Source organism: Rhipicephalus sanguineus, chromosome 5 (genome assembly GCF_013339695.2).
Source record: "Rhipicephalus sanguineus isolate Rsan-2018 chromosome 5, BIME_Rsan_1.4, whole genome shotgun sequence".
Classification (NCBI taxonomy): domain Eukaryota; kingdom Metazoa; phylum Arthropoda; class Arachnida; order Ixodida; family Ixodidae; genus Rhipicephalus; species Rhipicephalus sanguineus.
The window spans coordinates 153,341,198-153,413,286 of record NC_051180.1 but is presented as its reverse complement, the minus strand read 5'-3'; positions in this window follow the sequence as shown (position 1 = coordinate 153,413,286).

Here is a 72,089-nt window from a genome sequence, read left to right as displayed (position 1 = left end):
ATGAGCACAGGCGTCGGCTACCCATTACTAGAAAGCGCACACCGTGCCGTTTCTCTCCTTAATTGACGACGCTTTGAAGAAGTGCATACCGGGTACCAATGTTGATTATGAGCTTGTTGATATCATCCTTACGCGGGATTCACGATTCGCTGTGTCCAAATATATGTTCGCACCGTCAGCTACCACAGTGGTTTAATCATGATCATGGGCGTTAGTCGTCGCGATAGAGACATGCTGTCAACATGGGTGCATCTACGTCAAACGGTTCTATAGCTGCCAAACACGAATAGACATTGTACAAGCTCTCATATATCATAAGCACTACTTCTGTGAAGACACGTTTCACTTTCGTGTTATACCGATTCCTATGACGGAGGGATCAGCCATGTTTTAACACGAAAGTGTTTTATGCCGGGGTCCACCAAGTACATCCGTCACGGATATGACGTTGATAAAATGGACGCCAACGGGTGAGAAAGAAAAAAACCAAGAAAAAGATACCCCGCTGGGAATCGAACCCACGACGTTGCGGCCGCGACGGCAAGCGCCCGACGCTCTACCGACTAAGCCAACTCGGGAGATGCGAAGCACGGCGCGAACGCGCCTTATATCTTTCACACCTTCTCTTTCGCGGCGGGCGGAGCGGGGCGGTGCCGCCGTCTGTGAGAGGTGAAAAGAAGTAATGCTTCACGATCGACACTTACTAGCGCTTACTCCGAGATTGCACGTGATATCGGAGGTCATGGTTAAAGCGTCTCAATACCAGAGAGGTAGACTGGCCGCGCTGGCGTCGCCGAGGCACCCTTGACGCACTTACGTTCTTTGCCTTTGGATTCGTGTTAGCGTGCGTCGGCTCATCGGAGTAGTGCAGCTTCCACGTGCACGAACGGGATTTCTCTGCCGCCGACTGCTTCAATTGCGAGAGCACCGACTAACAAAACTGCTGCAATATGCGTTGCAGAAAGGACGCGATTTCGACGGGCGAATGTCGTGCCTTGGTGGAGCGAGAGCAGCGCCTGCGAGACAGAGGCCAGCGGGACGCACGCGTTTGCGGCTCAGGCTACGAACCTCTACCTCCCGCGTTGCTGAAGCGCAGTGTGTGTTAGTGTATGCATGAGCACAGGCGTCGGCTACCCATTACTAGAAAGCGCACACCGTGCCGTTTCTCTCCTTAATTGACGACGCTTTGAAGAAGTGCATACCGGGTACCAATGTTGATTATGAGCTTGTTGATATCATCCTTACGCGGGATTCACGATTCGCTGTGTCCAAATATATGTTCGCACCGTCAGCTACCACAGTGGTTTAATCATGATCATGGGCGTTAGTCGTCGCGATAGAGACATGCTGTCAACATGGGTGCATCTACGTCAAACGGTTCTATAGCTGCCAAACACGAATAGACATTGTACAAGCTCTCATATATCATAAGCACTACTTCTGTGAAGACACGTTTCACTTTCGTGTTATACCGATTCCTATGACGGAGGGATCAGCCATGTTTTTTTTAGGTCGGTGCTCGTTTCCCTCCAGTTTTATGCGCTCGCTACCGTCACCATGGCCGGGTGTTGCGTGCCGCAGTGCAGCAATCATTCCAGAAACGCTGGGAGGTGTATCGTTTTAGAAGATACGAGGTTTCTTTGGACAGTAAAAATCAAACGTGACAAGCGGCATCCGAAGAACACATTATGCACTTGCAGCGTAAGTTTCCGGCCGGTATTTCGAATGCACATGCAAGGATAACCTGCCGGTGTTAACCTTGCGTAATAAATGGACACACTGATATCAGCTACATGCTTAAAATGCTTTGGTTCACGTGTGCATGAATCCTGCATTTTTCTTCCCAAACATTCTTTACTGCACTTAATTGGTCCTGTATCTGCCTTTGATTTTTGCCTTCGCTTTTTTTGGTGATTTGAAATGTATCATGGAATATATTGTGCGTGTTTGTGTGCAGATCAGATCCTTCTTTTTTCCTAATAAGAATTATTTGTGAGAATGTACGTCCCAAGAACCCTGATATGATTATGAGAGGCGCCGTATATAGTAAAAGGCTCCCGAAATTTTGACCATCTGTTGTTCTTTAACGTGCACCTAAATCTAAGTACGCGGGCCTCTGTCACTTCACCTCCATCGAAATGGAGCCGCTGCGGCCGGGATTCGATCCCGCAACCTTCGGGACACCAGTCAAGCACCATAGTTAAAACCACGGCGGGTTCTTGTTTTTATATTCCTTTCCGTGTTTCAAGTACGCCTTCTGTGCTGGTCTGATGCCCGTGTATGTATGTGTCCAGTTAAATGTTTTTTATCCTTCCCTGTTTCTGTGTTTCAAGGTTGCATTTTCGTCCTGTCTTAAATAATTACGCAGTTTCTGTTTTTTTAATTATTTACGATCACTGTGAATCGACTAGTGGCAGTTGTGTTTTATTGTGTAATTTGCGTTTTATTTCTGTAATTGCTTCTGTCAGCGCAGCATTAATGCCCACAAATAAATGGCCTGTACACTGGATATTAACGCGCGCACACACACACACACACACACACACACACACACACACACACACACACACACACACACACACACACACACACACACACACACACACACACACACACACACACGCACACACACACACACACACACACACACACACACACACACACACACACACACACACACACACACACACACACACACACACACACACACATTCAGTATCTCGTTTCTTTCAGCAAGCATAAATTATTTATTAATAATGTAAGCCCTGAAGGCTCATAGAGGAATGCGCATACAAACAGTTCTCGCGAAGCGTCTATACAAAGAAGACGCACGAAAACAACAACAAGACAGGGAAGCATTGTGTACTGTAGACATGCTATGTCAGTATAAAATACGAGAAACACAGTCAAGTTGTACAGTGAGTACGTCAGGGAAAACCAGTTAATGAAATAAAAACTCACAGGCTCCCTTATACGTTCGCTTAAGACGGCTCGAAAGCGAAAGCCATTTTCTTCTCAGTTTTTTGCGCACAAAGCGCGGTTTTGCATTGCCTCCAAGATCGGACGCACCTCACCTGGTTTTGCACTGCCTCCGTGATCTGCCCACTTTTGACCAAGCTACGATGTCATGTGATAACGGCATCATATAACGTCACGCCAAAATTTGTGAAACCATGATGACATCATATGACGATTTTTTCGTCCCTCGTCCTCAACGTCGTGGTATGCTGACGCCGTAGACGCTGGACGCCGACGGTCAAATTTCGCGTTTGATGAGGCATTTAAGGCTTTCGCTTTAAAAATACGTCCGCCACGGTGGTATGGTGGTGACGGAGCTCGGCTGCTAACCCGAAAGTCACGGGTTTGATCCCGGCCGCGGTGGTCGAATTTAGGTCGAGGCGAAATGCTAGAGGCCCGTGTACTGTGTGATGTCAGTGCAGGTTAAAGAACACCAGATGGTCAAAATTTATGGAGCCCTCCACTACGGTGTGCCTTATAATCACATCATGGTTCTGGCAAGAAAAACCCTGGATATTATTATTAATAAAAGAGACAAATAACCGACGCCGAGCATCTGCCGCACAAAGTGTTATACAGTATTGGAAACACTCAATATTATGTGCATGCAATTGGGCATGCGAGAAAACCTGCAGATACACAAAAAGAAACTGCAGATACAAAAAGAAGGAAAAACGCACTGATACTGCGCGCATGCAAAGTTTTACGGCATACTACTCAACAACGTATTCATCGTTTTGATAAGGACTCAAGGTGCAACTCGAGTGCCGATACAGTAGCGGCTACAGATTGTGAGCAAGAAACAATAATGATGAAGAAGCTTTCGTTTCATTTTAGCAGGATAATCGCACCATACTTCCCCTCGGCCCTTTATTCTGTGTACAATATGTATGCTGCCATTTATATTAAACGAGTAAATTGTTTGCAAACTTAGCAAAATGAGCCACCTTAATCGCGCTTAGGTAGCTTCGCAACACTAAATTGTGTGTGTTCAGATACATATACTGCTGCTGCTGCCGACATGTATACAAATACTTTAAACGATTGTTTGTGTATTTGGAATGCAGAGCTTACGAGAAAATTAAGTAAGGCTTTAGACTTTGTCGTTTCCGGCGTAAGGAAGAGGATTGGTTTTCAACATAACGGAGTCTACGTCTACCTCTAGCGCATAACACATGCACAGGCCGTCAGCTTACATAAATTACATGCTTCCTTAAACATTTAGGCAAAAACAGCAATAAAAGCTGCCCAAGCCTCAAAAAAAGAAAAGAAAAAGAGAAAGCTCACTAGCGTGCACTTATTTCGGGACGTATCCGCGCACCGCAAGCGCTTTGTGTAGCGCGTTCCGCATGCTGCCGAGCGGCGGCGGGATTCGCAATGGCGGCCGTCGTAGCAGACGACGCGCCTGTCCTCACCCTCAGCGGAGCGCGCGGGCATCAAGGCACCCTAGACCCTCCTCCGCCGCTCCGTGCAGCGCGCGCAACGCCGGAACATGAGCTCGGGCGCGCTTCTTCACTCACCGCGCGTTGAAAAACAAGTTGCCTAATCGTTGAAGACGCACAAACGGTTTATTTTGACTTCTTATATGCGCAACGTGCATCGAGCTTAAGCTTATCCAAGAACGTATAAATGCAAGAGCCGGGAGTACAGCTCTCCGCCATCAAACGTGTAGACATTCTGAGGTTTAGAAATAAATATTTATTGCTCGTAAGCACTCGCAAATAGTTGAACCCTTTCAAGTGAAAACTTTTCCGGACTTCGCAAATGTCTCGTTCACAACCTAAAATGCTACCTAGTCGGCTTGTGTGCGTAGGTAGAAGGCTTGTCGTTTGCGTCAGTCAGTTGGTTTAAGTGATTGACGAGGAAAAATCTTAGGAATTTTTCGGCTATGAGATCTGCGGATCGTCGGCAGTGGCTGTCGTCAATGCCTTCAGGGCAGCTTAAGATGGGAGCGCGTTGCAAGTAGGGCTGGACTGCTGTTTCCAAAACTTCTAGCACATTCCTGCGTGGCAGGTGTTCAGAGGCCTTATCGAAAAAAGACCACTATCTTGACCAAAAGAGCCAGAAACTCAGGCCTCGGTAGTGTAGTTCGTTCCTGTCTTGTGCTCGCAGTAGCTTGTACAGCTGATGCTGCCTGTTGTTGGTCGTCAGCAGCGCAGCGCAAGAGTCACATCCGAGGTCTGTAATAATAATAAGCGACGAGGAGAGTGAAAAGTGCGAGCGATTTGAGCGGTTGTGCGTTTGAGCGGTGCGAGAGCGGTTGTGCGTATGCGACTTTGTGTTATGAGTTTTCCGTTGTGACCAAGTTGTTGAGAATTAAATGTAAACTTCTTTTTCCCTTTTAACTGTGTGTCGTGGTGTGCGTTTTCTATTGCGTCTTATTTTACGGCCCAGCCATCCTGACGCTAACAAAAGGAACGCGAAAGAGCTCGGGGTCCCCGCAATTAATGTTTCCAGGTGGTGTTAACACCTTCTCTCTCTAGTCCTCTCTAGTTTTTTTTTACTTTCTTTCTCTCTATACGCAGTTATTTTCAACCCTTAGAGATACAACTCACGTACGTGTTTCAAAGAGCTGTCAAGCTGCAGACTGCAGCTTTTAGCCCTGAAAACCACTCCAAATATATTTGGAAAAATAAAGAAATAGGAAATTGCTAGCAAGGGGAAGGCGTGCTCGTCATTTATGTAAGCGACCTCTCTTAATTGCGGCCTCGTGGTCCAACGAGACCAAGGGCCAAAGGTATTTGATGCTCTCTGCTTGCAGAACAGGTGCACCGTTGTTTATATCTCTCTCTGATCATTGCCAGTGCTTCATGCCTCCTGCGTTATGCCTCATGATGGTTAGCGCAAACGCAACACGGACGTAAAGAAGAAAAAACGACGACACAAGCGCTATCTAACAACCGAATATTTATGGGAAAAATCACAAATATACATATCTAAGAAAGAGAACTGCGTGAGCTGCCCTTCTATCGCGTTGATTGATGAGGAAGTGTCTTTCCTTGAAAGGGCAGTTTTGTTAGCATACACGTTTTTATCTGTCAATTATCTTTGGCGCATGTGTGGGTTTGTTGTTTTTTCTCTTTCTTTTACATATATATATATATATATATATATATATATATATATATATATATATATATATATATATATATATATATATATTTGTGATTTTTCCAGTAAACATTCAGTTGTTAGATAGCGCTTGTGTCGTCGTTTTTTCTTCTTTTCGTCCGTGTTGCGTTTGCGCTAACCATCATGAGCATTTTCCAACTCGCCCAATTCGCTACCCTCTTGCATTATGCCTCGTTAGCCGATTCTTCCGCAGTTTTACTGAGTTGAAGCTTGTATTCTCCACGGGCACATGCATACCTACATTATGCGGCGAGCCGTCTGATAACATTAGTTTTTTTTTAAAGAGACGATCCTCCCTCTACCCCCGACTTCCTGAATAATCCCCCTCCCCCCTCTCCGTCGAGAACCCCTATTCCGCGGTTTCACATCGAGCAACGCTCTTGCGCCGAGTGCGCGGCGCAGGAGATGCACGGTCAGGGTCGCAGCGCCCCTACCGCGGACGGGCGGCGAAACATACTTAGAAACTCTCCCATTGCTTTCGCGGGGGGTGAGAAGGCCGTAAGAAAAGAAGCGCGCGTGCGGTCTAGCCCGGCCGTGCTTGTATATGATTAGTTCGTGGAGTGTCCGCTAGATGGCGGTACTTGTATATGATGAAAACACGGCTCAAGGCCGGCTAGATAACTGAGGACGACGAAGTGGGAAGCCCGAGCAGCAACCACGATTTCTCTGAGGAAGACGACGCTAGGATCTTCGGTTCTTCGCACGTGTTCAAGGCCGGCTAGATAACTGAGGACGACGAAGTGGGAAGCTCGAGCAGCAACCACAATTTTTCTGAGGAACACGACGCTCGGGTCTTCGGTTCTTCGGACTTCAACGCCTGATGCTCACCACCCCTTCACGAAGCGGTTTTGCCAGTCCGATCCCGCAACCCGTTCCTGCAGTGGATACTCCTGTCCACCGCTACAGTCTCCGACTGCGAGGCCTTAGTCCCGAAGCCATCCCTCTGGAACTTCTCCAGCCAAGCCCTACATCAGGAGAAATGGCCACCGCCGGCGCTTCACAGGTGACTGTTGAGCAGCCGATGCGAGAAAGTTTGATGTTTAACATTTCTCACGTGTATACTTTAGTGGGGCGAATTACTCGTATTCACGGTTTACCCATGATGCCCTCCGGAGCTTCGCCCCACTCATCGTCATTCACCCCGTGGATATGCTGTAATTTTTTTCTTAAGTCTCTCGCATTTAAATTACTAGTCTCTGTTATCGCCGTTCCAGGGTAGATATAAACAATCACCTGTGGCGCATACCCGTACATCGCCGCCCGTGGTAAACGGGTATTTGCCACACGTGATTGACACACGCCGTGTCACATATTGTGTACGTGCTCTTTGAGCACGTACACGATAGTCACTTCATTGGACACTACTTCTTCACTTGCGCGTGAATTGACGCTCGCAGAGTGGAAATCAACGGAATTCACCAACGCCAGACTTCACAACTTGGACCCGAATCTACAGCTCCGCCTTCCATCGGGAATAACTAGAGCTGAGGAGACGCTCCTGTGCCGCCTGTGGCTCGGGGTGGCCTTCACGAATGCCTACTCATTTCGAATCCGAGTGGCCAGCAGCCTGACAGGCGATTACTGTAGCTGCGAGGAGACAATCGCCCATTTTCTCTGTGAGTGTTCTCGCTCCAGTGCACGGGGAAAAGAACTGTCAGAAGTGTTAGATAGACTTGAAAATCACCCATTGTCGGGGGAAAATGTCTTAGGACACCGGCCGAAACCGTCCTCGGCACGGAAAGCTTTGAGAGCGTTGTTGCGCTTCTTGCGGACTACTAGTCTCAGAGACATACATTAAGGAGGGTCGTTTATCGTATTGCCACTAGTAAAGATCGCCTAGCACTGTTCTTGGCAGGTGTCACAAATTAGCGGGTTATAAAGCGCGCGCGAGGCCGCTTTCAAACTGCTACGAGACAGAACGGCGCGAACCGCTCGCCAAGAAGCGCGAAAAGACGAAAAAACAAGCATCAAAAGACGCCGGCGCGCCGCATCCTCCTCACCCAATCGAGCTAGGCGCAGACGACGCGATCAAACGCCCGGCAAATCCTGGATGTTTCTAGAAGGAAGGGGGGACGCATCCGCGAGCGATGCAGCCGCGATTCGAACCTACGAGAAAGCTCTCGCCCTTTCCCCAGGCTTAGCTGTACTGCACGCAGAAGAAACATCCCGACGCTTCTAGAAACCGGGGAAGAAGGGATAAAAGCGTGCAAACGACGAGAGTCGAGTAGTAGGGCAGTCGAGACAGGAGTGAGTCAGTCGGCCCGGTGATGGTGAAGTTATGCGAAGTGTGGCTCCGTTAGCCAAAGAAGACGTGTTTATGATGATGTGCGGTCAGTCGATCGTCGATTTGGAAGAATTGGATGACGACACCGTGTGAGCCGTGCCAAGTCACGACGACGGTTGAGCTACGACGATCAACGCTGGAGCTGGCGTGAGTGTTTCCTTGAAGAGAAGCATTCGATTACCGTCCAAGTATTGTGGACTGGATACGCCATTGTTTATTCAGGACTTTAACAGTCGTTGAATAGCTGTAATGCATGCGATTGCATTCGTAGCGTGTGATCTGTTTGATTAGCTCCCGTTGTGTAAACATCATCTGAATTATATTGTGAAGTTGTAACTGGTACCAGCCGAGTGTGCACGTGATTGTGTTATTTGTATTGCCTTAACCGAGAATATATTTCGTTTCGTTTGTGTTGTCGACTCTCGGCTCTGACTCGGTCTTTGGACCACAACCGGCGTTCGCTGGCGCACCAAAGGACCAACTCTAAATTGTCCGCGCTTTCGTGGTGCGTTTTCGGAGGGACGTGACGCCAGCCCTTAGAATCCGCCCGGCGATTGCCGTCCCCATTAACGGGATTAGTGATAGCAGGCTTGTATGTGCCGCTGTCGAAAAGATGATGAGGACGAGCTCGTGAAAAGACGATGAGGTCGTTGTGTCAGTGATCGGACCAGCCTGACGTTCTGATGTACTGTGACGCAACGGTTAGCGCGACGTTTATTGGGCCCCGAAGGCACGGTGAAGCGACCACACCCGAGGCACAGATCACAATCAAGCCGAGTTCCCACTACAGATGAAGACGACGAACACCCATGATGATGACCATGTACGAGGAGGGTAGATGTGTCTAATGAATGCCCACACTAACTTTCCCCCCCACGCGAGAGCGGTCATCCTGGCCGCGGGTTAAAGCGAAGAACGCCTTGCGAAAGGCTTCATGCGTGATACGTGGACTATCTCTGCAGCCCGGCAGCGGCGGTCCGCTGGGAGAACAACGGGTGCCACGCGATAGTTGACGGGAGACGTTTGCTCCAAGACCGTGTAGGGGCCAATAAAGCGTAGTTGAAATTTGTCGCACAAGCCAGGAGTGCGAATGGGTGTAAGAAGCAGCACTTCATCTCCAGGGCTGAAGGACACGGCGCGATGAGAGGCATCATAGTCAAGCTTGCGGTCCTGTTGCCTTGCTTCAGTGTTGACGCGAGCCAGCTGGCGGCAATGAAGCAGCCGGGACACGTATTTTTCACTGGTGGATGGAGATGGTTTAACAGGCGCAGAGAAGAAGGAAACGTCGAGGAAAGAAGAGGGCAAACGACCATGGACGAGGTAGAATGGCGAGTAACCTGTTGTGCGCTGTACGGAGGTATTGTACGCGAAAGTCACGAATGGCAAAATTGCGTCCCAGTTTCTGTGATCCGGTTGGATATACATGGCTATCATGTCTGACAGCGTTCGATGAAAGCGTTCAGTCAGCCCGTTCGTTTGAGGATGGTAACTGGAGCTTGTTTTGTGGGTGGTGCCGGATGCCTTGAGCACTTCGTCAACGAGTTGTGAAAGAAATGCCTTTCCACGGTCGCTCAGGATGACACGAGGAGCACCGTGACGAAGGATTAGGGATCGGAGTATAAAATCAGCAACTTCGGGAGCTGATGCGGAAGCCGCGGAAGCTGTTTCGGCGTAGCGTGTCAGATGGTCGACAGCTGTAACGATCCATCGATTACCGGCGACAGTCATAGGGAGTGGACCGTACAGATCGATGCCAACTACCTCAAATGGCTCCAGCGGACACGGGAGTGGTTGTAGTTGCCCGCTTTGAGCTGATGTGGGAAGCTTTCGACGCTGACAAAGGACGCACGAAGCAACGTACTTCGCTACACTAGTGGACAAGCCCGGCCAGTAGTAGCGACATCTGATGCGATCGTACGTTTTCTGAAATCCCAAGTGTCCAGCGGTCATGTCGTCGTGGTATGCCTTGAGGACGTCAGCTCGAAGAGCGCGAGGTAGAACGGGCACCCAGCGTTGACCATCAGGATGGTAGATATGGCGGTACAGGACGCAGTTGTCGAGCTTGAATTGCGTCAGCTGTCGACGAAGACGTGCGTTAGGGGGCCGCGAAGTCCCGTCAAGGCGGTCCATGAGGCGGCGACAGTAAGGATCAGCGCGTTGGTGAGATAGCAATGAACCACACTCGTTCAAAGAAGTTGGGCCAATAGTAGCTAAGGATGAAACGTGTGAAGAAGGGACGGCTGAGAACTCGTCGCGTGCGGTCGTGGTGGTGTCGTGATACGGTTCCGAAGGAAGCGGGCAGCGCGAAAGCGCTTCGGCGTCTTGGTGTTTCTTTTCCGACTTGTACGTAATACTAAAGCCATATTCTTGCAAACGAAGAATCAAGCGACCAAGGCGGCCAGATAAGTTCTTGAGTGTCGAGAGCCAGCACAAGGCGTGATGGTCTGTAACCACAGTTACAGACATCGTTTTCCGCCATGGAGCACCAGCAGTAGTAATAACCGATCGTGGAACAGCTTGGAGCGTGGAACAGTATTATTGTTCATTTTTTCATTTTCTTCTTGTAACATCTGCTTTCTATCATCTTTTATTCTCTTTACCCGTTTCCTCAGCGCAGGGTAGCCAGCCGGTCTGAGAACTGGCTAACCGTTTTTTCTTTTCCTCCTCGGACACGCCGTGCCGGGAAGGCGCGTTGTTGGGTCCGCCACCCTGCACCCTAGATTCCGTTTGCTGTTCTTGTGGTTTGCTTGCATCTGCGATGACGTTCGGCGTTGCAGCAGCATTGAGTGAGTGTAAACGCGTTGACCTCTGTTCGAGTGGCTAGAGCTGGGAGGTGTGAAAACAGACCGCTTCGAGCTGGCCCCCATTTGCGATTCCGCGGCGGTGGCTCTGGGCACTGCGGTCTGAGGCACCGCCAGCTTGCTTGGTGGTAATGCACTCGAGCATCGGCAGGATTTTGTTTTCAGATGTGCGAATCCGTGTCGCATCGCGGCTGGCGAGGAGGGGGAGCGCTGATGTGGCTTGTAGAGTGGGGGTGGGGGTTGGGGGGCAAGTGCCCCTTTTACACCCCCTCCACTGCCGACGCCCGTGCACTCGCGTCGACTGCTGAAAGAGCTTTATTAATGCGAACATAAACAATTTTATGAAATAATAATGGACTTGTGCCGTACTGAAGTATCGCGGCATTAGTGCGAACGTTTCGGCAGTTTACCGGTCAAACAACCAGACCGTAACTGAATCCTCCATAATGCAACCATTCTTCGATGAAGTGGTATTTTGATTATGCCCCTGTTTACATGTTTCATGAATGAAATATAATCTTGATCTTTATGAGATTTATCTACACATTTACGGAGGGAAAATGAAAGCTTCTTCCAGCGGGGACAATATATGTTTTTCGATGTTTTCTAGCATTATCAGACAATAACCTGTGATAACTTGTATTTACTGGTATGGTAACTTGTATATACTATATGTACCTTGATTGTGAGAGTCGCCTCAACCATTCGTTCTTTGTCGTTTACTAAATTCTGAACTTGCATTACACTTGAGGTCGCGCCGTCACGCAGCCACTATGCTCAAAGTTGTACAGAAATTGAGACAGCAATTTGTTTCATGGCAAACAAAATTTAATTAGCATCATTGTATGATCAAGTACATAAGTGGATGTTTTTTTCGGTTAATAATATTTGGGGTTTAACGTCCCAAAACAAAGATATTATTATGAGAGACGCCGTAGTGGAGGGCTCCGGAAATTTCGACCACCTGCGGTTCTTTAATGTGCAGCTAAATCTAAGTACACGGGCCTCAAATATTTTCGCCTCCATCGAAAATTCAGCTGCCGTGGCCGGGATTCGATCCCGCGACCATCGGGTCAGCAGTCGAGCGCCATAACCACTGGACCACTGTGGCGGGGCGTTTTTTTTAGGTTATGCATGGGTTAAATTCTTTTCATTTGTTATTGCTTTCTGCCTGGCACGTTGAAGTCCTCTTGAAAAACAATGAAGCCTCGATCGTGAAGCAAAAGAATGTGATCACTGATTTTGTCAGTTGCTCACATGCTCGACGCAGCCACTTTCTTGAACACGTTGCTTAAAGGAGCTGCAACAATGTGCCCACTGTCTTTGAATGCAAGCGCACAATGCGGAACACATGTGCCAACCTGCTTTAAATGATCTATTTGTGAAGTTTTGTAGTGACTCAGATGGGCACAGCAGCCCTCAAATGTAGCATTTCTCTAGTTACCTGATGCAGTGCTTTCTATGGGCCCGATGCCCTCATTTTTGCAATTTGTGCAGCCCGATTGCAGAATGCGCTCTGTAACTACATAGCCCGGAATATAATACACAGGGTGAGCATCACTGCGTTCCTTTATATACTCGATAAAAACATAATAAATGAAATAGAACGTTCAGATGGATCCATTTATCAAAGCAATTTCTCAGGTTTTTAAAAAGGCTACAAAGCGTTTAGTAACTCAGCTGCCCTTGCTTGTCAAACACGCACGTAAAAACCTTTGCAGCACTTAAATGGGTTGAGTACATTTACTTTGCGTCAAAATGTTTTTCAGATGGTCGAATTCTCCTCTATGTACGTCGGTCTTTCGGATGGCCCGCTTCCAAACTGCAAATCTGTCAGCATGCAGGCGCATGGCAAAATTAACACCTTTTCCGGGAATGTTCCTGTACCCGAATCGCAGCGCCTGGCACAAAAGGCGGTCGTTGAGTTTTTCTTCATTTTGTAGACACCATTCCTCTCAAGGCACACTAACAATAATAATACTCAAACTTGGGCTAGTTGGTCGTACTTCATAATGGAACGGCAGCGCAACCACACAACGACCGAATAAAAGAAGAACACGCAACACAGCGTTCCTTCTTACTTCGGTCCGTGTGTGATTGCACTGCCGTTCCATATTGAAGCACTAACAATAAGAATCGTAAATGAACGTGGAACGCAGATGAAGCGATAAGTTCCCGTCGCAAGTGGCCCGCACTGCCGTGTCCCCCACGATAGCAGGCAGCGCCTCCGACTGCCGCGCTATGTCTAGGCCTAGCGGAGGGATCGCGCAAGGCGGCACCTCTGGACAAAGAAAATATGTCTCACTTTTCAGACGTCCTTATTCTAGCCACACTAACCCTGAAAGTTTCACACCCAGTATTCCAGAGGTTCTCCGGTTGGCGGTGAATGTGGATATTCCTACGTCGTGCTGCATGTCATTTCTATTGAACTTGTGTTTGCCTTCAGTACTGCGTACATCTCACCACGACAATATAAGTTGTGCAAGTTATAGAACTTACCTTTCTGGAATTTAAGCAGTCCATTCCCGAGTTGCCATACGCACTCTGAAAGCAATCCTCGAAAGAGTCAAGTCCTCTCCGCGAAAGCATGGTGTTCTAAAGAAAGAAAAGTACGAGTTGGTGGAAAAACATTAAACTTTATTATTGAAACATGAATGACGTGAACATTTCAAAGCGCAAAGAATCGGGCAAGTTGGGGAAGATGGGTGATGCAGAGCAGTGTAATTAAGGAATGCGCATCTGCATTTGCTTGTCGGCAAACCAACACAAATGTTTGTCCTGGATAGCCCACGACGCTATGTTCAACTTAGAAGCTTAGCCGCTCTTGGCTTACCTTTATCAGCGTAAAAGCCCGCCTTGATCACGCTCTACACTGAATATCAGCGGCCATCGATTTCGTCGCACGACTAGTCGCCATTATTGTCAACCAACACGCCTTGCCAAAACCTTGCGCATTAACAAATGAAGTGAAAGGTCCGGCTGAACAAAGGTATGGGGCAGAAATGGGGTCCCCTTTGGATGATTATGCGGAGCTCTCCTATAAGCGTCCGTTTTCTAGACGTCACCATGGCAAACAAGCCATTTGGCGACGTGTGGTTCAAAGCGTTGCAGCCGCGTTAGTGAAAATGGTGAACACACGTCGTGGCATGGCTGATGTGCGTAGTCCGGGGAAAGGGCAATGTTAGTGCTCAACGCTGCAGTGATAAGACGCTGCTTGTCATGTAGACTCCTCCATAGTGAAATATTGGCTGAGACTGAACTCTTGTAAACCTAGTTATCAGGACCGAAAGTTATGCATGGCTTGGTTTTGCAAATACTACGCACACACATGGCGGCTGCAGTAGCTTCGATCTTGGCACGCTTACGCGCTTGGTAAGCTTCTCTAGAACGTGCTAATCTAACCTCCTTTCGCTCGGGTGTTACAGCAGGCGACTTTTCTTTCGCTTGAGATTTTGCAGCCTGCCGTCTAGCAATATCTACTACATGATTGGATTCAGCCGCTGGCTTGCGCTGAAGAGCACGAACAGACGACGCAACCGGCGCACCACCCATGTGGAGACTGAGTGACCAGGGACCGGCGTAGCAGCCGTTAAACCATCACCTTGTAATGTGATGCGCAGCGGCGAGGCACCGAGCGAGCGCAGCTGGGACGCCTCTACGAATTCGATCACGTGGCGTGAAGTCATGCCAGCCACACGCGCTCCTACGACTCAAGGTCATTGGTACACGATGAATGACCTCGCGAGACGTGGCGTAGTAGGGCTTTCGCTCTAAAAAGTGCAAAATAAAAAATTTACCGCGTATCTGCGTGCTTCGATGCAAATGTCGTCTAAAGACGATAGAAGAGGCGCTGCGTGAGATATGGACGCCATCTGGCAATACGTCGGGACACATAACTGCTGTGCGGGCTGGTAGTCCCGGCGCAGCGGCAGGCGAAGACCGGCGGTGACCAACGCGACCGGCGGGGACGCCGGCCAGCCCGAACACGCGGTTTGGCGCGATGCGCCGAAGGAGAAGAAACGTCCGCACTCAACGAGTACTCTCCACAAACTCTCTTATTTACACGTCGCCTGGGTAAAACAGGAATGCCAGAGCGGCGCCCCCTGTCATTCGTACAATGCAATACTGAAGAGAAACCGAAACACAACATGAGCTTGTGCAGAGGGCACGGAGGAAGACAAGTTTCAGCGCAGTCGCATTTTCAGCGCAGCTTAAGAAACTAGGGTCTTTAAAATTTCGTATCTATGTATTTTCTATTAAAGGAACACACCACCTGATACTTACCTAATGACTTTGCGCCTCAGATATGCGTAATATTTACTTTTTGATCGACAACGTTCACAAGTAGGAACAGCCGTACCAGTTCAAGATGGGTGGGCGGTAAGCAAGTGGTTCAACTTTGGCCGGGTGGCTGAATCGAGTGACGTGCCGACAAACAGAAAGACAGACAGAAAGACAGACCAAAATTTCTGCGTTTAAGTTCCCCAAGAAAGACTATCGTCTTTAAAAACGCCAGGCCCACGCGGAAAGCGCAGCACAGTCACAGCGAAAGCTCGAAGAGCGGCATTTCTAGAGCCCGTTATAAACTCTCTTGTGGCCACTAACACAATACACTAGCAACGTATCCACTATGCCACAAATACTTTTTGTGAAGTTGGGAAGCACTCACCACGACATTACTCTTCATTCTACGGAGAAGCGAGGTACCATCTGTAAGGCATTATGAGCAGTTTCTTGATGCGAGGGCTGATGACGATGAAGAATTAGGACTGAGCTTTTGTAATGGGTTGGAGGCTTTAAAGGACCCACTAGTTACCTAATTCGCATTGTGTGACGCCCGGTAGTTATGTCACTCTCCCACCACGCTTTATAACATACGCTAACGTGAGAAAGAGATAGAGAGAGGGAATTAACTTTATTGAGACCCTGAGGAAGTGGATCATGGGAGCCTTATGGGCTTCCTTGGGAACCAATAGAAGTGCACTTGCGAGGAACCCACTACGCTATAAATCATCATAATTTTTGTGAAGTAGAGAAGCAGCCACTATGCAATTTTTCTTAATTCTGCGGAGAACCGTGGTGCCTGCTAAACACCTGTAAGGCATTATGTGCACTTTGTTGATGCTGTGGCTGATGACGATGAAGAATTATGGCAGAGCCCTTTGTAATGGGTTGGAAGCATTCAACAACCTACTCGCTGCGCAATTGGCATTGTGTGACGCCTGGTTACAGAATTCGCGATCTGTGACGCTTGGTTGTTGTTTTACTCTTCTACCACGCTACATTACATATATTAATGTGGTTCCTTCCCGACATGAAGCCGGTATAGGGCGAGTTACAAGCACCGGCATGGCTTTGAGGTAGGACACTGGGCTCCCACGCAGAGGGCCAAGGTTCGAACCTCGTTTTATCCTGAAAACTTTTTCTTACTTAGTTTTTTTTTCTTATTTCGAGCGATAGTGGTTACGGACACCGGCGGCGGCGGACAACGACGGCGCCAAAAAACGGCCCTTGTTGTTATCTAATAACAGCTTTTGCTGTAAAAAATAATGCAGCTTCGCACTAGGGGCGCGAAGCCTGAGGGAAGTGCGGCGCTTCTTTGCTTTGCTTGCTTCTTTTTATTTTTCTTTATTTCTTCCTTTGTTTTTCTTTTTTTCATCTCTGTCTTTTTTATGTATTTTCTACGAATTCGTACTAGCGCTGGATATCAAGAATGCGTTCGGTATAATATCAGACAAGGTGATATTGCACGGCCTGGAATCAATTACCTGCAGCCAAAGAATATATCCGTATGTCCGATCCTTTATAAGAAACAGGAAAACTACAATATTTTTGGGCTCGGTTACATCTGAAACCTTCGACTACCCAAATAGAGGCACCCCCAGGGAGCTATGCTATCGCAGATACTATTTAATATAGGCCTGAGAAAGCTAGCAGGTGAGCTGGAAAATCTAAAAGACACAAGGGCAGCTCTTTATGCAGACGATGTCACCTCATAGACAAAAGGCGGGTTTAACAGGACAAACAAAACGCCCTCCATGAGGCGTGATAAATTACAAGCTTTCGTGACAACAGCAGGAATTGAATGCTCTCCGGAAAAGAGTGAAATGGTTAGAATTATGGCGATATACACGAAGAAAAAGGACCTAATACCGATAGAAGTACTGCTGGATGGGAGACAAATCAGGGAGGCAGAAGTCATACGCGTACTATTAATGTGGGTGCAGTGAAATTCGGGAACGACACACACACACTACAAAGGCTACGGGGAACCATGGGGAATGTGGCCCGGATGATCACGCGGATAGCAAATAGCAAAGGGGGGCTAGAAGAGAAAGAAACCATTAGACTCGTTCATGCATTTGTTATAAGGAGCGTTACGTACGCGCTACCGTACCAGGCAATGACAAACCAGCAGACAAAACGAATAAACACAATCACAAGGAAAGCATTCAAAGTAGCAATGAAGATTCCGGAAAACCCAACACTGAGAAGGTAGAGAAACTGGGCATATACAATACCTTTGAGGTGTTTGCGAATGCGGTGCTCTTATCTCAAAAGGAAAGGCTGAATTCAAGCTATAACGGGAGAATTCTGGAAAAGATGGGATACTCATTGCCGCCGCTATATTGTGACGAGGAAACGGTGCAAATAGATGCAGAAAAACGCACACATTTACAGTGGCACCGGTTTCTAGAAATGTGCATCCGACGTATCACGCAGGGAGGAGGAAGGCCAGAGCAGACACCTTACGGAAAGCATTTCAAAATAGTCCAGAAGCTGTCTTTACAGTCGTAAGTAAAGCGAGCAGAGGGACACATGTAGTGGCTGTAGTAGCACAACATCACACCACAATGGCGTCGGTAAAACGGAATTTCACACGAGTGGCAGAGGCGGTGGCGATAGCCATAGGCATATCGAAAGTAAATGCAGGAAAGAATCAGGGGTGGTACTATTGGATTCACAGACGGCATGCCGAATGTTTCTCCAAGGAACGCTGCCTAAACTACTAAGTAAAATTTAAAAAAAGCCCATAACAAGAGGTCATCACATTATGTGGTGTCCTGCTCACGAAGGGTTGGAGGGCAACGTCAGCAGACTGTAAAGCTGGAGGCTTCACCAACCGAGCAACGGTAGGCCCAGGCGCTGAAGCTCTTTTGAATTCACGTGACGTCGTTCTCCAACAATGGGGACAATGAAGACAATACGGCCTTCCACATAAAGACTTGGAAAGCCAACAAAGCAGGGATTGGAGACGCATACAAACCAATAGCTTTCCCAATTTGTACCACCGAAGTAAAATATATCCCGCAAGATTTAGAGAAACCTGTCCGTGGTGTTCAGGCACACTAACACTCAGTCATAACATGGGAGTGCCCCGAGAGGCCCACGCACATAGCAACCGCACACGCACACAGGTAGTGGGAGGCATGACTTGCGGACGAGGAAAAGCAGTGCCAAATCGTTTTCCTTGTCCAGGTCCAACGAGCCGCTCGAGCTAGCGGAGCCTTGGTCTGTGGGTCCGACCATAACTCTCTGAATTTAATATTTTTTTTTCAATATTGTTTCTCCCTCTCCTCTTTTTGCAGATTGCAGCGGCAAGCAAACCCTATTTTTTGTCATCCGCACCTGTCCCTACGCTATTGAGTTCTCTGCTGCTGAGCGGGAATTACTTGTGGTACTACGGGTGTCCTTAGCAGGGTGCCCCAGCTATTTTTAGCCAGAGCTTAACACTATGCCAACGCACTCAATGACGACGCGACCAATTACATGTGGCTGACTATTGCCTGTAGTAAGTCAGACTATATTGTGTTCTGATTAATCGCTTAATTAGGCCACCTAACTAACTTTTGAAGCCACGAGGCTGGACAAAAAATTCAAATGAGAAAGTTATAGATTGGTTTGCAAAACATCCGCTTGGTGTTTTTCTGCTTACTACAGATACCCGCGAAATACAAAACAATACCAGGTGACATGCCCGCTTGCGCGCCAGTGCATGCGATGATTCTAATGCGGAACGTTAGGGAACATCGCGCATGCAAACGACCATTGCATATGTGCAGTTGTGCTGCCTCGACAAGGCAGAGACGATGGTGGTGGCTGTACGACGAGCACATTTCGCTAGCGGTAACACAAGCGATAATCGCCCTTTCTGCTTATCGCTGTCGCGAACCGGTGCGCGGGAAGCATATCGTTTGTAGTACGCTGAAGTTGAGGGAGCACTAAACTCACGGTACGCAATCTGGCCTGTCACGTGGTACTTTTTTGTGTATTTCGCGGGCATCTCTAGTAAGTAGAAAAACACTAATACTTTTTGGATAGAAAGTTAGAAACTGTGTAATCGGGTGCTTTGCAAACCGATGTACAACTTTCTCGTTGGAAGATTTTGCCGAGCTTTGTCGCTTCGAAAGTTAGTTAATTGAAGTGAAGAAATTAAGAAATAATCAGAACACGAAAAATGGTCTGACGCACTCCAGGAAACAGTCAGCAACATCATGCATTGGTCGCGTCGTCATTGAGTGCGTCGCCATATTTTTATTCCCTTGCTAAAGAGAGCTGGGGCACCCTGTATGTTTCTCTTTGTCCTTTGCGCTGCTCCCAATCACGTGGAAGGTGAGTGCGAAGGCATACTTACAGGTCGCGTATGGTCTCGCCCATTCTTATTTCCAACGAGGGGCTTATCGCATGCGGCCATGTGGGGACTTCCTGCACAACAGAAAGCGTCAGTTGGAGCGTTTGTGCAGGTGAGATCTAACTGCACATTCCGGTTAAAATATAAAGGAAACCAAGCAGCAGGACGAAGAACTGCTAGAATGGTGGCAGAAAATACAACTTTATGCTGCAAAATTTATTGAAGCGTTTTAAGGTTTTTTCCAAGAATAGATATTAGGGAGCTTTGGAATGGTGGCCTCAAAAGTTTGGGGCACCAAGGCGCATCGAGGACGAGGAGGAGACGTTGAAAAGAAGAAGAGACGCTATTTCTGGAACCTTAGGTGGGAGCACGTCCCAGGGTCTACAGGGGAAAGGGCAGAGGGAAATAAAGATGGGAAGAGGAGAGAAGAAAACGAGAGTGGCGTCCATGGCCGAGGAAGCGGCGGGCGGCTTCCACAGCCGCTTGTCCCGTGCAGTATCTCAATGGAATTGAAGAACCACTTTGAAGACTTAGGTGTGGCGGTGCGCAGAGAACAGGAGATCCCTCTGCGTAGCCGCCGGTAGGTTGAGAAGGTGTGGCTGGCTGTTGCAACCCTGTCAGCTGGCAATGATGGCTGGAAGTGTTTTGCAGACCATCTCCCAGAAGGCAGATGTATTTCAGTGGACTGTCCGATGTAAGCAGGGCGTCGACGGCCCACAGTGTAAGCTACATGCGATGCGATGATGGCGTCTCGCGGGTCATTGAGCAGTGATGCTGTGGGCTTGGCAGGCGGCTTCACAGCAGGGAAAGAAGGAGATGCTTTGGAAGCGGGACAGCATAGCACTGCATGGGCATCAACCTGCTGTTTTACAGAGGATGGTGCAGGACAAGGGGCACTTGAGGCAGCCTGTGCATACGTGTGGGTGTCTGTGCTAGCAGGAGGGCCCGAAAAGAGGAGAGGGCGATTATCCTCCTGTACCACGGCGTGGCGTGCACAGCTCGCCTTGATAGTGATACCATAGAGCAGGTCATGATGGTAGCAAGCTTGCGTTACTTTTGCAATGTACCAAAGGCAGAAGGTTTTGCAGGGTAGTTGTAAGCGCAGTTTAGACGTCTAGGTGTTGCGCTGCAACTCCCTGTTGAGAGATGGCTGGTACGGCAGTGTATTCAGCACTTGGGGCGCTTGCACGTGGCTGCTGCATGGCCAAGACAGCCACATTACAGGCAGTGCGGTGGGCACGGCCTTGCAGGGCGCACCCTACACCGCAACTTGAAGAGGCTCAGGTGCCCTGGTAGGACAGGGCTGACAACCCGTTGCGTCACTGTGTTGCCGGTCCTGGCGGCAGTCACCACCGTACACTCGACTCAATAGACCGAAACAGCGCGTTGTCTGCAGCATCGCCATTCACGCCGTGCTGAATCCTCAGTCAGCGGAAATCTGGACGGACACCGGGATGCCGCCGAATCGCATGACCCCAAGAAGCTCCTCCAGGCACTGCCGTGAGGACACGTCGGCTGCTACTATATTTCGGCGGCTTTTGACACGCACCTTGATGACGTCGGGCCACGCCGAGAGCGAAGACGCCAGCGCCAAGCGCGATTCCTGCGAGAAAGCGTCGTTAGCTGCCGATGGTTTGAATACGGTCGCTGCTACGGCCGGGTCAGCGGGAATCACAGGAGGCGTGGCGAGGACAGTTGCACGTCGGCGGACCCCGCTCTAGAGCATCAGCGTGAAATCCTGGAGGGCTGTATAGTGGCCTACGGATGGGGTTTTTCCATTTTGATCAAGCTGCAAAGGACCCCCGGAATGCACTGAGGTTGCGAGGCGGTTTCAGAGCCTGCGATGTTGACCACAAGTTGCTGTGGAAATGTGCGAGCAGCAAGTGGCTTGTAGCATTTCGACGTGCCCTTCTTTTCGCTCAAGAAGTCCACGGTTATCGGTTGCGCATTTTTTAGAAAAAAACATGTCTGGGTGGTCAGGTAGTTGTGGCGCCGAAGCAGTCATGCTCAGCTGCGACATTCTGTCACCAGCGGCCGAAATCTGTGCAGGACGCAGCGGTGCGTCGCATTCAATGGGGGTCTCTGACAGTGAAGAGTTCGGTACTCGTTGCACATGCATGCGCGGAACGCCACAGTGACTCCCGTCCTTATCGCGGCCTCGTTTCTGGACGCCCGTTGCGTTCATTAGCTCGTCCGGTGTCACCGTAGGCAGCGGGAAAACGCTGGGTTCGAAAGAGCGGGATGTTGTTGTGGGCGACGACTCGGGTGAGGTCGCCTGTTGTAAAGGTTCTAATGATGGTGCCGTCGGGCTCGCATATGGGCCCGGTAGCACGGCGAAATCAGGAGCAGCCGAGACGCCGGCAGTTGCTGCAGAGGACACAGCGCGCCTCGTCTAACACAACGCCGCGATAGTGGTGGCGTTTGCATGGAGGGCCTCACAGCGTCGGATTTCCTCACAGATGGAGGGCACCAAGGACGCAGTTGTACTAGCCGAGCGGTAATAGAGAGTTTTAGCACTGGGGACCCCAAGCCACCTGCGTACGCACGCTCTTGTGTTCCTTTGTACTCCCAGCCGCATCCACCGAAAATACAAAAGAGCGCAAGGGCCCGCGCGCCCCCAAGCCCGCGGGAACCCAGCACTAAAACTCTCTAATGTCACTTCTGAGGGGCGCGCGAAGCGTGAGAGGCGCAAACGCGGCCATGGGAGCATTCTAGCGTCGCGGGAGAAAACACGTGGTACTACCAAAGACCCATGGTCTTTGAAAGCACAGACACAGGCTGTGCTTCCAATGCCCATCGGGCGACGCGCACTGACATTAGAAAAGCACACACAATCCTGCGTTTCATACATCAAATGCAACATTGCGGAAACTGCGCAAAACGTTCGGCCAGCAAAATGCGTGAGTACGCGCGTCTTACGCTTGGCTCAAGTATATGGGCCTCAAGAACTTTTGTTTTCATCGAAGTTCCATGACCTGCGGGTCAGCAGTGGCGCACCATAACGACTAGACCACCGTGGCGCGTTGACGAGTCCACATAGGCCATGACACTTCACTGACGCTAAACGTCGCTTTTTCTTCCAATGTCTACAGAATGCCGCCACAACGCGTTCACCACGAAGCAAAGTATAAAGAGAACATAAGAAAAACATGGTTGTTCCCTCCATCATAGGAATCGTCATAACACGAAAGGGAAACGTGTCTTTACGAAATAGCTTACTGTTCATTGTACATTGATAAACGAGCGCTCGGTTGGTGTTTGGCGGCTATAGCACCGTTTGATGTGGACGCAGCAACGTTATCCTGGTGGCAAATCTTCATCCCGATGACTAACGTCAGTGATCATGAATAAACCTTTGTGGTAGTTGATGTAGTTAGCACCAACCCGTCCACTGCATATGGCGAATCTCTCGCAAATGTGGCATCAACCAGCACGAAATGAATACTGGTACTCGATATGCATTGATCTGAAGCACCGTTATTTATCGAGACAAACACCAAGGTTTGTGCTCCCCTAATAGGGTAACCTACGCCTGTGCCCATGCATATACCACACAACGCTTCATTAGCGCGAGAAGCAGAGTACGTGGCTCGAGCCGTGATCGCGGGAAGGCGGTCCAATTCCAGCTGAAGTGTTTCTCTCTACGACAAAGCAATCACTCAAACCGGATTGAAACAATGTGGAGTGCAGACCCGAAGGTCGCAGGATCTCAATCCCAGCCGCGGCGGCTGCATTTTCGATGGAGGCGAAAACGTTTGAGGCCGGTGTGCTTAGATTTCGTTGCACGTGTTAAGAACCCCAGGTGGTCGAAATTTCCGGAGCCCTCCACTACGCGTCTTTCATAATCATATCGTGGTTTTAGGACGTTAAACTCCAGGTATTATTATTACATATTATTATTATTATTATTATTATTATTATTATTATTATTATTATTATTATGACAATATAGAGTGCAAATCGGGGAGCCAATCTCCGCAGCACTCAGACTACTGAAGCGCGTCCTGTCGGTACTCGTTAGTGCCGTGATGGAGTAGTTCACTTCACCTCTCCAAGACGGCGACGCCGCCCCACGTCAACGAAGGTCACTGTGAAAAGGTGAAGGTGTGAAAGATATAAGGCGCGTTAATAAAGGCTCATGCGTGAGCGTAAATAGCGCAGTGGGTAAAGCGCCCGGCTTCTATCGTCGTGGATTCCTATGGTGTCGGATCCAAGGTTGTGGGTTCTACTTCCAGGGCATCCAAATGAACAAAACATTTCTTGTGGTTTTTCTTTGTCATCTGTCCGTGTCTCCATTTTACCGACGTCACATCTGGGACAAAAATGATAACAGTGAAGTCTTGGTAGACCCTCACATAAAACCTTTTGGTGTTAAAAAACCTGCTATGGAGTCGTATAAGCATTGCGTAAGTTGCTCATCTTCGTCTCGTGCTGTTTCCTTCTTTCGTGTTCGTTTTGCTTTTCAAAGGAACACTAAAGAGAGCAACGGCTTTCCTTGTACTAGTAAAGTGCAATTTCGCAATTCCGAAAGCACCGCTTTCACCTCGAGAAGACGCCTGGCGAGCGAGGAAAAAAAGCAAGAAAATACAGGTGTAAAGCCAAAATCCTCTTACCGCACCTATTCGGCATGACGTCATAGCTTTTGACGGCAGCTGTTATTGCCTACATAACAGCTTGTCACTTAAAATTATTTACGTTTTGGGCTAAGGAGTACATATTCCTAAGAAAGGAAATTTATGAAGTTTCATTCAACCAATGTGGTCATAATCCGCATAAAAGAGACAAACTTGTGATTTCTGACTGACGTTCTCGGGCTTAAGTTTTAACGCGAAATGCGAACCCAAAATCTGGAACTTCATTTTCTCTTCAATAATTGATCAATGATGACGAAATAGTGATGGTAGAGTTTTAAAAGAATAGCATATGTCTAAACTTATTCAATCTTTCACTCTAGGGTCACATCCAAGACATCCGATGTACGCGTGGAGATGAGCAAGATGCGGAATGCTTACTCATATGCAGTTCCCGTTTCCGCCATAGCCGTTCAGTACTTCCACTGTGTTCAGTGTTCCTATGCCGCGGCGTTGTAGGAATGTTGTGCCGGTACGAATTGTTCTAAGAGACGAGAAAATCTGGGCCAGGGGGCGCTGCGGCGCCTTTTTAAAAAGCGCCCCCTTCTTCGGAAATCTCGTTATGCGGTCGCGCACGGAGCTCCGCCGCTGGTTTGTTTACGTTGCGGCTGCATGCGTTCTGTCTCGCTTGACGCGCGTGCGTGCTTTCTCTCTCTCGCCCACTCGTTTTCTGCTCACGCTACGCCTGCGCTTTTCAAGGGGCTCGTGCAGGCGTTCTCCTCTCGCGCTGTGCTGAGCAGCCGTGCGCGTGCTCTTGCTCGCGGTGCTCATGTGAGCGTGCTTGCTCGCTAACCTCGCGCTGCGCTTGCTCTAGCGTTATATTGAATTGCGGGTCGTTAACATTTGTCAAGCGACTATAGCACATTTGTCAAGAGACTGGCCGAGCAAGCCACGCTTTTGGTCGACAGTATTACCCAAATGGTCGAGAAAATGAAAGGTTGAAAATAGGCTAGTGCGCCATGCTTTTACAATGGTGAAAAGAAATGGCACCACGATCTCGCAGAACATTTTGACGAGAACTTCTGCGACCTCGGTATGAAAATAAACGCAAAAAAAGTTGAATTAGTTACCCTGCTTCAAAACGTGTGTGCATATGAGAGGGGCGTTTATAATCGACACAACCAGCATGGACTTATTCATGCCAATCCTAGTTTGGCATGAAAATCACCCGAAAATGGGCGTGTCCCCACTAAAGCGGTTTATAAGCTGGGGTTCTTGTAAGCTATCTTTGGGGTGAGCTGCACAAGGGCAGAGGAGATCCTCTGCCCTTGTGCAGGGCACAGCTTGATGAGGGCAACAGCTTGATGAGGGCACAAGGGCCTTCATCAAGCTGTTGCCAATGAACGAGGGCAAAACAACCAAGGTGCGTTCGTGTTTGCTAGCTTCACTGTTCCGTTTTTGCACAAGTTCTCCCCAAGGTTGAGATGGACTGTTTTCCTGGTCCTGCGGTTTCCGAAAATATAACAGTGCGAAGAAAAAGCACGACTGCTGTTTATTTCTCTTTAATGTCATTTCAGAGCAACATAAGAACCACATTGCTACACGCTGTTTCGGCTAGCAGCACTTGAGCGAATGGTAATATTTTTTGCTGCTTTGCCTCAGAAATATGGGCGATATTTTTTAGTAACCAATTACAGTGGCTTTGTTCACAGCAGTCAATGTATAGAAATAACGGAATGCTGCAATATCTGTTGTAGGAAAAGTTCAGTAGAGGAAGAGTTAAGTAGCTTGAGCACCCGCTTTTGCGAGGCACAAAAATGTTTGTCATCATATAGCCCACTGGATGAACGACGTATATAAAACGATCAGAAAGCCTTTGTTTTGGTGAGTACTGCGTACAATAAATGACCCAAGGACTTTCAGACTTATCAGAATAAATTAATCGAGTTAGTAATGATAAAAAATGCCAGGCCTGCGCTGAAACCGCAGCACAGTCACAGCGAAAGCTGGAAGAGCGGCGTTTCTAAAGCACCGTTGTAAGCTCTCTTGGGGCTACTAATACAAGTACACTAGCAAGGTACCCACTACGCCATAAATCACAATTTTTGTGAAGTTCGGGAGCACCTACTAAGCCATTATCCGTCATTCTGCGGAGAAGCGAGGCACCAGCTACACGTCTGTAAGCATTATGTGCACTTTGTTGACGCGACGACTGATGACGATGAAGAATTATGGCTCAACCCTTCGTAATGGGTAGGAAGCTTTGAACGGCCAACCAGTTATGTAATTTGCATTAGGTGACACCCGGTCGCTATGTCCCTCTCCCGCCATGCTGTATAACATACGTTGACGTGGGAGAGGGAGGTGGGGGGGGGGCAAGAACTTTACTGAGACCCCGAGGAAATGGATCATGCGCTTATGGGCTTCCTTGGCAACCAATACAAGTGCACTTGCGAGGAACCCACTATGCTATAAATCATCGTAATTTTTTAGAAGAAGGAAAGCAGGCATTATGCCATTTTTCGTCATTCTACGCATGTAAGGCATTATGCGCACTTTGTTGATGCTGTGAAGAATTATGGTGGAGCTCTTTATAATAGGTTGGAAGCATTGAACAACCTTCTCGTTGCGCAATTCGCATTGTGTGACGCCTGATTACAGAATTCGCGTTGTGCGACGCTTGGTGTTTATTTTACTCTTCTACCACGCTATATTGCATATGCTAATGTGGTTCCTTCCCGACATGAAGCCTGTATAGGACCTTTTTGCAAAGCAGCTTCAAGCACCGGCATGGCTCAGAGGTTGAATACTGGGCTCCCACGCAGAGGGCCCGGGTTCGAACCTCGTTCCCTCCTGGAATTCTTTTTTCTTCGTTTTTTTTTCTTATTTCGAGCGATACTGGTTACGGACACCGGCGGCGGCGGCGGCGGAAAACTACGGCGCCAAAAACGGCCAGTGAAATGATCTCATAACAGCTTTCGCTGTAAAAAATACAATCGCCATTTGTGCATTTCAGAACCCATTCTGTCACGCTGCTGCCTCACGAGCTCGCACGCCGCAAGTAGGATTATCGGAGAGCACGAGTGCAGATACGCAATCGCAATCACTGTGTTAAATGTTTCGTGGTATGCGCAGTACCACAACGGGTTCTCACATCAGCGGTGTTCCAGTGTGCTCAATCTTGAAGGTAGTGAATGGGGGTGACGATATGGGAGGAGTCGACTAAACTTTATTGCTGTATGCGTAAGGACCACTCGGTCTGCCGCACGACTATGATGAAAATAAGGCACGCAAAATAAATGACGATTTTAATCTGCGTGCAGCTTTGCGCTTGTTTTCCCTGTGCATTTCAATTGAATATGCAGTTTCATAGTTGAATTCACTGCTTATAATCTTCTCAAGGCTGACGCGGCACCGCGCGGCATTAGAAAAGTGCGCACCGACTTGTGGAATGACGTGGCTTTCTTTGCAACTTCGAAACGCAATTAGCGGCAGCACGCGCTCCGCCGAAAACGTGCGCGCGGCAGCACGCAATCGCTTCCGTAGGCGAGCCGACGACCTTCGAGGTTTTCAGCGGCCCACCAGGGGAGCATCCAGCGCTGGCGTCGGGCACACAATCTTTTGGTTGCCTCGTCTATACGTAAAGTTTCAGCAGGCATAGGCTTTGAGTAAGATTAACAAAGGAGAGCCCTGTGGGTCTGAGTGAATCTCAGCACCTGCAATGTTCTCATAACTGCGCAAGCATTTTATTCCGGCTAAAATAGAAAATGGTCCCTCCCTCTGTCACGTAAGACGATCGTCGTGGTGAGGAAATAAATATAAACGAGTTAATTTTCTTTCGTGATGGTAGGTTCACATACATTCCGGCTCGAAGAAAGTCAATAAACTTGAACCATACGAATGCGTTGTACAAGCGGTGCAAAACCAATGTCATATAACTCTTTCTACGGAAGCTTCGTTCAATTTCAAGCGAGTGGAATAAAAACAATCTGTAGGACAACATGTGTAACGATATAAAGTATTGTACGTATCAGGAAAACTTTGACTTCGTGAAAGTTACAAGCCAGGCAAACCTTTCGGTAGCCACTCGATGAGCCTTATAGGTGGCCGCTCAATAAGCAGAAGAAAGCTAGAAAAAAGCGGAAAAAGGTTGTCCGGGACCCCTTTAAATGGGTTTTGAACAACTTTTACGAGTTATTATTGAATGGCCTCACTATCGGACTTTATTGCCTCACGAATCGTTTGCCGCGAAAATTTTTTGAATCCGTCAAGAAAGAGTGTATTTACAAAGATTTATCGCACGCTTTAAGCGCTTTTGCTCTTCTCTCGTCCCGACGAGCGTGCTGGGAGCTACCCAGACAGCCATGGGACGGGGGAGAGACGTCATGTCAGGGCGCGTCATGACCTTGAGCGTGCGTGACGAAGTGCGATCACTCTCTCGCGTTGTATTTCCCGCTTGCCAGTGGGTATACTGTGTAACCTTAGCTGTCTATGAAGCGCGGCGCCGCCCCGTGGCTGAACCTTCTGACAAGTGGCACATCTAGGCCAAACGCATCTCCTGATTCATGTGGGCTATTGGCCAACATTATACTATCTGTTGTTCGACGTCAAACAGCAGGCGCCGGCAGCTCCAAAGAGGATCAGAACAGCCCTCTGTATGAAAAAAGGACGCTAAAACTTCAATATTTGGTTAAGCTGCTCATAGAAGTGTCTGCTTTTCGCAGGATGCGTTTGCTCACCGAAACCGGGGTTGTTCATTACCCCTTTAAAGTTTTATCCAACAATGGTCGCACTTGAGAAAGTAATTGACCACTTTAAGCGTGCAGCTACAGTTGCTATAGCAACGCGTAAAGGACCATGTTTGTTGCTAATAATCCCCTACATCTTCTAAGCAATTGTTGAACATTTTATTGAAACATTGGAAAGTTGTAATAAATGGAATCCCCATGTTGTGCCCTAAGCCCTGCCTCACGAAATCATGTGTGCACCAAATGAGCGATAGCTTTCGATTTTCAGGTTACACGTCTCTTAGAAGTATGTCACCCTCATACTGCTATAGCAAGTCTTGCTGAGCGCTTGAAAAGACCAGTCATTTTGTCAAGTGTCAAGAGTCGTAGCTGTACCTTAGATTCATTTCTCATCACACAGGCTAAAGAAAGGCGGAAGTCGATATAGTGTTAAGGTTGTTTTGATGGCTGACAATAAGCTATAGGTAAAGTATGCATCGTTGTGCACAGAATCAATGAGTAGCTTAAATAAATAGAGAACACTAACATTTGTTTTGTAAAACACAGCAATAAATTTACGGACTGCCATCCTGGTGTGGTTTAGAAAGTTCCTTTTAGTTGCGGTCATATCCGCGTTGGACAGACTGGACGTTATGCTAATCAAAGAATAAGGATACATAAAGATGGTTGAACGGAGGATCGCTATATAAACTTCTTCGGAAGTTGTCTAAGTGAAGGGAAAACGTATTTTTTAGGTTACAGCCTTCCGTATTAACCGAAGCTTAGAAAGTAAAAAAAATTGAGCTAGTTGCTAAGCATTCATTACCAAATAGAGTGGGTGTGCAAGCACTGACACAGCGGAAGAGAACGAGACAATACGAACGCCCACTAACAACTGAAAGTGCGCACAGTGGTAGAAAAGAAGGTAGACACAAAACTCATCTGCGCATGCTTCGGCATGGAGCGCATCTTTCCATCGGGCACACGTGTGGCATTACGCGAGAGGTAACCGCTTAGGCCCTCAGCGTCTTTCCTGTCAGTCATGTGCCCGCTTCGACGGTGTAGGGAGGCTATGTCAGCTGGTACACCTTCCATGTAAGCGGGAATGGCGACACTAGACGCATTTTCTCCTTTCGTGCTTGATACGCGAAACTTATGGTGATTTCCATTGGCGGATTCGGAGTGGCTGACGAGCACTGCGCCGGAGCATTCCACTCCGGCCGAGAGCAACCGATGGAAATCTGCCAGTGGTGCACAAGCGCCCTCTCCAGAGCAAATGGAAGGGGCCGCTAGCGCACAACTGCTTTGCAAGCGCCCAGCATTCCTCGCGTTTCTCGCCGTTTTCGCTTTCACAGGCGCGAGCCAGTGCTGGGCAGTATCGAAGATACATGTATCTTAGATACTATCTTAGATACTCGTTGGGTATCTTGTATCTGTATCGCGATACGTTTCGCAAGACGTGTATCAGTATCTGTATTTCCGTTACACTCAATAATGTATGGTGTATCTCAAGATACAAGATACTGCATCGCAACACCCCCGTGTGAAACAATAAACCATGGCTGAACTCAGTTTCTCATGCTGATACTGTTGCTACTAAGCCACCTGAATAAAACTTAACGCAGTAACACTCTCTGATATTTCCGCCAGAGTCTTCTAGCGAGGCCAGGCAAAGGTGTCTCCGCGTCCCCATTGGTAGATTACAGACACATTGAGGTGCTCGCGCCGTCTCGGACACAACCAAGCGCGCGAACGTCTACGTTCTGCTGGCCTTTTGTTTTCCAGATTTTATTTCTTTTTACTTTTGTCAGTGTCGTGACACTTGTTGTGCTGCGTACTCCAATGCGTGCGGCGTCTTTAACGCAAACTTTGTTGCCGCTGTAGAGTCATTATCGAAGTTTCTCTTGCGTGGTGCTTTGTTGCGATGTCTTAAGAATCGAAGAATGGGGTTCCTCTGCATCTCGTGGCTTTCACACATCAGCGATCTGAAGGATCTCGTGAACTAATTGTGACTTACATATTAGATGAGATTGCCTTACGCGAAAAGGAGATTCTAGCAATTATTGTACCCGATGCTAGATGCAATTAAAAGAGCATTTACCTAAGAGAAAACATATTGGCGTACCGTATCCTTTTCTTCCCGCTATCTTTATTCAAACAGTTTTTAAAATCATTAGGGCTTCCTTAGCTGTCCTTCTTTTGAATGACACACATTACTGAAGTCTCTCTATTCTTTACTGTTTGTTTACAGCAATATGTCTTTTGTAACGTGCTGTCGAAATAAGCTATTGGCTATATTCTTACTTTTAACTGTCTGCGCGATTTCTGCTGCTGTTTGATTATTTACATTTTACTCGAGTTTACTGCTATGTCAAGGCGATGTTGAGGGCAGATATATAGTAACACGGGGGTGCTTGGAATGTACAGTTACAGAAATTCTGCTCACTACTTCGTAAAATAGCGAAACTGAGTTTCAGTTACAACGGAAATCATTATAAACCATCTTGAAGACGTTAGGAAGAAGACTCGAGAAGCATTGTTATAACAAATGCACCGTTTTTATCATGAGTTTCCCAACGAGCTGTTTTATGATATTTTGTATAGTCAATGAGTTTTCTGTTGTCTAGGTTTGGCAGGTAAGTTGAGGATAATTGATGCCTAATTGTCATGAGTAAATTTTTTCGGTTATTATGCACCATGGGATGGGAGCGGCAAGTGGCAATAGTGTGAATAGCGGAGGTGTCCTGTGATTCTTTGTGCAACTATAAAATGCGTCTGAAGCGTTTCTAGCTCAACACATGTTATGTCGTAGAAGAAAAAGTCACAGTTTCGCCGCAACGGCGAAGCAGTGAATGCGATAGCAACAAATTGGAATGTAACGCGAAGAACGGAAAGCAGCTCGAAATTGCCAGCGCGTCGCTCGAGCCCAAAGGACGCACGAACAGAACGCACACAGGACGAGCGCGAACTATCACGCGTCACAGCTCGACACTTGAAGAACACTACTGAAACATAAAGCAGGACGCACGAAACGAACGAACAGGTACACACAGGCCGAGCGCGAACTAAATGTTGCAGTTGTCACTTATTTCTGTTTGAACAGCGCGCTCCTTTCGCAAGCGCGGCCGCTGCAGCGAGCGAAGTGACCTTCGTCGCAGGGAAAGCACAAGACATACAACACCCCGCGCCCGTTGCGCTCCTCGCACCATCTCGCTGGTAATGAAGAAACGCGTATAAGCGCCTGCCGTCTCAGAGTCCGTCCAGCGGTAAAGGGTGTGTATATAACGCTCGCCGTTAGCTACCTGGAGGATCTGCGTTTCGTAGCGTAGTGGTTAGCGCCACGCGCTGCGGAGCGAGGGGTCCCTGGTTCGATTCCGCGCTTCGGAAGCATTTTTTGAATTATTTTTCTTTGGGGCATTTATATATATATATATATATATATATATATATATATATATATATATATATATACACATACTTATACATATACGGAGCATGACGGCGGCGACTGCGACGGACAAAAACCAGCCGAGACTGTCCATATAATTGCTATCGCAATAATAAATGTTAAAAGACTGCACGTTAGTGAGTATGTCGCTAACAGTCCTGGATGCTGTACACCTGTCCGGTGATCCGGTATAGCGAATACGGTAATGCGCTTACGGACAAGGCACAACACACCAGTATTTGCAACATCGTGTGGAGGTTTCCTATTGAAGTGGTTGTAATTATATTGCAGCCCCCTAGCTGGTCGGCAAACACAGCAGCGACTCCCATCAATTATGAAAGCGACAAGCAAAAACCACTGACAGCGCAGTGTAAAAACAAATGCCACGTTAAGCACCTAAAACAACCCCGATAAGTTGTTTCAGAATGAAACTAATATACTTTGAGCAAGAAGTACAAAACTTTTGAGATACCAGTAGGCATTTCGTACGATTGAAGCTAAGTTGGTTGCAGTTGAGAAATTTTCAATGCAAATAATTTTGTGCACATACATTTGGTGCAACGATATAGATGGTGAGGAGAATTAAGATTTATGGTTTTTCTAAAATTCACCACGGGGAGGCACGTGAAGACCACCTTTCCACAAAAGTTACGTATCTAGGGGGACACAAAGTGGGATGACAATTATCGCTGACAGCCGCCCAATTATCTGAGATTACACAATGAACTTTTCAGTGGCTGCAGTAAGTAGGCACTTTTCTATTGAAAAGTTAGAGTCAGTCGTGTTTTGCTCAGTTCCACTTGGCAAAATTCTTCTAGCATGCCCGTGCCCCTAGATATCCGCCCGTGAAGTTTAATTGCGGTTAGCACGATTACGCATGCAAGACAGTATACAGACTGGCGCAAAGCAACGCCCTAAAGTGCCGCGGAAGTTTCCTGCGGTTTTTATGCAAAGATGACAGTTACCCTTTTATTACCAGCTGGCGATATGAAAGAATTACTGCGCGTCACATAACAGAGAAACCTTGCACCGATCCTCGTTGCCTTGCATGCGTAATCATTCGAACCCCAATTAAACTTTGGATATGTCGGAGCACGGATATGCCAGAAGACTTTTTCACCTTGATCTGCGTAGAAAATCGACTGCCTCTAAATTTTCCATAGAAACATGCATGCAAACATACATAAAACATACAAACATACATGCAAACATGATAGTCGACACGGCGGACTCTGATGTGCAGGGGCAGCAGGCGGGCAAAAGGCGATGTGTAGCGGTGTGCGCCTCGATGTGCGACGCTGTGGCGGCGATGGAGCTTGACGGCGTGGGTACGACTACGAACCCGCATCGGAGTCGCAATGCTCTGTGCAGGGAGGGTCAGCCTCCTCAGCGGACAGCTTGCGCTTTAGTCGCGAAGCTCGGCACAACCGTGACCATTAGTCAAGCCACGCACGTGGCTATGCTGAACAGCTCAGCATGGAGACGCCTCGCAGTGATCGGCGATGTTCTCGGCAAGGGACAGAGCAGCAGGCCAGGCCACGTACGAAGCTGCAGTACTCGTGCTGGCAACGCCGCCTCGGGTCGTGGTTGGGCGGCAGCAGCACGGACGGCCGCGTTCCCTGTCTGCAACCTGGATCGCCGTAGTGCGAAGCTTGATCCTGCTGTCTTGCATTTGGCGCTCATGCGATTCGTCCCCAGCCACCAAGCGTTTCGCCACGTATTCGGCTCAATGTGAAAAATTACGCCACAGTCACAATGCCGCGCATGCTTCGCATGACATCGACTCCCACGGTACGTGCGATCTGCCGAAATTTTTGTTCCATTCATCACAGTATAGTTTAGCAAGGGGGTTGGGGAGCTAACTGAGGGTGAGGAGGAGAGATGTGACGGTAACGAGGAAGTAAAGAAGGAAGAGAGTAAAGGATAGCATAGAAAGACAGACAGAAATAGGGAGAAAGACAGAAAAAGAACGATAGAGAGAAAGAGAAGGGATCAAAGAAAGAGAAAAAAACACAGATAGAGAAATAGATGGAAGTAAAAAAATAAATTGCAGAGGCGTGTTCTGAGGGGCCAGTTGGTACATGATGCAGAGGGGGAACAGCGCAAAAAACGGGGCGCAGAAAAAGTGACCACACAACAAAAGCGCTTGTGTTGTGTGGTCACTTTTTCTGCGTCCCGTTTTTCTGCGCTGTTCCCCCTCTGGAAGTAAAGAGGAAGCAAGCAAGAAAGCTAGAAAATGAAAGCAAAGGAAGAAAGAGAAAGAAAGAGATAGAGAAAGTGAGGGCGAGAAACAGAGAAGAGAGTAAGAATGGGAGCTGGGGTGAGGAAGAGTAAATCATAGCATGGACAGAGTGAGCAAGCGAGGAATAGAGAGAAGGAAGCGTAGAAAGATAATGAAAATGTGACAGAGAGAGAATCAAAGATTCAATCAATCAATCAATCAATCAATCAATCAATCAATCAATCAATCAATCAATCAATCAATCAATCAATCAATCAATCAATCAATCAATCAATTTTTATTCTTTCACAATACAGTGTACAAGATAAAGATATACAGAGGGAAGTCCTGCAGTATAAACTGAAAAGGGACCTTCTGTGCATTGTAAACATGAATATTTGATTTACAACGACTGAAGGAAAGGTAGTAAGATTAGAAAATTATAAATAATGAGATACAGATGTAACCAAATGACAATATTAACATCCACAACGTGTCATTGGTAATGTATATTATGTACAAACAACATTAGAGAAGGAGAAAGAAGCAACAGTTTGAAGAGTGAATGACAGGCCTAGGGAAAAAACAGTTATACAGAAGAATGAGTGTCGCATAACAATTTTTTTCAATTCATGGCGATATTTTGGGTATTTTGAATCTGAATTAGAAATGGTAGCGTATTCCATATTTATATATGTCCCATAAGTGAACTGTCTGTTTGCCCTAATCATTTCGTACTTTGGGCAGAATGAAGTTGTTTTGCTGCGCGAAACGAGTTCCGTTAGTATTAAATAAAGAGGATGAAGGGAATAATCACAATGAGATTTCTTCCATAATTAGTTTGAAAAGAAAAGTGGCAACATTGTGTTTGACAAGCGCGGCAATGCCGGCAATGTTATTTCCTTGTACCAAATGTTTGGCATTGTTGGTGGGTGGACTTGACGTGAATAATCGAATTGCCGGTTGCTGAAGAATTTGTAGTGGCTTTAGGTGAGTAGTATATGTGTTACCCCAGGAGGTTATGCAGTAAATAATGTGGGACCGTAGAGACGCCAAATAGAGTGAGAGCAATACAGGTCGTGAAAAAAATTGGCGCGCCCTGAATAAAATGCGTATTCCACGTGATAACAACTTTTTTTAGACGTTTTACATGGTTTTGAAATTTCAAGTTACAGTCGATGTTTACGCCTAAGTATAGGCATTCTTCACTTACTGATAATTAGTGCTTATAAGTGAAAATGGGCGGCATACACTGTGGAGATTTATTTTGTGATGAGAATAAAAGAAATTTAGTTTCAATGGGAATAATGGTAAGTCCATTAACTTCACACCATCCTAACAAGTTATGAAGGTCACTGTTAGGCCGGGTAACTAAAACTGACAGATGTTCGTTAGAAATAATGATTGTGGTGTCATCACCATATAATATGCCCTTAGAAGAGGTGAGGAAGTCAGGCAGGTCATTATTATAAAATTAAAAAAAAAACGCTGCTGACCCCTCCGTCATAGGAATCTTTATAACACGAAAATGAAACGTGTCTTCACAGAGGCAGTTGAGCGTTTATTGTGCATTTATATATGAGAGCTTGTAGAATGTCTATTGGCGCTTCGAAGGCATCGCATCATCGAACACAAAGGGGACGCACGAAACGAGCGCACAAGTATACTCAGGGCGAGCGTGAACTAAAAACTGTCACATTTCTTACTTCTTTATGTTTGAGCAGCACGCTCCTTTCGCGGACGCGGCCGCTGCAGCGAGCGAAGTGACCTTTCTGCGCTTTGTAACTTCAACGCAGACTTTGCAGCGAACGCACAAAACGTAAAAACCACCATCATTGCGAGATGAGCACGCTCTTACGGGCGACCACGCCATGTAGGCAAGTATGGTGGAGGAGCGGGCGCGTTGCAACGAGTGGGGCGACGACCTTTTATACACGCCCTTCGCGCCATCCCGCTGGTGATAACCAGAGCAGGCTGAAGTGCCACCGGGCTCTGAGTACCGCCAGTGGTAAATGGCGTATATAAATAGCTTGCCGTTAGTGTGCTGAAGAACGTACGCTCTGTGGACGAGTCGTTTAGCGCCACGCGCTGCGGAGCGAGAGGTCGTGGGCTCATATCTCAGGGACGCAACTTTTTCTTGTAGCTTTTTCTTTGTCACCTGTTAGTGTACATTTCACAACTTTACATCCTGACGGAAATACGTCAGTGAAGTCTTGATGGACCCGGCATAAAACACTTTCGTGTTTAAATGGTAAGGGGCCCAAAATTGATCCCTGTGGTGCACCTAAATTAGTCATGTTAGGTTACAATAAGCACTGCATACACTAACAGAGAGAGAAGGACTCTTTATTAGAAAAACAGATTTCTGCCGGCGTCTGCATACACTAACAGAGGCGACAGACATAGTACATTTGCCGATCTCATAAATAGTCGCGTAGTATTATAGCAAAGGAGGACCTGTTATGCCACTTGAGCCTAGATTAACATTAAGAATGTCCCAGTCAATGCTATCAAACGCCCGGGAAAAGTCTACGAATATGGAACTTGCAAATTTACCGTCATCAATGGCATTCTTTAGTTGGTCACAAAGAGATAAGAGTAAGTGCTAGGTCAGTAGAGTGACCAAATAAATCCGAATAGGTCAGGCGAAAGAATATTACAGTTGTTTAAGTGTTATATCAATCGCTTTTCAATTATTTTCGCGGTGAGCTTGCTGCAGAAAGGAGAGAAATAGAAAAAAAAGACTGCAAGAGGAAGCAAGCGAGTAACAGAGAGAGAGAAATAGTGAAGAAGTAGGAAGACAGATTGAAAGATCAAGACAGAGAAAGAAATAGAAAGAGAGAGAAAAAAAATAAATACAAATAAAACAAAAAAAACTACTTAATAACGGAAACAGAGAAAAAGAAGCCAGAGTGGAAGAAAGAAAAAAATAGTCAAAGAGAAATAAGATGGCCGCGCAACTCTGCGATTTCTGCAGGCTTGGCACCACTTGTGCAAAGCTCTCTAATCTTTTTTTTATGACTCAAATGATGTCATTTAGCGGCAACATAAGCTATGCGTAGCAAATGTGCTGCAGCATGTCTGTGCGGCGCTTTTCGGAGCCTGCATGTTCTTTGGGTAGATGTCTGTTTAGCTTATCTTTCATTCGCAGTGTATGGTGATCCTGCACCAGCCACGGTGGTCTAGTGGTTGTGGTGCTCGAGTGCTGACCCGAAGGTTGCGGGACCGAATGCCGGCCGTGGCGGCCGCATTTCGCGGCCTGAAAGCGGAAATGCATGAGGCTCGTATACTTATATTTAGGTGCACGTACAAGAACCCTAGGTGGACGAAATTTTCGGAGTCCTCCGCTACGGCGTGCCTCATAATGATATCGTGGTTTTGGGACGTTAAGAGTCAGTACTTAGTGTTGTTATTAATTATGGTAATCCCGTGCAATTGCAGACCACGCCAACGTGCTCTATAAAACATTTCCCTACGCGATTCAGTGCGTCAAAAAGAAAAAAATAAATCCAACCACCTCCACTTCGCGGACACCATTGAAACAGTGAAACTAGTGGCGTTCCCTTCGTCAGGCTAACACATTTCTATGTTTTGTAAGTGTTTCAGGTATGTTGTATCACTGCTTTTTATGAAACATTCTTTGTTAAGCTTTGAGGTGGTATGGTATGATGAACCGTAGTATACTTTTATTGCATCTTGACCATAGAACTCTTATACACGTTTACAAAGACACCCTCGCTTAAGATGCTCCGATATCTTTTATCACTGGTCTTTATTAAACACTCCTGGTTGAGGCTTGAGGTGGCGTTATGACCACCCCCTTCTATAGCCGCAAAGTATCTAGTGACGGTGATGCGACTATGGTAACGCGCGCGCCATTTCTTGGGCTAACTATTGCCTTCTTTCTATTTAGTGGAAGTTGTGTGTAGTGAATTTACCCAATTTCCGTGGCACACGCGTTTATCATGATGACAATGTTCTGATTAACCGCACATACTTCTGTGGCACCTACCCGTTTGTTGTGCTGTTGTCTTCATTTTTAGCGGACCAGTGGTGAGTAGTGGGATTTACCTAATATCTGTGACGCATACCCGTTTACGATGGCCACAAGAGATACCACGGTTCCCGGACGTAGACAGATCGACCCAGAACAGCTTCGCTGTTTAAAAAAATGTGAACCAGTTGTCGCTTTGCTGTTGGCTTTTGTGCCGTACCCTGTGAATTGGTTGAATAATGTCTGAGGTTTATTTCACCACAGTGTTATATTGTTTATATTTTTTATACTCATGCATGAAGCCTAGATGCAATGTGTGGTATGGAATGCGGCAAAAAAAGCTATGATATAAAACCAGTTTGACTAGTCCCAGATGCCAGCAATACAAGGCGGAAAAAGTGACAACTTTTTTAAAGTCATCTAAACATTTAAATATACACACAAGTACATAGTTAAATTGGCACAATAAGAAATATCATAACATGCAAAAAGAAAAGACAATGTCGACACGATTGCACTCCTCGCACAAACACAAAAATTACAAAGAAACAAAATGCAAAAAAATCTTTGAAACTGCAGAGTTTTATTTCTACCCTTCGCATCATGTTAGAAAAAAGAGATTGGACAGGTCCGTCGCGAAAGAAGGCGCTGTCGCTCTAATGAAACACTCAATTTATTGAGTGTGTGTGGCTGCACCGCACACCAAATTTTTTCGTCTTTTTTACTTAAAGCAAGGAAATGCTCTCTTCCTTAGATGCGCAAGAGTACCAAGCCTGCGCGTGCATATCTGCTACCCTTTTTTTGGCCGAGGTAGTCCTGAGCTACAGCGGCAGTGGCTTCTGCTCGGAGAAATTTAAATCACGTTTAAAAATCGTAGCGAAGATCAGACTTTGCTTGTATCCAAATATCCAACGTCTATGGTATAATTTGGATTGAGGTTTTAATAACGCACGTGAATTACGCATGAGAAAATAAGGCGTAAAAACATAGTGAACCACAGCGGAGCAGAGTGTCAAAAAACCACAAATAACTCATTTTCCTTATCTTCGTTGAGCAGGGTCCATTCTTCCATTCCAACAATCGGAACAACGGGCCATAAAATTCTTCTTTTGGTCAGGTTGGCGCAAGCCTGTTCTGTGAAGCGATCCTAACAGAGGCGACAGCCACAGTACATTTGCTAGCATCTCAGATGCGCCGGGTTTCCTCTGTTATTGTCCCACCGAGCAACATACCTAGAAAAACGTTGAAATACTACAGTGAAAATGTATAAGTAACATGCAAAAGCGAAACTGAAGGCGGGAATAGGAAGAATCGACGAAAAAACCTTGTCGTTATGAGCACAGATTTAAAAGGAAATAGTTTTTCGGTAGCTCGAAAAGGGTCCTCAGGTAGCTAGAACCTGTCATTTACGTAGAAAGAAAATAGTGACTGCCGCGTAATTTCTTTCTGATATGTTTATGCATATTCCAAGATGCTAATTGACAAAAAAAAAAAGTGGGCGGCAGAACGCTGTCCCGCCAAATCAGTTTGTGGAGAAAGCATTGATCTGCATTCGGGAAATATAAATTGCAAGATTTATTTACGTGGAAAAAAATTAAGAGTGACCTCTAAGCAATATAGAAGCGAAGTTGCCGTCTGCCCGTCAGTAACAGCCTGAATCGGCTAATGAGAAAATGGCATAGACTTGCTTCATATTCTTACACCACTGAAAAAGAGCTTCGCCGAACAAAAACATGGAACAAGCGCGGAAAATTTTTCGTTCCGTCCTATAGCTGTTCTGTTCAGGGTGGTGCTTGCTACTTCATAACGACTTGGAAAAAAGTCTGCTTACCTGTTGTTGAAAAGAGGAAGATTTTCGTTAGGTGTTCCTCTCCGAGGTCTCCCATCCCGCAACCACTCAGCACGCTTTGTGCCATTTTCTTAATTTTTTGGACATTGTTGGCACGTTCTCGGGCATAGAAGCAAAAAATATCTACCTCAGAACATACTAAAGGAATCGTGGACATGTAGACAGCGAAAGCAATGTGAGTGTCACTCCTAGCTAAAGTGTACTAGAACAGGGTAGTGCTCAGATCGACCGCAGCACCAGTGTACAGAAAGTGAAGCGCAAACATGTTCAAGCCGCGTGTGGCGCTGTGATCGGTAACCTGCAATGTGTCATCGTTTCAGTCTCGCACCGCTCCGGCAAAGTGGTGCAGGGGTGGAATGCTAGTTTCCCACTTAAAAGGCCCGGGTTCGAATTGCAGCTGTAGATGGTGGGTCTTTAGTTCTAGTGTTACTTGTCATAGCTGTATTGGCTTTGCTTTGTTTCTTAAAACTAGCTTCAGTTGCTACGTATTGCTGCAAAAAATAACGTAAAAATTGAAGTCTCGTTCCGAGCCTCGTATTTGCAAAAATCTCAGGCCATACTTTATGTTTCTGTTGAATGCCGTGCGATGGCGCTGCAAATAATTGCGCTCAGTGTAAAACTTCTTCTATTTCACTTCACATTTCACGTTATTTTTGAAGTAATACGTAGCAACTGAAGCTAGTTTTAAGAAACGGAGGAAAAAAATACAGCTTTAACAAGTGACAATAAAAACAAAAAAGCAACTATCTACAGCTGCGATTAGAACCCGCACCTTTTGAGTGGGAAACGGGCATTATACCCCTGAAGCACGTCGGCGGAGCAACGCACTACTGTTAAAGGACGAAACATTGCAGGCCACCGATAGCAGCGGCACAAGTGGCCTGACCATGTTTGGGCTTCACTTTTCGTAGCTTGTTCCGAGCACTCCCCACTTCTAGTACACTCTGTCGTAGCGAAGCTCCCGTAGATGCCCTTATGTTCACAAAATGGCCGCTCATTTGCTGCTTAATAAAGTACTCTAGTACACGCAAAAAATTTACACCCTTAAGGGTGGTTTTTATTTGTCGCACGGGCAACACCCTTCTAGGGTGTTTGGGAACATTCTAAACACAGGGTGTTTAGAAACACCCCTTAAAAAGTAGGGTGTAAGGATACATGACACCCTACTGCTATATAGGGTTGTTTACGAACAGCCCTAAAGTATGGGTGTTAGGACAAGCTACCCCCGTGTGAGTAGGGTGTAATACATGAAAACACCCTTGAAAGGGTAGCAGTTGCAGGGAGAAGCATATATGAACTTTCTTCCCTGTCAGCACCCTTGGGGCGCTACAGACATCAGCGTGCATCAGGGGGCTATTTTGTAAGCGGTCTGTCACAGAACGGAGGTGGTCCATTCTAGTGGGCCGCACGCGATTGGTGGAGGCTCGTTTGACGTTCAAGACGTGAGAATAGGCAAGAACGGTCACAGAACGGTCTCCGGCCCCGTTCTATTGGTAGAACGGATACATAACGGTCTCCAGACGACTTGGATTTGATCGAAACGTAAGTGCTGGAGCCAAAGAATTGAATTTCGATCCTTTCGACTTCTCTTCTTCAAGGCTGCAACTTGTAGCCTTGAAGATGACTGGAGAATTAAAAATATCTCATAGACCATTAGGCTTGTCTATTACTAGTCATTAGAGATGGTGGTACAAACTGCGTTCTATAATGTTTGTACACGTAAAAGTATTTCTTGAAGTTGCAACGCCAAAGCGGGCCGAGGCACATATAACTCTTAATAACCACAACACAATAATGAAAGCTAGACATAATGAAACAAACAGAATAAAATAAATTGTGTTCGAATGCGCCCACTCATAGGCGTACGCACGTGCGCCTATGAGTGCGCGCATTGCCCGCACGCCTATGAGTGCGCGCATTCCCAATGGGGGGGGGGGGGGCGCAAATTCTGCCCCATACTTTGACTTAGTAAGGCAGGGGGAGGGGGCAGCGATTAACTTTCCTCCCCTCCCCCTTCCCCCGATGGGGAACCCTGCGCACGCCTATGCGCGCACTGATGCTCGAACTAGCGCTTGCACAGTTCAGGTAAGGCAATTCGGCCACACACAATGAAAAATTCGTTCGAACACAATTCAAGTTTAACGGACGGCTCCACATGCACGGGTGCCGGCATTATCAGACAACCTATGTTGCGGATGAATTAAAACGTTGGTACAAATTTAACGGAACGGCATGTATTAGCACTTAGGTGAGCTTCGTGAGGGGCACCTAAAGCGAAGCAATATGCTGCGTTAAAATGACCCACACGCGTCAACCCGAGCATCACGGTAGTTTTAGCGCACAAAACGGACAAGGACGGAAATGGACGATGCGGACACCACGTCGTTGTTTTCTGTCCTTTGTCTTTTTGTGCGAAAAAAAAAGTGCACATGGATTATCAACAGGCCCAAGCATACGATCCTTACAAATGCTTGACGCTTACAGCTAAAAGCGCCGTCCACACCCAACTATTCTTAAACCAAAGTAGTGGTTCATCGCAAGCCGGGCACCCTTCTAACACCACTGCTGACAGAGGAGGTCGCCGCTATAGAGTTTCCTACAATACTTACTAGAGGGAACTCTGGCGCTAGTGTCTATGGGAGCTGCAATGCATCGCGCTTCAGCCAGCATGGGAATCATGGGTAGTACACGGATTTGTCCAAACTTCGTTCTTTCGGCTCCGTTTGGCTCCGCGTCGCCTGAATCCGCTTTGTCGCAAAACGAAGTTCAGCAAAAATCAGCAGTTTCACTTCACCACTTTAACTTCTTTAGGCTCACCGATTCAAATCTGGTCACGAAGTTCACAACGATCCATTCTTTCATCCGAAAGAAAACCAAAACATAGCAATAAACAAAGCCACAAGTGCGTTCGAAGCCGAAAAGCACGAAGACTAGGCAAATCCGTGTACTACCCATTATTCCCATGGTGACTGAACGATCGCAGCGCCAGAGTTCCCTATAGGTCATTTTAGGAAACTCTATGGTCGCCGCCACAACTGTGTTCAATTCTCCCGCGGAATCACAGCCGCGCATGCGCACTCTGCTTCCAACACGAAACAATGCAAAGCTTGCCCGCGCCTACTGTCACACAACTTTGCCTTCATCCCCATGAAACAACACACTCAAATATGCTCGCAACGTTAACAAATGCTCACCTATCGTCAACCAGTAAAGAAAAGCTTAGTTAACGGCGTTATTATCGCGCTCTCGGAGTAAACAAAGCGCTGACCATAGCAACGCGATAGCGGTACATACCGTTTCAGTTCATAGAGCTCCACGATATGAAGTTGCAGGTCTCCCCTTGAGTATACTGCATCTTCATAATAAGCTGCACTGGCAGAAGGTAAAGGACGAGCACAGAGCGCAGGCACATTTCAAACGACAGGAACACCGACTGCAAAACTCGACCGATCGGGAGGCGACGCGCAAGGCACATAGAAAACGGGAGACTATTTCCGGCGGCGTGTCTGAGCGCGTTGCATAAGTCACGTGGTACATAGAGCTGTTCCGTGCGCCGCGCGCTGCGCACGCGTGGCGGCTGCGAAGGCCGAGGCGGCTCTCCGGACTTAGTTGGGTCACGTGGGCGCAGCTTTCTTTCTCCGGCAGTGTTATGTTTTGTTATGCTACTCACACAGTGTATTCGAATCGCAGTAAGCATTGCGACGACACAGTATGGACTGCATGAGCTGTGTGTGACAGCGCTCAAGTACAATATTCAGTGGCAAAACTTAGCGCAGCTTCACTGACTTAACGTCGTGAAGACTGATGAAACAGTGGATGCAGGGTCTCTTTTACTAAGTACTATTTTAGCTGTGGTATAGTGATGATAATGTGATGCCATTAAACTGTCCCTCAGAACCGGCTGTAACCACTCTTTCTCGGAGACGGAAAACTTCCAGGACTCTCAAGCGAGGGTCGTATTCCCTTCGTTGCTGGGCGGCCGAACGTTTCTCTTCCCGACGAGCCTTGTCGTACCGTTGCCGCGACGCCGCCTCCCTCACTCGAAACTCGGTGTCTTTGTCTATTCGCAGTCGCTTAGCCTCGGCTTCCTCGAAACTCTAGGTTGGCACGTCCTCGTTGGGTCGGTGCCCCATCGACTTGCCGTCGTCTTTCCTGTCGCGCCGCTATGGAGGCAGTTGCTTCTTCATCCTGGCCACAATCGTTGTCAAACGTCGTAGCGCTGTGCGCCGACAGCGCACGCTTTTATTACTGCTTTATTCACGCAGAATTTATTCTAGCAGTAACAAAAAAATGAAGCATCATCATGAAGCATCCAGTGTTAGGGCTGCAATACTGCAAAATCCCCAGGCCACACACCTGCAAAATCAAGGTGTGTGGCATGGGGGCCAGGGCACTTTTATATCAAAAAATTGATATAAACACAAGCTACACGATTAATTGATGCGCGCACTGTTCTGACTTTCGAAAAAGCTCGGAATCAAGGCGCGTAAAAATTTGAAACATCTGTTGCGGCAACAGGAAACGCTATGTTGAAGAAATTTGGAATTTGCTAATCATTACTACAAAATGTACTTGTCTTCGAATTAAAGTTATTCAACTGGTGTAGACGTCGACACGCCATATTTATTTAGGACTGGCGCTGATTCTATTGGATAAAGGCCAGTCCTGTTGTGTCTCCGACCTTCGTATTTGACGCGCTTTATGAATGAACACTGTTGTGGTTACACTACTTTACTTTTGTTTCGATCGGTTACTAGACCCGAAAGTAGCTATTAGTTAGATGCATTGCTGGTATCAGGATGGTTCATATATACTTCACATATAAGCGAAACCTGCCGAAAAAATGTCGTATATTTGTATCCTTGTCCATTAACACACCTCAGATGAGGGTGTAAATGGGGTGTTGCAAGGGTGTTTTACTTACTAACACCCAAATTCTGTAATTAAGGGTGTAAAAGGGGTGTTTACAAGGGTGTTTTAACGCGAACACCCGTATTACAGCCTTAAAGGTGTAAAAGTTTTTACTGTGTTGCTCATTAGGCTTGGCCCCATCTGTGTGAGGAGCACTTCCGCCGGAATCATAAAGTAAAGCGGATGTGACACAATATTCTATAATGAAGTGACGTCATTTTCTTGGCACTAACGTGAAATATCACCTACGTAAATGTAGTTTTCATCGTCCCTGATCTCTGAGGACTCGTGTCATTGCCATCCGAGGCGAGTGTTTGGTAGTCCAGTTCAAGTCAAAGCCATCTAAGCTAATTTAGACTCATGACTAGACTACGGTGTTCAAGCCAACTGCTGCTTAATTCGCCTTGGCTTTACTAGGAAATTTTATCTTTCAAAATTTTATTCCGCGTTCGAGGCATGTTCCGCAGCTGGATAAAAGCAAGCAGCAGCGTACCTCTCATATTTTGGGGCATGGTGTAATTGCTTCGTAAATACGCAGGTGCCTTGAAGTGTGCATTGCTTGTGTGCTTCGTGCCCTTATTTGAACAAGGAGAAATGGTGCCTCGTCACACGAAAATTCTAAAATTTTAATTTAATTAAAAGGTCACAATAACGCAATTTTATTACATGGTGCACAATACAAAACAACTGTGTTAATATGTACAAAACGTGCGCGGACACTACGTGTGCTCTGTTTTGCCTTATATTCCAACAAATTAACCTTACGTGCAACCCATGCAGGCATGTTAATTTTAGCACGATAGATGTGTTGACTACGTGCTCACCGATAAAGGAGACATTGTGTGGGCTATGTTCTCACGAATGAAACCAGGCCGCAGGAACGCTGATTCATGAAAATACAGGGAGCAGAGCACTCCGAAATGTTGCTCCGGCGTCTGTTCAAGTCGAGATGGGTCACCAGGCGTATGCGCGTTGCAATTGCATCCTTGCATATCACATCGTCTGCGCTGGTACCAAGGAACGTTCGGCGTTTGAAGTTATCCACATCGTCGCGTAGAACACCGTGCCCGTGGGACACAGTACTCAACATTTTCACCCACTATAAAACGCACCTCGCAACTCCGCGCCATAGGTCGGAAAAATATGTGGAACTCACTGAGACTCACTCATGAAATATGTTTTGCCATTCGGGTTCACTGGGACTCAGACTCACCAGAATTTTCCTCAAGCGGAGTCACTCGCACTCAAACTCACCAAAATATATCTCACTCGGACTCACCCAGACTCACACTCGCGGCTCGATATGTGCCTGAGTGAGTCTGAGTGAGGCGACTCATGAGTCCGCTAGCGTATAAATAGCTTTTTCGACGATGGATTCAATGCTCTTTAACACCAATATCTCGCATAATCGGTGCTCTAATTGACACCTTTTGATCTTGTAGCGTATATACGAGTTACCAGTGGTTCCAATTCAGTAAGGACATTTTTATAGAAAGACATGACTCACTCGAGATATTTTTGATAAGAACTGCACGTGAAACAGCTTGCGTGCGGAGATCCAGGTGTCTCTCGCTCCCACCCTTCGTATCTCATTCCTCGGATGAATAAATATTGAGCTGGCGTATGGACGTTAGGGCGTTGAAGTATGTGTGAGTAGTTGTGAGTACAAACGTGAGCCAACATGAGCTGTTAGTAATGCTGAAGTTGATTTGATGGGACCGTAGGTCGGCAAAAAATGTCGAGCTCACCCAGACTCACTCAATAAATGTGTTTTGCGTTTAGGGCTCACTAGGACAAAGACCCACCAACAGTTTCCTGAACCAGACTTACTCGGACTCACTAAAGCTTTTCTCAACTAGATTCACTCGGACTCAAACTCACAAAGATACTTCACACCGGGGCTCACTCAGACTTAGACACACGGCGAGTCGGAGTGAGTCGACTCATGAGTGAGTTTGCCGATCTATGCTCCACGCACAGCAAAAAATTAATTCTCACCACAATAACTCCGAGAACGCATGCAAATGCGAAGCACCAAAAGACACAATGGGGGGTGTCGTTGCAGAAGAACTTTACGAGCGCGCCTTTACACGCACTGACTTGGCCAAGCAAGGGCTGCATTGAATAATAATGGCGTGTGCCTGTTCTTCAGAAGGCGCTGATAGAAATATTTTTGATAATAAATAAAGATTTTAATTAAGTCTTTGCACACTTTGTAATTTGTAATTTGTCATTTTGTCATTTGTCATTTGTCAACTTTGTCATTTTTGTCATTTGTAAGATGTAACTTCGCGCTTGAATTGAACTTTCTTTTTCGTTATAGCTGTTTCTTGCCTCCTCATCTAGTTGCGCTTCAATCGCAGCGGCCAGAACTCCCCTTGTTGATGTCGCTGGCAGTAGACTCTGGACCGCTTTTTGTCCGAAGCTTCACGACCTATTTGCATCTACGTAGGCGAAAGTGGCGAGAATGGACGAAGAGAATGCCATTCGAAGCGATAATAGTAATATCGCCACTCGTTGGCGGAACGAATGAAAAGACTAAATAAAGATACAGGCAACGAAAATATGGATGCGCACAAGTTATGGACAAGGACGCAGAAGACACGGACGAGCGCAATCATTCAACTAACTTTATTTTTCGTCGTTTTGGGCAAAATCCATGATAGCACTGCTCGGGAGCTGATGGAAGCTTTTTATATCTCAACAGGAGAGAGAGAGAGAGACATAACTTTATTTTTGTCCTTGCTGGGGTCAAGGGAGGCGGGGGCCGGGAGACTAGCCCTACCGGAGCCCCCCTTCCTCAGGCGGCGGCCAGACCTTGGGTCTTGGCGGCGTCTTCGGCCAGCCGGACTGCCCAGAGTTGGTCATCCGGGCACGCGCTGAGCAGCATAGCCTCCCACAGCTCGGGCGTGGTAATCTTAAGTTTAGGGTTCTCGACAGGAGGTGACACCTGCGCTAGTGTCTACAATTTCTGCGTTGGAAAGTGAAATGAGGTTCTTGCGTGACCTTCTGTATTCTGCAGAGCATGACAGTGTGTTCACCGTTGTTACCACGTGAGTGAATGAGCATATATGTATATTGATTGCGACGACGAAAAATAAAGTTAGTAGAAAGTTTGCGCTCGTCCGTGTCCTCTGCGTCCTTGCCTACAGTTTGTGCGCATCCATTTTTTCCTTGCAAGCATGAACCAACTCGCCCAGGAGAAAGTTTTAATGAAAGATACAAAACGTCAAATAAAAAAGGAAATAGCTAAGCAAACATTTTATTTATAGTCATAACTGCATCACTTGACTTTATTGCTATCTAGGTTGAAAAATAAAACCACATATTCAAAAGTTGCTGAGCTTTTGCTTGGCTACCAGTATCACGGGGCCGCTTTATTTCCTATAACAAAACAAGCCCTAGTGTACTGGGCGTAGTTACTAACGCAACAGCGTTGAAGATTGGTTGGTTGTTCCTAGAGGAAGAGCTCCTTTCGCAGAAGTTCCGGCGTCGATGTCATCGTCGTTGCTTGTGAGCCAAAAATCAGCATTTACCGTGACCGAATACTTGTGATAGATGCGAAAAATCTTCCATTCGAATGGGAATCGAAGCCAAGACTTTTGTGTGGCAAGCAGGTGGTCTACTACGGAGCGATGCAGGTGGTTTAAACTGCTTCAACGAAAATAAAACCCTATGAGAATATGATGTAGCGCTAGGAGTGTCCTTAATGCATGCAATATTGCGTGGGAGGAGCGCAAAGTTGCAAAAGGCGTCAAAGCATATGAATCGCGCAAGGAGTTGTTGGTTTAAATGCCTACCAATGCTAAAGCGCACAGGCGTAAATAATCATCATTATCTGCAACAGCATCAACAAAGTGTGCAGCTGCGCAATTATGCGTGCTACCTAACCGACGTGTAGTGGACACTTCGCCCGTTCCCAAAGGAATAATTATGGCGTAGTGAGCCGTTGGAAACTCTACTTGCAATAGGCCTTCCAAAATGCTTTGAAACGGTCAAAGTCACGGGCACAGACGTTCCTTTCCTTCCGGCGCGGTTGAGATGTTCAGTGGGTAGCAAAAGCAGGCTAGTGATTGAGAAGGCGACGCGAAGAGGGCCCGATTTAGCCATCGCGCTCTGCTCTTGAAGGCCAAGCTCAAGCGTCCTCCAACTTTTTTCATGGACAATTTTAAACCGCTCTTCATCATATAAGCATCGTATATACTAGCCCAACGGCTCATACATTTACAGTATATATGTACAACAGTAGCTAGTTCTAAGTTTTCAGGATTAGCTTGTCGTTCAATTCGCGGTGTTAGTCGTGCGAGTTTCAAACTCTTCGTTTCTTTTTTTCTTGTTCCGTTTCAAGAGAAAATGGGCATTACTTACCAAAAATTTTGAGAAAACACGGATGCAGGTCAGTATCATCAGCAAGCACTATGGGGCACAGAAGCCATAGGCTCCAAATCATTGTCCACTTCGAGAGCATCATTTCCATTTCAAGCTGTGTCGGCGAGCGCGCGATGTGGAACTAAAGACACTTTTCCAAGAGATGGGCGAGAACCCTTGGAAACACTGACTCAGCTTGTTGCTTAGCCCCGTATTTTAAGCTTACTACTACTAAAAAAAAGAACAAAAAAAGTCTGGTCCGCATGGATACACGGATGACTCGAGCTTAGATTGGTCTTAATAGCGACAGTTGTTGCTTCAAATGAACGTAAAAAGAAAGATCTGCTACGTCTATGCGCCTCTAAAGAAACCGGCTTTCACTTTCCCTTACACTTTTGTAGTTCTTAGTATTCGACTGCACGTGTGCACGCATCTTTTATTGCGAAGCGTTTATAAATCTCGTTTTTAAATGAACGCGTTTTTAGATTTCTTAGGGAACCACAGGCACTTTAATCGTATCTATTCATCTAGCCGCCTACGCCTTCCTGCTCTCGTGGTATTTTAGTTAGCTTTATATATACCAGAATGGGAAAGGCATGACATGAGTTTATGACGAACATAAATTATAGGTACTAACATGAAAATTATGATATGCATATCATAAACATGATGATTTAAATGACATGGTATTTGTTCTCTCATGGCCGTTTAAATACGTTGACACACAAAACTCGGCGTGACATGGCATGAGTATACGAGGAGCATAATAGACAGACTGTAACATGAAAATCATGTAATGCGTGTCATGTACGTCATGATTCACATGACATGATCCTTGTGCTTACGAGGGCGTTTCATTAATTCGATATATATGAAACCTGCCATGGCATGAGTATCACAAAGAGTAATTACAGGACAAGCTTTGTATATACCGGAATATACATTTCAATAGCTTGGTACGTACCAGATTGTATATGAATTCATGATCAAAATGCGATAGTGAACGACAGGTCATGACGTGAATGCCTTTGTTTCTTTAAAGCCAACAATGCGGTGTATGCAGCCCCCTGATTTGCACTACATCAATTTCCACAGTGCGTGAGATTTGCCGGATTTTTTCTATAGCTGTGAGCACGTTGCTGCTTACCTGTCGAGCACCTCTTATTTTAAATCATCTGGAACGTAAGGTGTTCAGGTTGTTGTTACGATTGTGTAAGCGATGCGAGAAATCACACCGCACGTAGAAACCCCATTTTGACATTTGATATTGCTGAAGTGATAATAAAGAAGTTTCCTTTTTTTGGACTGCGAGGAATACGGATACATTTGGAAAAAAGTTCAACACTCGATGAAAAAAAAAGAGTCCTGTTTCGCTTTTTTGCGACGTATATTACTGTCGTATATACAACCTTACATAAAGAAACGCCATAACTCTCTTTTAGAGACTTGTGGGACGCGAGACTCTAATTGAGAGCTGACGTGTCTCGTTAAAGAGGTTTGTTCATGTGCGAGTTACATACGAGATGAAAAAGGAAATATTCAAACTACTCTTTTTTTTTTTGAAAAAGGAAATATTCAAACTACTCTTTTTTTTGAAAAAGGAAATATTCAAACTACTCTTTTTTTCCCCTTACTGTGCATCGAAGCCATACTTTCTAAGTTATAAAGCTAAAAACAAAAAAAAAGGATGGTACAAGTGGCATCTGAAAATGTTTAAACGCTGTCGTTAGGTATGCTATTCTGAACAGCGGGGTTTTATCAGAATTTATTTGTGCGCGTGACCAAGATGTCGAATGGAGCGCGCGTTACAACACGCAAAAGTTCGTTCTCTGGAAATTTTTGCGTTGATTTGGACTAAATCTAACCATCACGGCTCTTCTGATACGGCGCTTACTTTAACTCATGAAAAGCCTCCCCTCATATAGGCGTGGTTCTGCATTAGGTGGAGGCAAGTCTCAAAGAGACCCCTCGACCAATTATTTGTCGATTCTGAAAGTAAGAAAGCTTCACAATCGATGCAAAAACGAAGGTTAAGCAATGGCATGCTGCTTAAAGCGGTCTGCCCTTGGTCCCTGGCTATCTGGGATTAAGGTGGCAAGCAAGCAGTTCTTGCAATGCAATATCAGCGTTTCCCGGCAGCCATTATCGTGAAAAAAACTTCGCGGCCATCACCTTGCAAGGTAAACAATGACGCGACAAGTCCGACTGCCAAAAGGTATATGGCAGACTTGGCGCCATCATTAGATGAGAATGCCCCCCCCCCCCTTGCCATTTCTCCACCCTCCCTGTGCGCACGCCTAGGCCTACACTGCTACAGTTGCGTGACACACAAATTGCATTGACACCGCATAACATAAATTAGAAGAAACGATAAGCATCTGCTCTAGAACAGCATAGTGGCTTTCTAAAGTAGCACTGTTCAGAGTTCAACATGGCGTACGCACTTTCGTACTCATCTTTCAAGTTCATGCTGATTTAAAGTATAATTAGTTACCACAGATTTTACTCCAGTTGTGTGTTGTTCTAGGAGGATTGCTGTTTGAGCTAGTTTCTATTGGTTCGGGACTGACGAAACTTCTCGGCGTCAGATTGAACGAGGACGAATGCGCAAGGAAACATGACGCACGTCAACGTCCGACTAATTTTGTTTCACGCGGGAAACATGATATCATGGCACACTCAACAGAAGACATGTGGTCACACGGTGTGCACATCACAATATTTTATCGCTTCGTTTTTGTTTGTTCGTGCCTAACAATCAAAGAACAGTAAAGTCTGCTAAGAAAACTTAGCGCTTTATTCTGAAGAAGTAGGGACGCCGTGCTGACGCAACCATTACTCTTTGCCTAATGTAATACACCTCTATCGCTTCCCTCTCCGTTCTATCTCTCGTGCTGCCTACGAAGTTCGCGTCAGTAAAAATATCGTAACGTCCAAAAACTTGCAATGCGTTATTATCAGCCTGCCGAAATTATTTGTAACATTAACGCAATGTTTTCTTTCGTTACTGCATTGCCTGGTTTGCCCTAAGCATTCCTTTCCGCAGCATAGTGGGATAAGATATACAACCCCGGTATGCACCCAGTAAACATGGTTGTGTGCTTTATATAATACATCGTCTTCCTCTTTCCGATCATCGTGGCGCAACAAAGAGAGAGTCCGCGCGGTGCTGACGTAGCAACCCTCACACCATCGCAGTGATATTATGAGACAGAGCATGGAGATAAGGGAACAGTGGCCCAGGTCAGGAATCAAAAACGAAGGGTATCCTGCTTTTCTTATACGGCTGAGCTGTGCAGCGATGCCTGCTGTCAGTAGATGAGCACACAAATTTCGGAGAGCTGTTCTTAAACACGAGGACACTCAAAAATGGCAAAATGTGTTTGTGTGCCCAGCAGGTATGTGCTTTGTGAGTGAACAAAACTGTTGCATCTAAAACACATCTTTTTCCAGCAGTTCAGCCGTGAATCTCAGGCCTTCAGCTTCCTGAACAAAAACTGATGAAACAATTTTTTACAACTGCATTACACACTTGGGCTTCCGAACTTATAAAAATAAAAAATTCGGCAGATCCCACGTACCATGGGTGTCGATGTTATGCGAAGCATGCGCGGGATGGTGACTGTGGCGTAATTTTTCACATTCAGCGAAACGCTAAGGAACGACGCTAGAGGAATGTGGAAGTGGTAACGCACACTCGTATGCTGCTGAGTCGCATATGCATTATATACCCAGTTGTTTACAGTTGCGTAGCGATGACAACAGCAACATGGGTGTTAGCATCACCAGACGCGGTAAGCTCATATGTAGTGCTTATACTCTTCAATACTGGATAGCGCGAATCCCAACAGCACAAAGACGAAACACAAATGCACAGGACAGGCGTTACCCGTAACTAAGCTTCATTCAGGAAAGTTCCCCTAGATATACACACAGCGAAGTGGCACACGCAGGCGCACTGCACGTACGTTACAGTCACAATTGCAGTTACAGTTGGGTTACAGTTGTTATGCTTATACTAATCTGTTATGACGGGAACGCACGCACGTTTCACGAACCCATGTGTATGTGTAGAAGGGGTTCTTTACAGGTTTTCAACAACGTCATCGTCACCGTGATTAGTGAGACCAGCACCTCGACCGGACTTGTTAATAGGATCCGTTCGTGATCGCCGCTACGAGAGGTCTAAGTGTACTGAAGTGCATGGTATAGCACAGCTGGTGGAAATCCTCTTACGATGTAATGGTCTATGACGCCTCCTGTCCTGCACGTGACAGCGAGGTCTTTTGATGCCCTGTCCACATTCAAGCCGTCTTTCACGCAGTATAGACCAGTCGTTGTTGGGTCTTGATAAACCAATGTTGAAATCACCGATAATGATGAGCGGCCTGGTTCTCTCGGCAGGTTTATTGTAGGAAGCATTCACCCCAGTTTTTGCGTAATCGACGTGGTCCACGTTGCGGACCACGTGAACGACTGCATGGTAGTTGAGCGTCTTCCAGGGGTGTTCTGTTTTCAGCTTCCTCACTTTCCTTGTGTCCGCCACGGTGGTGTAGCGGTTACGGCGCTCGGCTGCTGACCCAAAGGTCGCGGGTTCGATCCCGGCCGCGGCGGTCGCATTTCGATGGATGCAAAATGCTAGATGCCCGTGTACTGTGCAATCTCGGTGCACGTTAAATAATACCAGATGGCCAAATTAAAGCGCCTACAATTATTATTATTATCACTTTCCTTGCGTGTCAATGTGTGTGTTCCCGTTTACTGTGTTGGTTGAGACTTTGTATCACCTGTGGCACATACCCGCATAACATAAACTCTGGTATGCGGGTATGTGTCACACGTGACTGAGAGAAAGGGTTTCATGACGTACGTGACTGGTATTTTGCGTTATTCATGTCATGACCAGTGAATAGTGTTCACCATACACTGATCCCCTGCTATGCCAATTTCGGTACATTAGGAGTTATGGAGACGACCAGGAGAGCGCCCAGACGTAGGCGGCTAGATAGATAGATACGTAGATAGAAACGCCCAAAGTGCCTGAGGTTCGCTAAGAAGTGCTTCGCATTAAAAAAAAATTGCCCCCGTAACGGTATAGCAGCAGCTACGGGATAGAAAGCAGTAAGCACCGGAGGCAACGAAAAACCGGTGCAAATTTTTTCTCGTAGTGCATGATACATGCTGTCATGGGGGACAGATGTCCACCCTACCGCCGAACGGTTTGCTGCAAAAAGACCGTATATGGTATGGTGAAATATAAATCCGTGACGTCAATGGGGAAGGCACACCAAGCCCTGAGCATGCCATTAGTCAGTGCAGCTACGAGTTCCACGGATTTCGTAGTTGCTGTGAATAGTTGATACGCCACTCGTCAAAGATGAGAGACTGAACATACAGCTGAATCTCCACGAGCACAGTTGGTAGACAGCTCACCCTCTCTCTCTGTATATATGTATATACCAAAAATCTTATGTGGACATTGCAACAGTATTTCAGTAGAAAGCCACAGCACACCTCACAACAGGACGTGGACTTCTTCACCTCCTTTCCAGAAGCCCTTTTCAGGGCATATCTCAATATGCAGTAATAATGTTGGTAATAACCACTCAACAATATATATATATATATATATATATATATATATATATATATATATATATATATATATATATATATATATATATATATATGCAAGAAATGGGGATGTGCAAAGCCATCACCATTTCTGCGAAATGCAAAGGCACGTGACTACACATTGCTTTTGTGACCCGCTCTCGCTACAACTTGCAGCGTCATGGGTGCCAACTGGCTCACGCGGGCCAAGAAACCACCGCCAACTTATCGGCCTACGGTTGCAACGGAGCCGGCGAGTCGCGGCCGCCGCTGATTACGCTGGATGAAACCACGGCTAAGAGCAGCGCGATCGCGGCGCGCGAATGCGCTACTCACATGTTTTTCTTTTTTGTATTTCTCGGGCTTTTTTGCAGCTTGGACAAAAATGGCACACTTGAGACTTTCTTTATTGCAAATAATGGGGGTTTCTGAAGATGCTGTCAAACTTTGCAAATACTGCTTCTTGCCTAAATTCAATATTTAGTAATTTAGTTAAAAAATCGTAATTAACAATTTAATAAATTACAAAACATAAAATTGTCTGTAATGTGCAAGGCGGCCTGTACTGAGGCGCCACATAAACGGAACTCTCCCTTATGAACGCTAAGCAGGCACGAAGGCTAGCCGACGGGGCAGAGTAAGAAGGGACTAGAGACGAGGGTGGTGAATGGTCGGATCGAGTGCACCTGACTGGCAGTGAATAAATACAGGCGCTCCCTGTGTTAACTACGCTTAGCAAAAGCTATAATGTACTAGAATAGTACACCATAACCTACGCTATCACTACAAATTGCTGATTGAGAATCAATGCCTATCATTTAGCCGGTAATGCCGACCATTTGATGCTATTCAGAAAATGCACACTTATTAATTGATCTCCATATCGAGACTACATGAAAGTGAACAGAAGTTTTCTCAAGACAAGCAGCTTTGGTAGAATATTAACTCTAAAGCGTGACTGAAGTATTCACTTGAGATTGCATAAGATTAGCTAGTTGTAATTATTTAAACAGGACGATGCTTCAAAGAAATGCTGTGAGGAATGAACAAAAGAGTGGAACCTGAAATAATATGAAAAGCACTTTCTTTCAACAAAGCAGTTTCGAACCATAAAAAAATAATTGTGCTGCGACTCATTACTTCCATACTTCAACGTTTTCAGAGCAATTATTCGTCTAGTAACTTTAGAGCAGGGCTTGCCATGAAAATTTTCTCTCGTGTAATCTTTTTGTTAGGCCGCGCATTAGTACAAACTTACACAAATAGCAGCTTTCTTTAGCTTAGCTTGAAATATATATTTTTAATTTGCAGTTGAACAAAGGAACAATAATTACGGCTGAATTAAAAGCAGTCTTGTAACTATCTGCCGACACCCCGTTGCCGCAACCAATGTGACCTGGTAGAAATTTTCTTTGTGAACATACTGTTTTTTTACGGGTACAGACTACGCACCATCAAGCAAATATTTGATATGGTTTGAATGCAAAGAAAGCATATATGCGGTTCGCTGACGAACCTTCCTTGTTACAAATACAGCCATTTTGATTCATGGATGCCAATTGGGTTATCACCGATGCACCTGAAAGTGTATCAAGTAGCACGACAAACAGGACTTTGAATAAAACCTATTGGACATATACTTTGGCATTTCGCTGTAGCGAACCTACTATGGTTGAATTCTGCGAAATTTCGCAGATTGTCTTGGGAACATCAGCACATCCACTACTATGAATACGTTTTATTGTAATAGCATAGAACATGTTCATTGGTAACAGTTACTAAATGAACAAAGTGCTAAAGGAGGTCGTTTTTGAGGCATGCTACCGTATATGCAGGCTGCACCTATTTCTGTTATGAGTCCTTATGACTTTCTGTATCCTGCTTAGTCGTTATTGCGTTGAGAATCGCGTATCAGAAAATAGTATAAATTTACTGTCAGACAAGAGCAACTGCTTTCCCTTGCTGCTTTCGTGACTTATTTCGAAGGCATCAATGTCCTTTTGTGATTCAATAGACACAGCACGGTGGAGCCTTTATCGTGATATTGTTCTGCTAGTACAAGTGTACTTGTATTAGTAGTTCTAAACTGCTAATACAACTTTACTTGTTTTACTTGCCCCACGAGATTTTACAACGGGTTCTCGGAATGCCGCCCTTCCAGCTTTCGCTGTGACTGTGCTGCGCTTTCCGCTCAGGTTTGGCGTTTTTATTTCTTGAACTGAAATGATTAATCGATTTCGCGCTCGATCCTTTTTCGATATCTTGAGAGCAACTCACAGTCATTGAAGAGTGGAGTGCAGCTACATGAAGCACAATGTGCTGCCACGGTGCTGCTTGTAGAAGACCTTATATTGCACGCATGACGTCTATTGCGATCGTCTAAGCAGCAGCAGGTTTTTCCCGTGCAAGAACGGCCACACGACGAACGAGTGTCGTATACGACGTTGTCAGTGCATTCGGCGTATTGTGTCCTGTGGTTGTTGACACATGTGTTGACACACGCGTTTACTTGCTTGCGCAAGCGGCTGATCGTGTCCCGTTTTTGCGTTGGTTCCATGCGGTAAAGAATAGCATAGCCATGTATGGCGTCACGCAGGCAAAACCACGTATAGAATAGCCATGTAGAGCAAGGGGCCCGATAAGGGGAAGTGAGGGTGAGGAGGATAGAAAAGAGGAAAGGAGAGGGGTAAAGGAAAGCATTGTTATGATGGCATCAGGCAGCCAGAACCATGTATAGCATAGCATGATATAGCGATGGGGAGGGAAAGGGAATTGCGGGAGAGGAGGACAGAAAGGAGCAAGCGAGGGTATATAACAGCGTAGTCATGCGTGGCATTAGGCCGGCAGAACCATGTAGAGCATAGCAATGTATAGCAAGGGGGTAGGGAAGGGTAGTGAGGGTTAGGAGGATGGAAGAAGGAAGGGAAAGGGTAAAACATAGCGTAGCCAAGTGTGTCGTCACGCAGGCAAAATTATGTATAGCATAGCCGTGTATAGCAAGGGGGGGCAAACGGAAGTGAGGGTGACGAAGAAGCGAGAGGGTAGAGGAAAGCATAGCCTTGTACAATAATGTGTAGCAATCGGACGGAAAAATGAAAATAGGGTGAGGAGGAATGATGTGAGGGAGAGGAGGACAGAAAGAGGAGGGAAGAGGGCGCCACTGCGTCACAAATGAAGGTTTCCCCTCGCTCATGGAGGCCTAGCAGGCTGCACGGCTGGGCCGCCAGGGCGCGCTTGCCCGTTAGCGCGAGCGTCGCTGAACGAACGGAGATCCTTAATAGACGCTCACGGGCTGTGTTCGACCTGTGTACTTCTACTGTAATGCGTCGTCCCAAGCTCAGTTTGAATTGACATAATAATGTCTTACCAACTAGCCCCTCCACACACGCTTCTTGAGGTCGTCCCTGAAGGACAGGCGAATCCCTTCTTTGGTCTTCCTACAATATTCATGTTGAGTGCAACTGCATAACTTATTTTCTAGCTGCGCTCAATGTTCAGAAAACGCGAAATTCGCAGGAAAGTGCTTTTCTGCCGTCAACATTTGTTGATTCTTTTGAGCGAACGAAATGCTTCTTTCCGAAACTAGCTGGCAAATGATTGTTTTATGTTCTAAAATCTGCGCTTAGAGTACATTTAATCAAAATCGGGAATTGTGACTGGGACCTCGTGTTCATGTGATCTGGACATGTGCAGCTGTCTTTTTCAGCATCTTTAATTAATTTTCTTTAATTTCATAATGACTACACAAGAATAAAAAGTTACAGGTAATCTCCACTATGCTGTCCTTGACTTCAATAGGCTGTCTCTCACAAAGAATCGAGCCTCCATTTGATTCCACTTTGGTTATTTCAATTAGAGCAATGACAATCAGCTGACCTGCCAAGCAGAAAAAAGTGCGATGTAAGAACAGCAAATCATGGGGCTGAACGTAGTTTGTTTTGAGAGTCTATATCGGCAGTGAAATTTGCTGTAATAAAGCGGTATAGCCCGAGATTGTTAGGCGAGGCCTTCATCCTGCAGAAGACATAAATTATCTGGCGATGACGACAATAATTTTGATTCAGCAAGGTCTGATTTCTGCGGAATTTCTTCGCTAGCTTTTAGTGAATGCACTAGCTCGAAGAGTTAGAAGTTTATCAATTATTAGGAGTCAATTTTACACACCGTATAAAAAATGCTGGGTGTCATACACAGGCGGAAAATGCCCTTGCATAAAAACAACATCGTACCGCTCGTGAGGTATTTGGGGCTCTTATCTTGCACATTGTGGAGCAGGAAAAAAATTACACCATCTCCCGCTAAAGGGGACCATGACGCGATGCGAAGCCGGAGCACTTGCACGATCGCGTTCCGTTGGCGTTCTCTGGGCATGCTACCGACCTCGCGTCGTGGAACGCGAAGAGGAACGCTACGCGCGTCGTGTTCCATCCAGCCTGGCCACTAATTCTTACAGGGTGAATAAGTGTCGAGCTGTGACACTTAATAGTTCGCGCTCATCTTCTGTTTGTTCGTTTAGCGGCGTCCCTTGAGCGCGAGTGGCTTTCGTACGCTCCGTAACATGAGCGCGGACATCACGGTGAAAGCGTGAAACAACCATCTTCCCCTCAGCACGAGAAAACCGCGCGAGCTGACAGCGGGAGGGCAAGGTTCTCCCTGCGAAAGTATTCGCAATGCCCATAGACTGTCGCGCCGCCAAGCGGAATTCAGGACCGTCCTCTCGAGGAGGGTTAGTAGACGACAAAATGGCAGCACTACGCAGTCGCTCCCTTGTTCGGCTGTGCTAACCTCAGTGTTAACGCGTTGGCAAGGAAGGAACACTACGACTTGGCATGTTCCCTGCATCAGTGAACAAACCGGGCCCTCAGTGACACGAGAAATCTGATTCGTTCTTGCGAGACGCGAAGTTTTCGTGAAAATACGTGGCGACTCGCGCTTTCAATGCTAGCCCACAGCGTACGCATACTATCAGCTTCGCGAGGCTTTCTGTAGCCACATAGGTTAGTTAAATGTTATCGTCTGACATATTCAGTTGAAGCTCGCCCTGTTTTACTTGTATATAGCATTGGTCCGTGTTTCTTGTAATGCATGAATCCCATAACACTGTACGCGGGAGGCCGCGCCTGCTCGCGATGTGCTCTTGTAAAACTGAGCCATCTCAAGTTGTCGATACATTAAAATATGCCTCTATCCTTTGTCAGCAAAGCGCTGTTACTAATCGTGCGAGCGACGTTTCAATCATTCGAGGACGCGTCTGCTCCACGCCTTTCGTGGAGCGAACGCTTTTCACGCCGTCCTTCGCCAGGGTGTTGGTTTCATAGCCAGCGCTGCGCCGCTTGTTTTTGTACGTTTGTTGATAGGTGGCAGCACACTGCAAGCGATTTGCTCCTTGACCGATCTGAGAGCGAAATGTTCTCCGCGCCCAGACGTCTCTGTAATTGTAAACGTGGTGACGCGGAGTGGTCGAAGTTGTTCGGTGGAGGAAATTCTTCAGATTGCTTTCGGCAATGATGTTGAAAGAAGCCATCTTGACGACGAGGATTTTTCACTGGACGTAGAAGACTGTGAAGGCATCGAGAGTGACAGTGACGGTGAACGATCAGCTGCTAACTCACGAGGAGCGAGTTGCACTTCACGTCCCCTCGTGCGTTAATGTTCTTTCACGCTCGTAAGTCACTTTGATTGTACTTAATGTATAATATCCTTGAGCGAGATCAAAATAAAAGCATAGTTCCTCTTGTGCATTGCATGTATCAATTATTGTGGATATTATGGAGCGCCGCATGCCGCCAACACGCTCGAGCTCGACCAGAGAAGCGAAATGGTTAGAGCGTTGGAACGTGCAGTCACAGCCACAATCCACGCCTCTCGGCTAACTTCTTCGACGTTGCGAAAAGCATACGTGTGCATTCTTTTCGATATTCGTGTTTCGATCGTGCTGATCGAGCCTGCAACATGCGAGTGATGTGAATTGCACACGGCTAGAGTCTCAGCATGGCTGTGACACAAGCGCTACTGAATGGGAAGTTAAATGCTTGTGTTCCGTTCAAGACGTAACTCCGCGTTCCAGACTGCACAAGTAATGACGACGGCGTATTATGTTTGCAAACCATGACCACGTTAAACGTGCGGTCCCGTGCAGCAGCGATGGCGGTATACTCGCTGGCGGCCTACTACTGCGGCAAATCCGTAAGGCACGCTCGGTACAACGTATATATAAACGTTGGCTCGGTACGTACGTAATACCTCGGAGTGCCGTTCTGCTCATACGTCAATTTTAGTTCATGCAGTTTTATGTAGCACGCACAGGATTTCGCAAAGCATCGTTATGCACGGTAACGGAGCTGAAATATAACCTTTCACACCACAGCAAATAATTAGGTGGCGAGTACTTAGCATTTTACATGGTTTGGGAAAGTAGTTTAGTCTCATATCCAATTCAGCACAGCTCATGACTTCATCCGGTGAAAGTGGCACGGGCCGTACGTCCGCGCGTACTATATGTGCCTATGCTAACAAACGGGTTGACCCTCCTCCTGGCGCCATCTTGAAAAGCACGGCGTGCCACCTATAGTTCGTGGGCATTGCGAATAAGAAGAAGCGAGCGAGCTCGCCGACGACTTTTAAATGCGCCCGTCGCGCTCCTAACGCCATCTCGCTGGTAATGAAGAAACGCTTATAAGTGCAGCCGTCTCGGAGTCCGTCCAGCGGTAATGGGTGCGTATATAACACTCGCCGTTAGCTACGTGGAGGATCTGCGTTTCGTGGCGTAGTGGATAGCGCCACTCGCTGCGGAGCAAGAGGTCCCTGGTTCGATTCCGCGCTTCGGAAGCATTTTTCTGAGTTATTTTTCTTTCGGTCTTTTAGATATATATACATACTTATACATAAACGGTGCATGACGGCGGCGACGGCGACGGCAAAATCCAGCCGAGACTGTCCATATAATTGCTATCGCAATAAAACGTGCGGATAGTGTTTTGTGTTTCTTTTGAATACTTTTACGAAAGAATACGACGGCTATTTATGCAATTTACTGTGCGCGGAGAGGAGGGTTTGCAGGCTGCTTTACTAGATGGCGCCACCATATCAACACCAACGCTCGAGAGTGCGCTTGCGGCCGATTGCGCAGGTTTCCACGTCGAGTTAAAGCCCCTAAAACTTCGTTTACGTCGTGTTTCTCGTAGCTGTCGTAGTGTCCCGTTGTGCGCGTTTTCTGTTGCCGCCTACCACTCGACTTTATGTGACAGCCCCTTTTTTTCAAGCTAAAAGCTTCAGTGCAAACCAGAACGGACGGCAAAGAAGAGATGAGACAGGCACTGAAAGTTAGGTAGCATCCAGGCGCAACCGAAGTTTTTTTAGTCCCTTTCACGGCGATAAAAGTTAGTGTGCCGTGTATCTTTAGTTTCGACTGAAGCTTTCCGGTGACGTCTCACTCACATTCGCCGCTGCATGCTGCAATCGACATTGTTCTGCTTTATGGCACTCTGCGCTGAATTATGGCAGCAATGAGCTGAAAAAGAACGTGCATACAGGTGTCTCGTCATTGCATGTCGAAACATGGCACGACCACGGCCTAGGCACTTTGCTTCGAGCTGCGAATCTGTCGAGTGACCCTTGTGCCAGCGAATGGAGAAACTTTATTCGTTATGCATTATTGGTAGGGCGTGCCTAGTAAAACCATGCACAAACAGGTGGAAATGTTAACTGTTATCAATCGGGCCAGCTGCACAGACAACGCTGCACTAACACACGGCTTCACGCATCAAAACACAGCTGATGTTCCCTGAACAGCGCGTAGCTGGCTTAGGTAGGTAGATTAAAACTGACTACTACCGTCAAATATAGCGAGCATCTCAGGGTCTGGCAACGTTCGTTTTGTTCCATCATGGCTGAACCCATGCGGTTATGGGTTTCAATGCATGGGCCCTCCGGGGAGCTTTTCCTCTAGAGTCAGTGTATTAACTCTATGGGGAACGCGGTGACAGGCGGGCGAGAGGGGGGCTGCGTAGGAGAGGGGAGAGAGAGGGGGAGGGGACGCTCATGCGCTCGCGCTTATTGCGGCGTTGCGCAGGAGAGAATTTCGGCATGTCTAGCCCGAGTTTCACAGAAGTGGAGAAGGAGAGGGGAGGTGGCGAGGGGAAGGGGGAGTGGAGAGGAGGTGTGTGGCGAGCGCTTGCGCATGCGCGGTAAGGGTGGTCACGCCGCACACCACCACCACCCCCACTGGTCTGAACTCCTCTATAAGATGCTTCGCATCCAAAAAATCGGGCAGCTTTTAACTTGTGGCACAAGTTCAGCGGAGCTGGGCGGTCTTCCTAAGCATACCAGACAAGCCCAGCCTAGAGATAGCAATTTGAGCCTAAATATAGCCACATGAGCTTATACAAGGGCAGTTAAGTCAGGGAAAGCCAAGTTGAGGCTCTCTCTCTGTTCATTTGTCTTTCTTTCTTTCTTTCTTTCTTTCTTTCTTTCTTTCTTTCTTTCTTTCTTTCTTTCTTTCTTTCTTTCTTTCTTTCTTTCTTTCTTTCTTTCTTTCTTTCTTTCTTTCTTTCTTTCTTTCTTTAATTCTTTCTTTCTTTCTTTCTTTCTTTCCTTCTTTCTTTCTTTTTTCTCTATCTTTCTATCTCTTTGTTTCTTTGTCTGTCTGTTTTGTTCTCTTTCTTTCACTCTGTGTTTCTGTTCCTTTATTTAATTATCTTTCTCTGTATCCTTTTAGCCTTCTCTCGCCCATAGCAGCACCATCGTATGATTGCCATAAACGCTTCTTCTGCTAGGGTGGCTGGGTGGCATTATTCCCATGCATTAAAGAAAAACAAAAGGTGCCTGGATAGCCAAGTGGTTGCGATGCTAACCTTGAGACCCTGAGTAGCCGGATTCGCATCTCGCCTGGCCAAAAAACTTTAATTTTTTTCTCACTCTCAATCTGTTTCTCTTTCTTTTTCTCTGCATTGATTTCTCGTTGTCTCGCCCATAGCAACGCAATCATATGGTTCCCGTAAACGCTTGGTAGCAGGTTATTCTTGATAGTATTATTTTTCCGGCCAAATATCCCTTCATGCATTACTGAGTAGTTTTTTAAAAAAATATGTATTATAATTGAATCACCTGTTATACTGTGTGATATATGAACAGCTCTTGTGAATGCGAAGTTGTTGAGAACTCCTAAAAGTGTGAAGCTTTATGTTGGAAATTGTATGGCCCCCCAAGGTGAATGCTCCTCAGATGTGATCGACTGCGCCAAAGTAGTCACACTGAATACTGGGGGTAAATGAAACTTTGTCGTTGCAAGTGTTTGGCATGCACACACGTATTATCATGAGCGTCCTGAGTGGTTGCTGCTTTGTGAAACAAGAAATTTTGTCTTGTAGTGCACACGAAAATATCCCAAGTTTACGCTCGTCAGGTGTCTTTACCGTGCAGAGTCTCCATCTCCAATAACTTCTGGATCAGGAGACCTCTAGAGAAAAACCGCAATATAAGCTAGCTGGCGCTGCTCACCCGCAATAGCACGGGCGTACTTGCCGTTATTATTCTTTCCCAGGGCCTGCATTCGTTGCATTTATGTGAATGAGACTCACATCAAAGTAAGCCAAGGCGTGAAATGGCGCAAGCAACAAAGAAAACCGCAAGCAAAACGCAAGATACGCGTGTTTCCGAGGGCGGGTGCGCAGGATACCAATCGTCGTGCAGAAAAAGCGGCGGAGAACAGAGAACTTTACCAAGGTCAAGGGGCTTCAAACTACAGCCTACAGTGAAAATTATAGTGTCAGTCATAAACGAGAAAAGTGACCCACAGTGAAATCTCTCAATAGCGACAGACATCTTAAAACGCAGTGATGTTGTCTTATATCTTAGACTGGAAGTGGTGTACAGAAATAAACAAATTCTTAAGGGTGGCTTTCTGGACAAGATTGTACATAGTACAAGGCAGAGGGAATGGCAGGTGCACAAAAATTATAGAAACATGTAAAAAAGTCACAATTTTACGCAAGGGTGAAGCAATGAATGTGATAGAAACAAATTGTGTTGTTATACGAAGTGAGGCTGGCAGCAAACAGTTATGTATCCGATCTCGCGTAACTACAAAACGCTGGTGTAAGGAATAGGGCCGCTCCAGGGAGAGATGCACTCCACATAGTCACTTCGCGTTGAGAGCGCAGCACGTAGAAGGGTATACGAGCCGCCCGCTGTGATGGCTGTCGAGACAGCACGCGCGCCAGCGATCGCGATCGTGCCCTTAGCTTCCAAGTTCAAAGTTGTTGCTCACGCGAACACCCCCCCCCCCGGGTCTTTTCAAGCTCGTTGGGTCTTTTCAAGGTCGTTCAAGAGGGGCGAGGTGTTTCCTGTCTGCTTCGACGGGAGGCCTCCCGAGCGGGGTGATGTTATCGCATGCACCCCCCGAGCGACGGAAATCGGCCGGCTCGTTTGATCTCTGCTTGATCTCTGCGTTGTTTCTCTAATCAGAGGGCGCGTTCTCGTTCCTTGCGAGCTGGTAGTTCAGCGTTCATTGCAGAAAGAGCGTTCCCATAGTCAACGCGCGCCGTTCGCTCTCTATCGCCACACGGCCAGCGTTGAGGTGGTGGCGCCCTCTCGTGCGCTCAAGGAAATGGGTAGGAGACGACGATGCCCGCCGACACGCCGAGACCCTACCGTGCTTCGCCCCTAAAAAGCGAAAGTAGGAATGACAATCGGACGAGTTGGTGCGGATTCATTATCATGAAAACGGCGTGACGGAAAGAGACGAAAAATCCCGCAGATCCCACGCCTTGTGGGAATGAGTTTCATTCGAAGGAGTCAGCGAGTTGTTCTATGCGACATTTTTTGGCTTGGAGCCAAACGTTACGAGGTGAATCGACATGTTTTCGTAAGTGTGGTAGCTTTGTGTATTTCGTGGACTTACCAGGCACGTCGACAGCACTGGCGTTTCAAGGGTAACTTATGGTGTGATGCAACGTCAGGACTCACGTTAGAGCACATACGTCTATATTATTGAAATATAGCTTGCTGAATCATAGGAATACAAATATAATGTTTATTAGACTGCTATAGATGTGGAGTCAACACTGGAACTTTACATGATCGTAGGAGTACATAGGTAGTGTTTATTGCTTCGCTATAAAATTAGATCGCCAGCACCAAACCACAACTGACGTTGCACCGACCTTACGCCTGCAAAGGGTGTTTTTTCAAAGCCGTTTTTCCTATACCTCACTGCCACCCAGAATCCTTGGGTTCGATTCCTGCTGGGATCCTGATTTTAGGGGCGAAGCTCCTTAGGGTGTGCGTTGTTCCCTCCTCTGTATAGTAGTAGTAGTAGTAGTAGTAGTAGTGGTAGTAGTAGTAGTAGTAGTAGTAGTAGTAGTAGTAGTAGTAGTAGTAGTAGCAGTAGTATGTAGCCAGCTCTAGTTCAATGAATTGCTCACTAGATGAGCAATTCACTAGATATCAAAATATAGAAGACATCGTAGTGTTCCTTGATTTAAACACACTAAAAGACATACTTTGCGGGCGATATACTCTAGTGAGCTTTCAACGTTTCGTCTTAATGTACATTAATGTACATGATAAAGAAATTATTTCTGCGAAAAACGCAAAGCACACTTTGAGCAAGGTTTTTGGCTAAATAGGACCATGAGGCGATGAGAAGCCGGAGCACTTAAACGATCGCGTTACGTTGACTTTCGTTGGGCATGCTACCGACCTCGCTTTGTGGAACGCGAAGAGGAACGCTACGCGCGTCGTGTCTTTCCTCTAGCCTTGCCGTTAGTTCTCGCAGGGCGAGCGGGGAACGCGGTCGCTCTTGGCGCGCTTTCTCATTCGCTCGGCAGCGGACACTTTCCTTGCATTTCACCGATCACAAAGCGGTGATAATGAAGGGACCACGTAAACCAACAGTACACTAAAAGTTTGATGTTTAATATATAGACGGCGTTTCACACTCTTTATATGATGTACTAGGCGAATTTCACGGAAGAGGTTCACGGTTTACCGATGATTCCCTCCGGAGCTTCGCCCCACTCATCATCATTCACCCCGGGGATATGCTGTGATTTTTATTCTTCGTAGTCGTCGGGTCAATGGTGCCCTTGTGGGTATTGCTTAACGCTCTCCCGTTTAAATTACCAATGTCTGTTGTTGCCGTTCCTGGGTAGATATAAACTGCCAATCACCTGTGGTGCATACCCGTACATCGCGACCCGTGGTAAACGGGTATGTGCCAACGTGTCTGAAGGAGAGGGTTCGATTAAGTAAGCGACACGATTTTGGTGTTATTCATGTCGCGACCATACAGTCATATTCCTGAATTCTTCTTACCCTCCCGTGCCAACTTTGGTCTACACCAAGTTCAGGACGCAATAACGAGAGCACCCAGTCGTAGGCGGCTAGATTGATACGTGGATAGAAACGCTCAAGGTGCGTTGGGATCCCTTTAAAATGCTTCCCATTCAAAAACTGTTCCTGTATTTTCAGTCTTTCAGTCGCGCCGTTTTCATGACAAGGAAAATAGTGACAAAATTTGGCAGATCCCACGCATTGTGGGAATCGGTTTCATGCGAAGCAGACAGCGAGTACTTCTATGCTGTATTTTATGGCTTTTTGGCAAGTACTACGATGTGTATCGACGTGTTTTTGTAAGTGTAGTAGCTGTGGGCACATCGTGTGCTTGTCAGGGACGTCGACAAGACTGGCATTTAAAGGGTAACTTATGATGCGACGTAACGTCAGCCCTCACGTTAGAGTGCATACGTCAGTGTTATTGAAACTAAGTGCACTTTATGGTGTAATCATATAAATATCACACGCAACTTTCGTTAATGTATTCCTCCAGGGTTGAGCAATGCTTCTATATAGCTTGCTGAATCATAGAAATACAAATGTAATGTTTATTAGACTACTATAAAAGCGGAGCCAACACTGGAACCACATACCTTAATCTGATATGACGCCTGTATCGTAGGAGTACATATGTCTTGTTTATTGCTTTCTTGTAAAATTAGGTAGCGAGCACCACAACAATTGACGTTGCACCGATAATACGCCTGCATCGGCTGTTTTTCCAAACCATTTTATAGACCTGGCAGGGCTGTGTGGTAGAATACCTGAATGCCGCGCATAGTGCTTGGGTTCGATGCCTCCTGTGATCCTTAGTTTTATTCTTTCCATCGGTCGGGTCGACGCTGCCGATGCCGGTTTTTCTTAACGCTCTCGCATTTAAATTTCGAATGAGTGTTCTCGCCATTCCTGGGTAGATATAAATTGTCAATCACCTGTGGCGCATACCCGTACACCGCGGCCTGTGATAAACGGGTATGTGCCACACGTGTCTGGAGGAAAGGGTTTGACGACATACGCGACAGGATTTTCACATTATTCATGTCATGACCCGACAGTCATATTTGTCAAATCTTCTTACGCTCCCATGCCAATTATGGTCTCCACGAAGTTATGGAGGCGATCATGAGAGCACACAGACGTAGGCGGCTAGATAGATACCTAGATAGCGATGCTCAAAGTGCCAAAGGTTCGCTAGGAAAGACTTCGCATTTAAAAAATTTGGTCATATGGGAAGCTGATCGAAAGTACACAGGAAGGCTATCAGCCAGTAAAGAAGGGATCCCTTCATATATATTGCAAATGATGGAACGCTCATTGAAAATCTGGACAATTAGAAATTGATTAGAAAGGGGCTACAGACTACCATTTGGGCCGGACGATCACATACATGCATTCAACAAGTGGGCGAAGCGATCTTCGTAGGTTTGTCTGTGCCTGGAGCAACTGGCGCCATCCGCAAGGCCTTTTTGTGCAATTACTGAGCAGAAAATGCAGAAAAAATGACCTTTATTGGCTGTTAATATGGTGCTTTCTGCTTTTAATAACATTCAGATCAATTGGGCCACAGACAAAAGTATCAGTATAGTTTTTTAAAGGAGATTAGCCTGAATGACGGCATTAAACATTTAATCAAGCGATTTTTTGTGCAATCTATTGTATTGTCGGGGGTCAATCTAGGGATAAAAAGTTGATTTAGGTTGGCGTCACTACTTGTAGTTTGGCTGGTTTTGTGTTCGAGAGAAAATGCACATCTTCGATTGTGGCGACGCCATATTGTACACGGACGCTCCATGCTCGAGTGACGCATGGAGGGCGCCATGTTCATGGGGCTGCGGAGACGGACAACCTGCGCCTGTTAACGGTAAGTGTACTGCCTTCGTAGGTGCTAATAATACAGCCATAGGCGTGCGCAGGGTTCCGCTTCAGGGGGGGACGAAGGTTCGTCGCGGCGCCCCGCTTCCTACTAAATCAATGTATGGGGCAGACTTCGCGCGCGCCTCTTCTTAGGTTACTAGGGGGGAGGGGGGGGGGGGCGTGCGCCCCGCTGCCCCCGCCCCCCTCTGCGCACGCCTGTCAAAAGAGCTTTAGCTGAGCGTCTGCAGCAGCTCAGCGGTAATAGGCTCCCAGGCAATTACAAGAGTAGCCTACGGCCGCGGGGTTGTTGCGGATGCACAACTAAAACTGTCAAACGGCGAGTTGAGACCGTAAAGCGCTTTGTTGTACAAACTCCCACAATATGAGCGATGCAATCAGTTATTATGGGCAATTGTTCTGCTGATCGCCCATTGTGTCTGCCCTGCTGAAGGTGCATCATATGGCATTGAGATGCGCTTTGGTCTACGTCATAATAATATTTCCATCGATATTGATGTGCATCTTGCTTCCGCGCATGGAAACCTGAAAAAAAAAGAGTGTGTAAAGAACACTTAGACGCACTAGAAATAATTGTTTTTGCTGGCTTAAAAACGGTAGCTTGAGGTGCAGATAATGTAAGATGCTTTCAGCATGCACGTGGTAGTCACTTAATTGGACACGGCTTCGTTCACTTGCACGTGAATTGACTTTCGCACAGTGGAACTCAACGGAATTTACGAACGCCCGTCTTCACAACTTGGACCCGAATCTACAGCTCCGCCTTCCATCGGGAATAATTAGAGCTGAGGAGACGCTCCTGTGCCGCCTGTGGCTCGGGATGTCCTTCACGAATGCCTACTCATTTCGAATCAGGATGCCCAGCAGCCCGACATGTGATAGCTGTAGCTGCGAGGAGACAATCGTCCATCTTCTCTGTGTGTGTCCTCGCTTCAGTGCACCAAGAAAAGAACTGTCAAAAGTGTTAGATAGTCTTGACAATCGCCCATTGTCGAACGAAAAGGTCTTAGGACACTGGCCGAAGGGGTCCTCGGCACGGAAAGCTTTCAGAGCGTTGCTGCGCTTCTTGCAGACTGCTAGTCTCAGAGAGAAACTTTAAGCAGTGTCGTTTATGGCATTATTGTCCTTTCTTTTTTTGTAACATCTCCTTTTTATCATCTTTCATTCCCCTTACCCGTTTCCCCCGTTTCCCCAGTACAGGGTAGTCAGCCGGTTTGAGAACCGGCTAACCTCCCTGTCCTTCCGTTTTAAATGCGAAGCATATCTTAGTGAACCTCAGGCACTTTGGCCGTTTCTATCTATCTATCTATCTATCTATCTATCTATCTATCTATCTATCTATCTATCTATCTATCTATCTATCTATCTATCTATCTATCTATCTATCTATCTATCTATCTATCTATCTATCTATCTATCTATCTATCTATCTATCTATCTATCTATCTATCTATCTATCTATCTATCTATCTATCTATCTATCTATCTATCTATCTATCTATCTATCTATCTATCTATCTCTAGCCGCCCACGTCTGGGTGCTCTCCTGGTCGTCTCCATGCACTCTAAGAAAAAAACGAGTACTTGGGGAGTCTTTCTGCTACACAACAATAATCGTCATCCACCTCGCGTACTTTCCTCGCGTTATCACCGCGGTCCCGGCACTTGCCGGTCACGAACGGCGCGCGCGTTTTCAGCGTGACATAGCATTCTTGATAGGAAAGTGACGAGAGCCGGGTTTTCAAGAAAGGAAACGCGAGCAAGCCAGATGACGATTATTGTTGTGTAGCAGAAATACTCCCCAAATACTCGCTTTTTTCTTAGAGTGTAGTTTGTAATATACCAAAATTGGCATAGCAATGGATCGGTGTATGAACAACACGATTCACTGGTCATGACACGAATAGCGCAAAATACCCGTCGCGTACGTCATGAAACTTTTTCTTTCAGTCACGTGTGGCCCATACCCGCGTACCAGAGTTCATGTTATGCGTATATGTGCCACAGTGTCTCAATCGACACAGCAACCGCGGACATGCACTTGAGACGCGAAGAAAGTGATAACCAACATTAACCAGAGTTTAACCAGTGTTCTTTAATGTGCACTGACATCGCACACCACACGGGCCTTTATCACTTCGCTTCCATCGAAATGCAGCCACCGCGGCCGGGATCAAACCCGCGACCTTCGGCTCATCAACCGAGCACCGTAACCGCTACACCGCCAAGGTGGACGCAAAGAAATTGAGGGAGCTGAAGGCAAAAGAGCCCTGGAGGACGCTGGACTACCATCCACTCGTTCACGTCGTCCG